General features: G+C 43.3%; 1 protein-coding gene across 3 annotated transcripts; it reads right to left on the bottom strand.

Annotated features, from left to right (window-relative positions):
* Positions 1-25,624: 25,624 nt before the first annotated feature.
* On the bottom strand, positions 25,625-62,674 carry TRMT61A (tRNA methyltransferase 61A). 3 transcript variants are annotated; one of them, XM_073349754.1, is made up of 4 exons: positions 62,631-62,674; positions 59,238-59,602; positions 37,584-37,850; positions 25,625-27,008 (listed from the first exon to the last, which is right to left on the bottom strand). In XM_073349754.1, the coding sequence occupies exons 2-4, from the start codon at positions 59,566-59,568 to the stop codon at positions 26,680-26,682; spliced, it is 927 nt and encodes a 308-aa protein (XP_073205855.1). In that variant the 5' UTR covers positions 59,569-59,602; positions 62,631-62,674; the 3' UTR covers positions 25,625-26,679. The 3 variants fall into 3 exon arrangements, with proteins under 3 accessions (XP_073205855.1, XP_073205854.1, XP_073205853.1); XM_073349753.1 differs by lacking the exon at positions 62,631-62,674 and adding an exon at positions 61,924-62,069; XM_073349752.1 differs by lacking the exon at positions 62,631-62,674 and adding an exon at positions 61,920-62,066.
* Positions 62,675-63,042: the final 368 nt, after the last annotated feature.

Below are 63,042 nucleotides of genomic sequence, written 5' to 3'. Positions count from 1 at the left end.
CTCCTGAAGAGGCGATGTTCATTAAAACCACCTAGAACATCCGTGTTACAAAGAAGTGGCTTTTTCATCCAACTCTGCTGCTGTGTATTTATAGTGAGAACAGGCTGTATTTGGAGAACATTTTCAGGCTGTTTTTTAAAAATTAAAATGAATGAACATCTTGTTCACTGACATCTTTTATTAGATAACATATTGCTTAAGAGAATCGCCAGGAGTTTGATAAGACAAGCATCTTAGTATATTCTGGGCAATAACATGGCTCCACTGGCTGAATATTCTAACCCCTCCTTTGGGAGCTGAGATGCCAGCTTGAACCGCGTAAATGCTTGATGGACTTTTCCATCATGGGTCTGATCCTGAGCCCATTGAAGACAATGGCAAAGCTTCCAGGGCCTGATCCAAATATCACTGAGGTCAATGGGACTCAATAAGCTTTGGATAAGGCCCTTATTGACTGCAGTGTTTCACAATCAGGTGCTATTTGCGAAAGGATTTAAGATATATAATTTATGCACTTAAAAATAATTAGAAACTCATGAAAGGTTCTTCACATTATTTTAAGAACTGATTCAGCTGGTGAGAGCTCTTCAGAGAAGGATGTCATTACACCCTCATTTTGGGCAATAGCACCGATGTTCTAAAGGTTAGTTGGGAGCAATTAACATAAGGCAAACAAGCTGATGGAATGGTTGAGGATGACTGTAGGAGTGAGACAAGGATGCATGTTATCACCAGATTTGTTCAACTTGGTACTGGAATTAGTAATGGCTGTAGCACTGAGAGATGAAACAGGAGGAGTCATGTTATGTGGTAGGACAGCACATAACTTTAGATTGACTCACAGCATTGAACAAGGAAGATTTACAGAGAATAACTGACAAGGCAGACTGGGATAGCCTAAGATTCAGATTGAAGATCAGCATGGGAAAGACAAAAATTATGGCAATTGGAAGACAAGACAAAAAGGTACAGCTCAAACTTTGATAAAGAAATAGAAGGCATGGAAAAAATTACGTACCTTGGAGGACTAGTATCGAAGAATGGGAATAGTGAAAATGAAAAAGAAGAATTGAACTAGCAGCTTCTGCATCAGAAAACTCTGCAAGATCCAGAAGGGTAAAGACATCACAATAAAAATAAAAATCAGCGTATATGAGAAAACTGTCATGCCGATATTGCTGTATGGGTTGGAATGCTGGAGTTTGAGGAAAGCTGGTGAATTAAAGATTTTGATTGCAGAAAAGGATTGACTGAGTGGAATAATGAGAATTTCATGACTGCAGACAATAAAAGAAAGGAAAAGATAAGAGAACAGTTTGGGAAAGAAATAAATCTGTTACAGAAGATTTAAGAAAGTTGACTGTGATGGTTTGGACATGTGTCAAGAATAGACCTGGAAAGGATACCATGCCTGGTGATACATACCAGAGAGCAAGGAACTAGAAACAGAGGAAGACTGAGGATGCATTGGATAGATACAGCGAAGATAAATGAAGCTGTGAAGCTGATAAAAGATAGAAAGTGGTGGAAAGACTTCATTCGGGCTCATTGTCACTGTTGAGCTGACTGATGGGAATAAAAGAGAAAGGAACAAACAAACAAAGCAGGTATACATGGCACACGCACACATCGCTCTTCTTTAATCCTGTCTGATGCTAGGTTAATGTATTTCCTACCTAGTGCACATTTTTAAGTGATCCTGGCTACAGCAACAATGCTTTAGAGACCTCTAAATGGTTTGCTTTCAAATTTCTAAGAGGACAAACAATATTGATTGCCTGTCTCATAATCGAGGAGAGACTGAATTATCAACTGCATCTGATCACTTCTGGATTTTGGGGAAATTTGAATCTAAATCCCAGGTGTGAAATATGTGGCTCACACCTGCCGCTAATTTCATTACATATAAGAAATAATGAAATAAATGAATAATACAATAAATACTTTGCACTTATAAAGCACCTCTCTCATCATCTTTTTTATAAATATATTATTTATCAGCATGCATTAATTGAGCAACCCTCATAAGACTTATGCAAGGTAGGCAAGCATTAAAACAAAAACAAAACATTTAGAGGATTTAGTGGGAACAGTTAACTGAATCATAAAACTGTTCAGGCCCTGATCCTGCAGCAAAATCTGTTAGCGTAGATGCCAGGCTGCACCTGTGCAGAGTCCCAGGATCCTGGTACAGGACTGTGTCCTAAGTGACTAGTCCAAGGTCACATTATTAATCCGTGGACAAAGCCAAGCAGTGACACCTGGCTCCTGGTCTAGCTACCAAGTGACAGTCTCATGGATGTGTATTAATATTTTTCTGGATTTCTTTTCTTTGAATTACTCAAGAAACTGAGCAAGCAGGACCAGGTCAGTACTACCCAAACCCAAATGGAGTCATTGTTTAAACCAGACACACACAAAAAGGAATCAGTTTGGCCCAGATCTATTTTACAACTAACACTTCTGGTTTTCTATTCTTTAAAATAGGAGTTTTGGTTGGAAGGAAAAGGGTGGAGCAGCGAAGCAATGGGACTAATTTCAGCAAGGAAAAGAAAAACCAAACCTCCCAATTTCAGGCTCTGAGATTTGCAGTTTTTCAAGATGCTGCAGATTCTCGTGGTCCCTAGCTTATTGCCAGTGCCACATACAGCTCCTTCAATGTGACAGAGGAGGAGTGACATTACTTCAACTGTGAAAATTCAGGAATGTTGAGAATAATGCTAAGGACTGATTTACGTACACATATACACACAGTACTTTACCTACTCCTTCCATCAGGCTTTTTCCAATAAATATAACCTCATAGTTTAAGGTGAAAGCATGGAATCTGCTCATTGCCACACTGAAATCTATGGCACTGAGAGGGATTTCTATCTCCAGTGATAACTGGGCTACTGGACATCATTTGATTTGTAGTTCATATCCATTAAGGAGTGTAGTTTTGTGTATTTGAGGTATGACTTTGGTTTCCCAAAGCTAAATCTTTAAAGCAGAAAAGAACAAACTGGTTTCTGAGTTTTCTGTACACGGTACAGTCAGTTAAAGCAATAAAGGTGATCAAGGAGATAAAGCAAAGACTGCTGACTGTGTTACATTCACATATGCTGAAGTGTCAATCTGCTTTCAGGACATAGGACTGACCTACTCTGTACTTATGAGTGTGCAAAACCATGACATCACCAAGAGCCAATGAGAAGGCACAGCAAACAGAATACTTTGAATTGCTCCTTTCAAGAATGACCTTTAAAGTCAACATGCAGTGTTAAAACGGCCTGGAAAAGGTTTTTAAATGGTTTATTAAAACTTACAGACCAAACCTAAAAGCTATAGATCTGGTTTTGAAGTGTGCTTAGAAGTCCATGGGACTTGTGCTCTGAAATCACCTGGGTGCTTATGTACACCCTACCACCTATATTTCTACATAACTATTTGGAAAAGTGAATTCCTGATGGAGTTCAAAATGCAATAGGGGCTCAAGGCCACTGAATATATATTTGTTCCGTCACTGAAAAAACCTTTATTTCACTGAATGCCTTTACATATAGCAATTATCAGAATTTGGAAAAGCAGCATGTTTGTAATGTACATGTTTACACAGGATTTATTAGTATTATTGATTTGCTATGCAACAAAAATGTACTATACAGCACAAGACAAAACAAGACTGTCCCTGTTTCAGAAAACTTACAAAACAGAGAAGACAGGACAGGACACACTGAAAAGCCCAGAGGATAGACTAATTTTGAATCCTAATTTCATATTGTTTTTCCTGTTTAACTAAAAGGTCTCTACTGATATTTAAGATTATAGGAAGGCTCTCCAGGATAGGGTGGCATTTAACTTGTTAGTTTTCTTTTCAAAACTTTTTTTTTAGCAGAAGGAAGGAAACAGGTATTAAAATATGTAGATTTCATTAGAGATTAGTTAGGTCCTGCCAGCTCCCACAAGTTACTAAATCCCAATTAAAAGCATTTGTGGTTAGATGGTATGTTAACTGTTGGGAAGACACTGAAGTTCACTGGGTTACCACTCATTCTGCAGAAGACAACTGACACACAATACTGATCCTGAAGAGGTAGGAAAATATTTTTTTCCCTTATATTTAACTCCTTGCAATATCAACCGGTTACACGCTTGTTTACATAAAATCAGTCGCTGAGAAGCTGTGATTAAACTGAGCAGAAATTCATTGCAATGCTGTTCTGGTACCTACTGATTGTTCCCCTGCAAGTCTACTCAGTTCAGAGAATTCTATACGCCGAGTGCCAGATTCTGATTTTATTTACATTGGTGTACATCTAGAGTAGCCCCATGGAGTTGCATGGGATTTAATCCAGTACCACAGAGATCAGAAAATGGTCCCTCGAATCTCTTTAGACATTTTCTTTTTTCCCCCCACTCCCCATTTTATTTTTTATTTCAAAGATCATGGGCCAAGTTTAGGGATGAAGTTTGCTCAATAACTGTTAAGTGTCATTAAGAACAGAAGAGTCCTTATGTAAACATGAAGGGAAAATCCAAACTATTGAGGAAAATAATTATATAATATAGGTACATCTACTGGAATAAGTCCTCAAGGTGAAATGGTCAGAGATTAATCAAATCAGATAAACTAACAGAATTTTACAAGCCTAACAGAAGCTTTATTCAGATTTTACTTACACTAGTGTAAATCAGGACTCCAATTATGTCACTAGACTAAAACCAGCATAAGTGGGATCAGAATCAGGAACTTACAACTTACTACAGGCCAAAAAGATGCGTTAAAAAAATCAAAACCAAACCTCTTAAATTTAGCTCAGATGTGACTAAATGTCACAGCGCAAATGACAAGACTAGTACTGTGCGAGTTCTAAAGATAGCTTTCAAAACACACACACACATTGTTCTTCCATTACTATTCAATTTCCATCAAGTGAAGTTCCACCAATTCCATAGCCTGTAAAAGATGTGCCCAAAGACCTATTCAGAAGTATTTGTCCAGCAGTTTTCTCCAGAACCAGCACTAACTACACTTTAATTTGTCAGGTTTCAAAGTGGTAGCTGTGTAAGTCTGTATCAGCAAAAACAACGAGGTGTCCTTGTGGCACCTTAAAGTCTAACAAATTTATTTGCGCATAAGCTTTCGTGGGCTAGAACCCACTTCATCAGATGCATGGAGTGGAAAATACAGAAGCAGGTATAAATACATGAAAAGATGGGAGTTGCCTTACCAAGTGTGAGGTCAGCCTAATGAGACAATTCAATTAACAGTAGGATATCAAGGGAGGAAAAAACAACTTTTGTAATGATGAGTAATGATGTAATGAGAGTGGCCTATTTCAAACAGTTGACAAGAAGGTCTGAGTAACAGTAGAGGGAAATTAGTATGGGGGAAATTAGGTTTAGGTTTTGTAATGACCCAACCACTCCCAGTCTTTATTCAGTCCTAATTTGATGGTGTCCAGTTTGCAAATTAATTCCAGTTCTGCAGTTTCACATTGGAGTCTGTTTTTGAAGTTTTGTTGTTGAAGAATTGCCACTTTTAGGTCTGTTATTGAGTGACCAGGGAAATGGAAGTGTTCTCCTACTGGTTTTTGAATGTTATAATTCCTAATTTGTCAGTGCATTTGTCAAATTCTTGTTTGATATCAACAGTTGTTTGGATGGAACATTCATTCTTGAGGCATTCAGATTTCCCTTTTTTATTAATTAATATCATGGCTTCAGTCATTCATTCAGACAGACAGACAGTCTCTTACCCCTTCGTCAAATATTTAGTGAATTTAGGGTCTGATCCAAAGCCTATTAAATCTTTGGGGGACTTTCCATTGACTGCAGTGGTCTTTGGCCCAGACCTGTAGTGAATGATTTCTCATTCTCCATCATTGAATATAACATCTGTTATAACACCATCTTCGTGACTTGGTGATCCACTCAGCTGCTTCTCCTATGACTACAAGGATGCATCTGGATGAAGGAGTCTTCTCTCATAGCTCTGCAGAATGATCTTGGCTTTATTCTCAGTTTTGTCCACTACTGTAGTCATTTTCTTTTTCTTATTACTTTTACAACCTTCCATTTTCTTTGAATGGGTTTCTTTGTAAAATCAGTATGGATATTCCTGGCCACTTCTTTGTCCTTATTGGGCCTGGTTCTGATATTACATTGGTGTAACCCCATTCACTCCAACAGAGTAACTCTTGAAGTGCACAGGTGTAAGTAAAAATCAGAATAAGGCTCCTATTCCTACAGGATTTTTTAAAAAATGTGGTTGCTATTGTACAGATCTCCTAATTTCTCTGCTTTCCTTAAGCAGAAACTTGCCATATAGCTAAATTCCCAGCCACCTCTCCAGCATTTATCTACATTGCAGAAGGGTTTGGTTTTTTTGTGGGGGGCGGGAGGTGGGGCAGGATTTCTTTATGTGGTTGCAATGATTCCCCCCCATCCCTTCCATTGCTAACCTTTTCCAAAGCTCTGAGTTAGAAATCCAAAACTCTTTTGGTGTTCTTATTTATTCTGCATGATCTGCAGGGCAGATCTGGAAGTCTTGTAGAATTGCTACAGCTCAAATTGAAATACCACAAATGGTTACATTAGTAAAAGGCCAAAAAAAAGTGCATAGGTGATCATGTCATGGGGAACTCTACTCACCGCAAGAGACACCTCCTCCTGGGTGCTCTGGGGATTAGATACTTCCAGACACTATGCCCTCCTCTGGCAGTCTCTCCACCCATCTCTCTTTTTCTCCTTGTGACTCAGGGTTCTCTGTCGTCGTGGCTTGGGCCTCTGGCCAGGTCACTATAGTCTTCCTCATCTGGGGTATCAAAGTCCTGCCACACCCAGTCTCAGGCACTCCTCTCATGCACTGCCCTGATGGTGCCACTTCCCCAGTGGCTGGTGGGGAAACCTGGGCCTGCCCTCTACTCGAGGTTCCAGGCCAACTGTGGTCTGCTTTCCCGCAGGCCTGTTGGTCCTTTCCTAGACTTCTTCCTACAACTTCTAGTTCCCCACCCCAGGTGTATCAGCTCCAATTCCCTCCTCTCAGGGAGTAGCTGTAGACTACTGAATCCTGTACCCTCAAACACAACTTTCTACTCCAAGGGAGTGGCTACACACCATTTTCCTGCAGTCCCTTTCTGCTGTCAACTTCCTGTCTTTATAAATCTGACCCAGCTCCTCCCCCAGCTGGACTTCATCAGGAAATTAGGCTTTAGCACTCCCTCACTTTCCTCTAGGTGTGGCCAATAGATTAATTGGCCTAATTTACCCCTTCAGACCTTGTGTGCGTTACAATAATGATCGTTAATAAATCACAAAAATGTAAAAAACTTATTTTAGCTTTTTGTTGCTAAAACGCTCAGCCAAGGTGCAGTGCAGGTTCCTTGTTATTATTTTTTTCTAATCTGAAAGGAAGGTCAGAATGTAGTAGTCATCAGCCGATGCCGACTTGCCTTAGGCAATGCTAATCATGAATGATAAGAATAGGAATACTTTACCATCCCGTACCTTTCAGCTGATAATCCCAGATCACCATTTCCTATGGGAAAACTCCCAGGAGGGATTGGGGAAAGAGTTCCTCTTATGGAATTTCCTTCAAATTCTTCCACAAAAGATGAAGTTGCTCGTCCCATGGGAGAAGTAGGGGCGATTAGTACCAAACTCTAGCTGTGCCCCTGGATACACACAGATCTAAAGGACTTGCTGGATGCTAGGACCCCTGGCCTTGTCCAGTTTCTCGGTAGTGTGGCTCCATTGGAAGATTTGAAGTGGGGTGTTTCACAACACAGAGCATGATTATCAGCCACTGCTGTGTTGCTTGCTCCTTATGCAGAGGGGTGTTAAAAAACCCCAGAACTGTTAAGTATTCCAGAGGGTGTGAATAAAAATGCATCTTTTGCACTGTGCCATTTTACAAGGTCACTCCAGCTGTCGGAGTGTGGGGAGATAGACAAACATGGCAGCTCCCTGATGTTATGAATACATGGTTCCCGTAGTAACCCTGGTATACTGGAGTTCATCCCAAAGGTGCATTCACCGGATGGTTAATCTCTTCAGGGTGTCCTAGGGGAAGCTTCCTCACCTGCTGATGTTCACAGAAAAAAAAATCGCAGGAGACAGAAAGATCAGTGAACAGGATTCCTGTGGGAACTGGCTTGTGTAGGGTTGAACGTAACATTTTAACATTCATATACTGTATTTTCCTTAGGGTTCCCTGAAGGTTTGGAAAAGCTAATAAAGTATCTCCTCACCCCACACACAGGTTCTGCCCCACCTTCCCACATTGAGCTTCTCTGTAAGATCCTGCAACGAAGGACGTTGATACAAAGGCCTATGTCCTCTTCCTTCTGTGCCAGCTAGAGAAGATCCACACAGAGGGGAATCTTCTGTGCTTGAATGTGCAGGAAGGTAATAATTAGGTCCTAATGCATAGAGCCTCAAATCATCTGATTTTATAAAAGGGGAAACTGAGGCACCTAGAGGCTAAACAACTTGCCCACGTTGTCAATGGCAGAGTCAGGAATAGAACCCAGGCGAGTAACTGCCTTGACTGTGCTATAGCCACTTCCTCCGTAACACCAGTCATCTCACAGGGCTGATCTCCTTTTCTGCCAGGACAAGCTCATTTAGAAGATAAATACAGGGTAGAAAATAAGCCAAGCATAATTTGAATGTTTATGGATGCAGCTGAGTGAGCTCAGCACTTTTCAAAGGGTTTTAAATGCTCAGGAAATCAAATAATAATGAAAAACCTCCCATCGTACAAGTGGGCAAATATGCTGCTAAGAAGCACTACAATTTTGGTTCACAACAACATATGCTCTGTTAGAGCAGCATGCCAGCCAACAGCCTTGGGACTTGATTCTCACAGACACCAAAGGCCTATTACCCTATTCTGGCTGTGTCAGTGGGCTTTAAAATGGCACTACCAGAGCCTTAGTGTAAACGGCAGCTGGGCCCACAGATTAGTTACATTCATTCTTCTATGCTTCATTAGGAAGTTTAAAATGGCAAGTGGGATGGGGACCTGAGAAGTTTTATCTTGCTACTAAGAGCCAGAATGGTTATAGTACCTTGAACAGTCCCATTGACTATGGCTACTCAGGGAATAAGGGTCTACAGCAGTGGTTCTCAACCCATTTGGCCTCAGGACCCATTTGTAAATGTTTGTGGTCTGTCACAACCAAGTAAATAGTCTGGGGGTGGAGGTCCTGGGGTGGTTTCAATCGGGGCCTGCCGAGCACTCACCCACAATGACAGCAACTTTGCTCTGGGACTGGCTGGCCTTGGCTTTCTGCTCTAGGCGTTGCAACCTCCAGGGTTGGAGCGCCGCTCAGGTTTGGCCCCATCCCCTTGACTGGACCAAATTCATGTGAGTGGAGTTGTGAGCTGGCTCATGGGGTTGTAGTACCGCTCACTCAAATTTGGTCTACCTGGAATCCTGTCCTCATGACTGCTGGGTTAACCCTGAGTGGCGCTGGGACCCCAGAGGTCCCAGCCAGGCCCATGGGACAAGAGCCACAGGAGCTGCTGCTTGACCCTTTGAAACATTCTGGCAACCCAGTTTTGGGTCCAGAGGATATAGCAATCTGGCTGTATAGGTATGTCAAAACTGCATGCTTCTTTTGGTGGTGTGCAGAGGACATATGCACATAGCCCCCACACCAGCAAGGATATAAATAGCAGGGCAGACAGTAAGGTGAGTAAAGATATGCCTGAAGGGTGGGGATACGTAGAGGAGTACATAACTTAGGGCATGTACATAACTTAGGGACAGCTTGGCAGGGATGGGGGCAGAAGTGGGGAGTGGGGGGGCAGAAGAATCTGTTCCCTTGAGAGCACACTCCACTCCAGAGCCTGGAATGGAATCAGAGATTCCTGAGCCTCACCATTCCTCCGCTGTCTGCAAATACCCTGTGAAACCCCCTGGCAAAGCGTCCCCTGACCCCAAACTTGCTCCACACCGAGGACAATTTACTGCTGCTATCCGTTACCCTGCTAGCTCAAGTGGCAGAGGTCTGTGCACAGGATCGAAAGGTTCCAACCCTGCAGATGACCCCTCTGGCTGACAATATGGTGCTACACAATGGATTTTCTGTTTTTTTCAGTTTGCTTTTGGGTTTGAATAGTGCGCAGTAAATAAGGCAGGGGTCACACACTGAACAATGAGGAGCAAGCAAAATATTGAATAGCTGCTCATGAAATGAGCGCCATCCATTCTGTGCATTGAATGTGGCAGGGGTCCAGTGGAAATAATGGTATGTGATCATGTAATTAAAGCCTGTCTCATAATATGTACACGCAAAGGGACCGAATTAAGGTTGCCCCAGCAACCTTCATTCTGGCATTTCCTCACCTTTGAATGCTTGATTCTGCAATCTGAATAATGTTCTTTTAACATAATTTTTAGTGTTTAATTTAATAGAGCTTTTGTTACGTGCCATAAAATAAATGGTGGGGGCGGTGGAATGGGAGTGGGAGAAGGAAGCTGCTGATTGCATGAGGTTTCAAATCACAGAAAGTTTATTTGGTATTTCTGCTTCGTTAATTTTACCTGAGGAAATTAAGTGCTGTCTTGCAGTCTATAAAAGTAAAACAAAATATGACCATCCGCTGTTGGCTTTATTATATTGGTCACAGAGTAGAGCTGAAACCAGGACCATGTCTCATCTGGCAGATGCTGTGAATTTAGCTTTACATGGAAAAAGAGTGGGAGCTATATATAGTCACTGATCCTTCTAATTCCTGGGGAATATTATTTTTGTAGCTCCAGTAAAACACCACATCACATAAGCTTCTTTAACTCATCTCTTTTGCTACAAGACCAGCCATGAACAGCTGATTTGGGGGGGGATGTGTATTTATGGGCTTAGGAAAGAACATAAAATAAAAACATTTTCTGCTTCAAAGAAGAGATTGCCATAAATATTTTAATCTTGTGTTAAATTAATTCAGCTAATTAATGAAAGTGACTATTGAGTAAAATGAATTAGAGTTTTAGAAAATCATTGTGCATTGATATGGTTGTGCATGCTGCTTTGGTAGTGAGTCATGACATCGTGAAAATTGTCTAATTACATAGTCATCATTCAGGTACTGTAGGAGCTTGTGGGCAAAGCCATCCCTATCATGGGAGAGTGGGAATAACTTTGCTTTAGAGGATGAGAATACTTGGTGGATGTTAGAAAGTTGTAATTATTTAGGAAGGAGCATAATTGTTGGTCACAGCACTGGGACCCAGGACTCCTAGGTTCTGTTTCTGACCTTGCAATTGACTCGTGGTCTTGCACAACTAGCACTCCCGTGCTTCAGTTTTCCCTACCCTTCAAATGAGGATATAATGTTATAAGTGTCTGCTGCACAGGGTTGCTGTGAGACAGACTTACCGTTTCCAAAGGAGCCTATGAGAATTAGGTGCCCAACTGCCAGTGAAAGTTAATAGGACTTGTGCTCTTGACTTTCTTCAGCTCCTCTGAACATCTCCACCTAAATTAGTATTTGTGAAATGGTTTGAGATCCTTCAGTAAAACACACATGATATGAAGGACACAATATTAGCCATCTGTAACTATCTGTTTTAGGATTTCATTTAGCTTCATCCTTTTACTTGAGCACCACCCAAAATATCAAGGTCTTATTACAGCTACAAACATTTCCATCTAAGGCCCTGATCAGGCAAATCCTTATCTAGAGGATTAAATGTTTGCAGGATCAAGCCCAAACTGTACTAGAAATTACAGTAGATGTTTCATTATGGATCAGAAATAACCTGTGTGCCAGAGAGATCTATATCTTATTGAAATATCACATTTGGTTCTATTCAGGAGGAATGTTGCATTCACATTGACTTTGATACCCCTGTTTCCATAACCAGAAGTGACATAAAGCAAGGAGTAGGAAGATGTAAAGGAGTCCATCAGATTTGAAGAGAAAGTAGAATCCTTCATGTTTTTTTCAGAGGCAACGTGGTCTGGTGGATAAAACACAGAGCTGGGAGTAGGAAAATTGAGTCCTATTCGTGGCTCTCTCACTGACTTGTTGTGTGACCTTAGGCAACTCACCTCACTGCTCCATGCCTCAGTTTCCGCTACAGTTCTTGTCTGTCGACCTGTTTAGATAGTAAGCTAGTGGGGGTAAGGACTGTCTCTCACTATGGGTACATCTGCTGCGCTGGGCATCACAAAATGGGGAAGAGATGGCCAGCCCTCTGTGGAGATAGAGGTGGTTAGGGACTATTTAGAAAAGCTGGACGTGCACAAGTCCATGGGGCCAGACAAGTTGCATCCGAGAGTGCTGAAGGAATTGGCGGCTGTGATTGCAGAGCCATTGGCCATTATCTTTGAAAACTCGTGGCGAACCGGGGAAGTCCCGGATGACTCGAAAAAGGCTAATGTAGTGCCAATCTTTAAAAAAGGGAAGAAGGAGGATCCTGGGAACTACAGGCCAGTCAGCCTCACCTCAGTTCCTGGAAAAATCATGGAGCAGGTCCTCAAAGAATCAATCCTGAAGCACTTGCATGAGAGGAAAGTGATCAGGAACAGCCAGCATGGATTCACCAAGGGAAGGTCATGCCTGACTAATCTAATCGCCTTTTATGATGAGATTACTGGTTCTGTGGATGAAGGGAAAGCAGTGGATGTATTGTTTCTTGACTTTAGCAAAGCTTTTGACACGGTCTCCCACAGTATTCTTGTCAGCAAGTTAAGGAAGTATGGGCTGGATGAATGCACTATAAGGTGGGTAGAAAGCTGGCTAGATTGTCGGGCTCAACGGGTAGTGATCAATGGCTCCATGTTTAGTTGGCAGCCGGTATCAAGTGGAGTGCCCCAAGGGTCGGTCCTGGGGCCGGTTTTATTCAATATCTTCATAAATGATCTGGAGGATGGTGTGGATTGCACTCTCAGCAAATTTGCGGATGATACTAAACTGGGAGGAGTGGTAGATACGCTGGAGGGGAGGGATAGGATACAGAAGGACCTAGACAAATTGGAGGATTGGGCCAAAAGAAATCTGATGAGGTTCAATAAGGACAAGTGCAGGGTCCTGCACTTAGGACGGAAGAACCCAATGCACAGCTACAGACTAGGGACCGAATGGCTAGGCAGCAGTTCTGCGGAAAAGGACCTAGGGGTGACAGTGGACGAGAAGCTGGATATGAGTCAGCAGTGTGCCCTTGTTGCCAAGAAGGCCAATGGCATTTTGGGATGTATAAGTAGGGGCATAGCGAGCAGATCGAGGGACGTGATCGTTCCCCTCTATTCGACATTGGTGAGGCCTCATCTGGAGTACTGTGTCCAGTTTTGGGCCCCACACTACAAGAAGGATGTGGATAAATTGGAGAGAGTCCAGCGAAGGGCAACAAAAATGATTAGGGGTCTGGAACACGTGAGTTATGAGGAGAGGCTGAGGGAGCTGGGATTGTTTAGCCTGCAGAAGAGAAGAATGAGGGGGGATTTGATAGCTGCTTTCAACTACCTGAAAGGGGGTTCCAAAGAGGATGGCTCTAGACTGTTCTCAATGGTAGCAGATGACAGAACGAGGAGTAATGGTCTCAAGTTGCAGTGGGGGAGGTTTAGATTGGATATTAGGAAAAACTTTTTCACTAAGAGGGTGGTGAAACACTGGAATGTGTTACCTAGGGAGGTGGTAGAATCTCCTTCCTTAGAGGTTTTTAAGGTCAGGCTTGACAAAGCCCTGGCTGGGATGATTTAACTGGGAATTGGTCCTGCTTCGAGCAGGGGGTTGGACTAGATGACCTTCTGGGGTCCCTTCCAACCCTGATATTCTATGATTCTATGATCTCCCTTGTAGCTGGGAGGTGTATTTCCCACAGGGGTGGCTCCAGCCTCTTCCCGGTGGGAGGGACTGAGGTGGACTAGACAGAAAATTGGAGGGGTCCCTGTCCCCCTCTCCATGGCCCCACCCCCTGCTCCTCCTAAGTTCCAGTACTTCCTCCTCCTCTCCTTGCCCCAAGACCCTGCCCCTGGCTGTGGCTGTTCCTCAGCTCCCTGCCGCCTTTGACTGCTCGCAGACAGTAACAGCCGCCAGAGCAGAGAGACCTGGCTCTGGAGCCGGCTGAGCCCTCGGTGAGCAGCGACTGTGGGGGGCGGGGCCCAGAAGCCCAGGCTGGGGCAGGTGGGTCTGGGCAGCACCAGACCCTCCATCTGCCCTGGGCAGCATGCCGGCCCCGCTGCCTGGGCTTACTCCTGGGCTGCTGCTGGCAGTGACACTGCTGCCTTCAGAGCTGGGCACTCGGCCAGCAGCTGCCACTTTCTCCACTCTGCCCTCAGAGCTGAGTGGTCAGGGAGCAGCAGCTGCTGGGGCAGGGTGGGGGAGGGGGAAAAAGATAACAGGCAAATTTTGGGCTGGCTATATCCCCCCCAAGTCCCTCCCCGGCCCCCGCGATTTCCCAGCTTGGGTAGATGTACACATGCTAGCTTTGACTGAGCTAGCCCACTAAAAATGTTGCACAGGCTTTGGACTAGCTGCCCTAATACAGTCCTGTCCAAGTTCCTAGGTACGTACTTGGGCAGCTAGCCCAAACTCTGCCCATGCTGCTGTGGCCATACTGCTATTTTCAGTGTGCTTCCTCAATCACAGCTAGCATGGCTGTGTCTACCCAAGCTGGGAATTACATCTCCGAGTTGCAATGGAGACGTACCCTAGAGGTTGTGCAATGCCTAACACAACAGGGCCTCTATTTTGATTGGGCCTTCCAGGTGCTAGCATAATACAACTATTTTATTTTCCCTTCCATGTTCTAAATATGAATGTCTAACAGGGAGAATCCTGTAGCCCCTACCCCCAGGCTACAGTGAACACTTGAGGATGTTTGTCACCATTGCAAAAGCCGGGTTTGTACGCTAGTTGTATATAAGCAGATACTGTGTAACTTTGCATTCTTTTACTGTTTCTGGCTGAAGATTAACAATAATTTGGAAGTGCTGGTCCATAAGAACAAGCAGCCTTCCTAATATGCAAATGACTGTATGCCTTTGTGGGGGTTATATATGCAATAATGTTATTTTCTAAATGCATCCACCACATTTGTCTCTGGGTACAAGTACAAAACAATTAAAACCAACCCACCCAACTGCCCACCAGAACAGAGTTAGAGTCAGTTCAGTAGAAATAGACCCATTGAGGTAGATAACCGAAATTTACCTTTTGTCCAATGATCTCACCCAATGCCCATGTCTGAGTCTTGGTAGTCCTCGTCTTGCTGATCATGCACATCAAAGGAGACGGCAACCCTCCTAGGGCATGTAGTCCAAAGCTTATTGAGGCTGCTTTGTGGCTGTCTTGTAATGGCATAGTGGCAGGATCACAGAGTCATGGCCTGCATATTAGCATATTGAACATGCTAACTTGAATGGAGTGACTAAGAAGCTTTGTTTCTCTCCCCATCAGTTCTAGATCACAGCAGTGTCACCGCTTATTCAGAGAGTTAAAACACATATTTAGTGGTCTAAATAAACAAAACAGTGGGAATGCAAGATTTAGATTTCCTGACTCATTGACCAGGTTTCTGATCTCTGGTGCTTAGACAAGGTGATAAATAGGAATCTTCTGAGAACATGTCCTTCATTGGCAAACCCCCTGGGAAGCCCTAGGCAGGCAGGAAGGAGCTTTCTCCAAGTACCTATGTGTGAAGTTACTCTTTTCACAACAACCCTTGCCCTTCTCCCTCCCCCATATGCAGATCTGGAGGTTCAAATTCTGCTCATTCCCCTTAATGAGTGGATCTTTGGGGCAGCACTTTAACGGGGAGGGGGCCAGTTTCCAGTGCAGAGAGGTTCCCATGTAAAGGGCGGCATACAGCCAGGGCCCTATCTGCAGTGCAGAATCCCTGTGAAGTTGGGGGCAGAGGAATAATATATATACCACAATCCCGTGTGTCCCCTATTCTTCCCCTCCCCTTTTACATGCAGAATCCCAGACCCCATGGAGAGCCCTCCTCAGGGTCCCAGCAATGGAGGTGTGGCGATTACTGACTGCCCGCTTCCTTGTGGGTGGGGGGGGAGAGAGAGATCTGTGCACTGAAGATCCCCTCCATGCCTGGATAGAGTGAAGGGTTGATGAATGCAAGAAGAAGCAGAGAATCCTTCAAACAGCCCTCCTCTCATTCTCTTCCTTTATGTTCTGTGCCCCTTCCCCACATTCTCATTCTCTCTTTTTCCCATTCCTGCTGCTCAGCCCCTTTGCTGGTTCAGCTGGTTTCACTGAGTCATAGACATCAAAGCCAAAAGGGATCACTCTGATCTTCTAATCCAGGGGTAGGCAACCTATGGCATGCGTGCCAAAGGTGGCAGGCAAGCTGATTTTCAGTGGCACTCACACTGCCCAGGTCCTGGCCACCAGTCTGGGGGACTCTGCATTTTAATTTAATTTTAAATGAAGCTTCTTAAACATTTTAAAAACCTTATTTACTTTACATACAACAATAGTTTAGTTGTGTATTCTAGACTTATAGAAAGTGACCTTCTAAAAATGTTAAAATATATTACCGGCACGCAAAACCTTAAATTAGAGTGAATAAATGAAGACTCGGCACACCACTTCTGAAAGGTTGCTGACCTCTGATCGAGTCTGACCTCCGGTATAACACAGGCCAGAGAACTTTCCCCAAAACATTCCTAGAGCAGATCTTTTAGAAAAACATACAGTCTTGATTTAAAAATTGTCAATGATAGAGAATCCACCATAACACTTGGTAAATTATTCCAATGGTTAATGTACCTCTTATTTCCATTCTGAATCTGTTTATCTTCAACTTCCAGCCATTGGATTGTGTTATGTCTTTCTCTGCTAGACTGAAGAGTCCATGATGAAATATTTGTTCCCCATGTACATACTTATAGCCTGTAATCGAATCACTCCTTAACATTCTTTTTGTTAAGCTAAACAAATTGAGGTTTTGAGTCTCACTATAAGCCTTATTTTCTAATCCTGTAATCACTCTCACAATTCTTCTCTGAACCCTTTCCAATTAATCAACATTCTTACCAAAACTGGACACAGTATTCCAGCAGCAGTCACACCTGTGCCAAATACTGAGATAAACTAACCTCTTTACTGCTATTCATGATTCCTCTGTTTATGTATTTGATGATCACATTAGCTGTTTTGGCCACAGCATCACACTGGGAGCTCATGCTCAGCTGACTATTCATCATGATCCCCAAATCTTTTTCCAATACAGGATGGAGGACTCTGTCCTGGGAAGCAGTGTAAGTATGATCTATGTTATTTGTTCCTAGATATATACATTTTGCTATATTAAAAACACATACTGTTTGCTTGCACACAGTTTACCAAGCGATCCAGATCAGGCTGAATCAGTGACCTGTCATCTTAATTATTTACCACTTCCCCAATTTTTGTCTCATCTGAAAAAAATTATCAGTGATGAATTAATTTTCTTACAGACATTGATAAAAATATTAACGAGCATAGGACCAAGAACCGATCACTGTGGGACCCGACCAGAAACACTGCTTGATAGTTCCCTGTTTACAGTTACATTGAGACCTAACAGTTGGCCAGTTTTTAATCCATTTAATATGTGCCAGGTTAATTTTATGTCCTTCTAGTTTTTTAAAAAATGAAAATGTTGCGTGATACCAAGTCAAATACCTTACAGAAGTCTAAGTATAGTATGTCAATACTATTACCTTTATCAAACAAACTTGCAATCTCATTAGAAAAAGATATAGTTAATTTTCCATAAACCCATGTTTATTTGCATTAATTACATTACCATCCTTTAATTCTTTATTAAAAAAGAGTCCCATATCAGCTGGTCCATTATTTTGCCCAGGATCAATGTCAGACTGACAGGCCTATAATTGCCCAGGTCATCCCACTTGCCCTTTTAAAAATTGTACATTAGCTTTCTTTCAGTCTTCTGCAACTTCCCCAGTGCTCCAAGACTTATCGAAAAATCAACATTCGTTCAGCAAGCTTCTCAGCCAGTTCTTTTTAAATACTTAGATGCAAGTTATCTGGACCTACTGATTTACAAAATGTTTAACTTTAGTAGTTGCTGTTTAACATCCTTCAGAGATACCAGTGGAATGGAAAGAGTGTTACCATATGATGAGACTGTGTCATGTTTTTCCCAAAATATATAATAGAAATATCTGGTGAATACTTGTGCCTTTTCTATATTATTATTGAGAATTCTACCATTTCCATCTAGTAATGAACCAATAACATTGTCAGGATTCATTTCCCTCCTAATATATTTAAAAATGCCCTTTTTGTCCATAACTCTGTGGCCATACATTTCTCCTTGTGTGCCTTTGCTTTCCTTATCAATTTTCTACAATTCCTAACTTCTGATGTATATTCATTAATATCCCTTTCTTCTATTTGTTATATATTATTTTTTATACCTTCACTTTCTCTCTAAACCTGGTCTGTTTTTTAAACTGTACAGCCTTCTTCCTCAATTGTGGCTTTCTGGACATCTAGTAAAGTGTTCTTTAATGATTCCCAATTATAATTCACATTTTTCTGATTAAAATCTTCCTTCCAGCTTATCTGGCTCATTTTTTCATCCTTCTCACCCTCCAGCTCCAGCCATTGCTCCGCTCACGTCTCCACAGCTGATGTACTCTGAGGCATTCTGCTCTTCATGCATTCTTCAAGATCCCCCAGCTCTAAAGTAGCAGAGAGTGCTTCAGGGATCTGGACTCACTTTCACTTTGGTGTCTACTCATTTATAGAACAGTGCATCCGATAAAAAAGCTAATAGAAAGGTGTGTGTGGGGGGAATGTAGTGTGGCAGCCAACTTTGACTACAGAGGAAAAGAAAAGAGCCAACAAGTGGGATGGACATGAATATTTACTTTTGCTGCTGAGTTACAAGGAGGAGACAGTGGAAGATACAGTGTGCATTACTCATTGCTGAGAGGGAATATCTGAAACAGTGCAATAAGTCTTAAGCAACCAGACAATTAACCAGCAAATGCTGATTGCTTAAGGAATAGCTTCATTAGCCACAGTAAACATGGATACAAGGGTTCACCCAGAAGCACTGAGGGAACAAACCCTATAATTGTCAATGAGCCCTTCTCCAGAAAGTCTAGACTCTGAACATCCTGGAATATTATACTTTGCTCAGCCATCCTTTGTACATGTTCAGGAACCTGCCATGATGATCCACTAAGACCTGCATCACCAGTGAGTCCTGTTAATATAGGGTCCTAAACTTCTTGGGGGAACACACAACAAGCACATAGTTTCCATCAGTAGCTCCTGCACAGCTCAAGAATACAAACCCTCACTGGCCCCTTTGATAACACACCTCTATACAGCACACTGGGTGTTTGCATGAACGCCTCCATGGAAGCCGCAGTGTGGCTTTCCCCACCCTCAACTGATGCTTTACTCACCAATAGCTATCTGAGGCAGGCAGTTTCCACAGAGCAATCACCACTATTTTCCATGTGGAGGGGAACTTCCCTCCTTGTAAGCCTGATGCTACAATGACAAGGCTCATTCACTGGAGGAGGACAGAAAAAAAGTCTCGTATCTGTACTGAAGTTATGCAGCAGCTACCACTCAGCTGACGCCTCCATGACAACTCAGGCCCATCAGCTGATGCTTGTGATTTAGACCCAGAGGCGATGCTCCGTCCGGTGAATATAATCCTTGATCAACACGCCTTGTCTGATGATGGGAGTGGGGAAGAAGGGTACCTGATCAATGCAGCAATAACTAAGGTCTGCTGGTATTGATTGCTGCCACAACATCCTCCATCACCTTGCTGCAGCCACCTAGATGGCTCACAACTTTTTGAAATTCTCAACACAAACTTTTATTGCTGAACAAGAACATTCATCCAGGTCTCTCTTTCGAGAAAATGAGTAGGAAACAGCATGACCACCAAGGTGCTCGTGCAAATTTCCTAGGCTATATGGAGCTTTTGAAATCTCCCATAGGTCACTGTGTCAGGAATTTGTAACAAGAACTATGGGATAGGTAGTACAGGGCAGAACAACTGCTCTAATGTAGCACAGAGTTAGGGTGGCTGCTGGGAAAACCTGGAACCAAAAGAACATCACAAGGGTAGACAGTGCACCAGTGACGCCCTTCCACTGGTTCAGCCCTAGTGCAGACACAGCTTGAAAGTCAAAGTTGTAGAGGAAATCTTGGGGACAATTTACAGTAGTCATTTGAGAAAGAGACATGCCTATTGCAGGTGATTCTTGATGCATGTTTTACCGTAACCATAAACCACCATCAGTGCAGCTAGGGTTAGACAACATGGTGGCATAAACACTTAATGCCTGACTACACTATGTCACATCTGGGTCATGGGCAGCTAGACCTAATAGTCAGAATCCACAATCACAGGACAGGAGTCAGCTGGGTCAGGATACCAACAGGTCAGAAGCAGGAGACAAATTGGAGGTCAGAACCATGAATCACATGCCAGGAGTCATTCAGGGTCCGGAAATCAAGCCAGGAAAGAACAAAATCCAGAACAGTATGGAGCCCAGTTGTTCAGGCAGCTTCCTGTTCCTGCTGCTGGCTTAAGTAGGGCCAGCAGGCTAATCAGCTACTCTCGGGCTCGGCCAATACGATTGCAGGGGTGGAGCCTCAAACTGCAACTAGGCTTCATGGATCTGAGATAAGTGAGCATCCGCATGGAGGGGGGGTTAGAGCAAATGGGGGGTTAGAGCATGGCTGCTCCTACAGACCCAGGTTTGAGACCCGTAAGTCATGACACACTACATACTTCCAGCATTTCTACCACTGGTAGAGAATCATGGCTAGTTTGCTAGTGCAGACATGGTCTAGCCTAGGGTTTAAAGGTGTGTTGATCACAGAAATGTAGGACTGGAATAGACCTTAATAGGTCACCTAGTCCAGTCCCCAGCACTGAGGCAGGGCTAAGAATTATTTAGACCATCCTTGACAGGTGTTTATCTAACTTGTTTTTACAAACCTCCAATGACGGAGATTCCACAACCTCCCTAGGTAATTTGTTTCAGTGCTTAACCACCCTTATAGTTAGGAAGTTTTTCCTAATGTCTAACTGAAATCTCCTTTGTTGCAATTTAAGCCCATTGCTTCTTGTCCTGTCCTCGGGGTTTAAGGAGAACAATTTATCAGCTTTCTCTTATAACAACCTTTTACATACTTGAAGACTGTTATCCTGTCCCCACTTAGTCTTCTCTTCTTCTGCCTAAACAAACCCATTTTTTCAATCTTTCCTTGTAGATCCTGTTTTCTAGATCTTTAATAATTTTTAATGCTCTCCTATGGACTTTCTCGTTTGTCAACATCTTTCCTGAAATGTGGTGGCCAGAACTGAGTAGAATGGAAGAATTATGTTCCCCTTTTTTTTCGGTGACAGTATTATATTATTGGCTTATATTTAGTTTGTGATCCACTATAATCCCCAGATCCTTTTCTGCACTACTCCTTCCTGGGCATTAATTTCTCATTTAGTATTTGTGCAACTGATTATTCTTCCTTATGTGTAGTACTTTGCATTTGTCCTTATTGAATTTCATCCTATGTCTTTCAGACCATTTCTCCAGTTTGTCAAGATCATTTTCAATTCTAATCCTATCCTTCAAAATGCTTGCAACCCCTCCCAACCTGGTATTATCCACAGACTTTAAGTGCATTATCTATGCCATTATCTGAATCATTTATGAAGATATTGAATAGAACTGGACCCAGGGCAGATCCTTGTGGGACCCCTCTCAATGTGGCCTTCCAGCTCAATTATAAACCATTGATAACTACTCCATGAGTATGGTTTTCCAGCCTAGTCTCTAAGGTGCCACAAGTACTCCTGTTCTTTTTGCAGATACAGATTAACACGGCTGCTACTCTGAAACTCACCTTACAGTAGGTTTGTCTAGGCTACATTTTTCTCTAGTTTGCTAGCTTGATCTAACATCTTCTAATCTCTAGTCAAGGCAAAGCTCATTGCCCTTTAGCATGTCCTACGCTAGATAAAACCAAAAGAGAACCTAAGTTACAACTCGATCAACTTAACATGTATTAAAATCAACACTGCCTGGCTACACTAGGCTTTTAAAATGTGTTTAGTTTACATGATCTTGCAATGCACCTTTAAATTCTGGTCAAGCCAAGACCAAACATGTATTTTGGGATGTGCATAGATGACTATCCCTTTGGATAACACTATGCTTGTTGCCAAGGTGGCATGCCATTTTCACAAGGGTGTATAAAAGCTAGCCCACTGCAGATGGATTCAGACAGGGAACCTTGCTAACGCTGCAAGTGCCATCTTCTCTGCAGGTGCTCTACTCTCCAACAGCAGTGCCAGCTGAGTCTTTACAAGTAGACACATTGACGCTTGCATGTCAAACGACATCCCAACCCCCACCTGGACAGCAGATGAAAGGAAGAGGAGAGCACTTGTGGCTGCCAAAGAAACAGATTGCACTGTATCAATCACCTGCGAAACCTAGGAGCAGCACCTTGGACCTCACATGTGCTAGAAGCACATTCCTGCCAACCCTCTGCTTGAAGACAAGCTCATGGCAGGCAATGTTGGGAAGGGAGAGCGCAGTTGCAAGGAGGTGCAGTTATGACATCCGCAACAGGCATTCCGTCCAAGCAACCAGCCAGCATGTGTTCATTCTGCATATGAAGTTACTTAACTATTTAGGGAATCATCACACTTCAGTGTTTTCAGCTTGTCCCTGTAATTATTTTTACAGGTTTCTCATAGAGTTAATCTAAAAATTCGAAACCATTTTCCAATGGAAATCAGAAGAACAGCGTTACATGCTGATATTGTCAACAAAAGGATACTGCGTCATAGGTGAAGGTAAGGGCTGCCTATGACGCCCACTGGGTATTCATCAGTGTTATTTTTAAACCAGCTTCATGGACGATTCATTTGTTCCCTACGTTCATACTAACACAGACTAATTCCAATCAGAAGAAATTACGTACAGAGAAAGGAAATAACACAATCTGGCTTCTTTTTTCTGAAACTTGAACAAAACAATTATTTAAAAGCAAACAAGTGACCAGATCCATTTAAATGCTCTCCTTGTTGAGACAGAAGAACCATTTCCCTCTGATGCATACATAGACCTTTCTGTTGTGGTGTCCCTCCTACCCCCCTTATTTGACTTGCCACATTTGTGTGTACAGTGTTGCAGTCTTATAGTTCTACTGCAATGTCTCTCCCATTCTCCTCTATTATCTTTTCTCTTTATCTAGTTCCTGAAAAGTGGATACATTTTTTAAATGCCCGCTGCAACTAACACTACTGTTGGCTTCAACGGGAGCCGAGTTAGGCCACTGGTGAATGCTTATGAAAATCCTACCCTTTATCTATCTGCCTTTTAAGCGCTGCCCATTACTAAAGAAGAAGGAAGCCTAACGTCATCTTTTGTCACCACAGCAAGTGATCGGAAGCAGCTGCTACAATCCAGTGGCTGCAGGAGAACACAAGCAGTATCCCAGGCCTGGTTTGTCAGCACTTCGGTATAATCAGAAATGCAATACACTGGATTTGTGAAACATCTGCACAACTTGCTGTCACCATCCCTGGCCTACAGTCTTCCACGACTGGTGCTCCAAGTGCAGCAACAGCAGAATCAGTCTTTTTTTTTTTTTTTTTTTTAAAACAAATGAACACATGGCCTGATTTTTCAGAGGCCCTGCGGCTCTTACTGACGTCAATGGGGAGCCTCGCGTGCACAGCCCCTCTGAAAACCACCCTTGCATGACCCAGAGGAGAAGAATGCTCCTTGAAGAAGTACACTGCTTGCTGCGGGCAGGGGAAGAATATTGACTAACTTTGTGCTGCCCTGTCCCCCTTCAAGACAGTTAAAGGGCTTTTACGATCATATTGTCTACAGCAAAGACATTAAAAGCTAACTTGCACTTACATGATAACAGCTAGGCAGGCGATGAGCTGTGATCGCTGGCAAAGAATTGCACGGTGGGGTCCTGCTCCATGACTGACATTACCATTATTATACCAAAATAATAATAATACAGTGCCCATGCTGTTATATTTGTTACCCCATATGCCCCAAGCTACCCCATCCCACCTGTTCATCTCCTCAACTTGGTACTTCCCATCTCCTAGACTGGGAGCTTTTTGGGACAGGACTGTCATCATATATTTGCACAGCACCCAGCCTAATGGATACCAAGCTGGTTGTGGCTATTAGATGCTACTGCAATATAAAAGTTCAACAACGCGAACTGAAGTAGCGCCTCTGACAATCAGCGCACGAAGTGCAGGTGCTGCTCGCGCCCACCTGAACTGGTCAGAATTGTGGAGCGGGAGACGAGGAATGAACACACCTTTCGTTTTAGACAGAAGACTAAAAATGGATTCAAAATGGACATCAGAGCCACAATGTGTGGGACATAAACAAGGTGACACCAGTCAGACTTACCCAGAACAGGAGGCTGGACATAGCTTTGGCAGCACTGAGTGTTAAAAGAAGTTTATAATAAGGGAGATCATAAAGGTGTTTAAATTAGGGATGTTCCTCGCTGCACAGCGGATATCCAGTTACACAGCCCCTTATCAGTGGAAGCTATGCTGAATTCTCTCTACTTCCTTCAGCATAAAGGACAGCAGGAAGGGATATGGGGCTGGACCTGGCTTTCCAAGAATTAATGTGGTTGGTATCTGAAACACAAAGGCCTTTTACCATTAGAGCACCTTAAAGGTAGAGAAGATCATTCTCCTCTGCTGGAATATTTGCTCTTCTTCAATATGGGACCAAATCAATGATCTGTAAAGTCTATGTCAAGACTATGGTTGACTTCAAGGGACTTTGGATCAGGATATAACAGAGCCAAGCTTGGTTGTCACTCTATAAGGGCCTTCAGTATTTCCATTTCAAGTCTGCTTGTGGGACTGAAACTTGGCTTTTTCCTTTTTTGTTCTAATTTAAATGTTAAGTCATTAAAAATATCTGTATCAAAGAAATAATTTGGATCCTAGAATCCCATTCTTAACTCACCCTGTCGGTCCCAGGTATTTCAGCACACGTGGAATGTAAACCTTGTCACTGTTCAGAGACCCAGCACTACCTCTGCTCAACAAGGTAGGGTAAGGACAGGCTGGCAGTCTTAACTTGGCATTTCTCTGGTCTTTTCTGGTTTAAGTTAGGTCCTGAGCATTACTTCAATAGCTCTGCGTTTAAAAACGCACACAGACTCACTCACTCTATAACTACATATCTAAGCGAATGGTATAGCAACCCACCTACTGCTTCCTCCAAGGCCATTAACATTCATAGAGAATAGAATCATATCATTTCAGGAGGAAAGCTACATCTGTAGAACTTCTTACAACAGATTGAATTAAACAGACTTGCTTTCTGCCTTTAATCTGCTCAACCGTTTATCTGTGCTGTCCTGGTTGGTTGAACTTTCTTTAACCATTACAGATTAGTGTTCTGCTGTGACACGTTAAAAGCTTAGCTTTGTTTATTTTTGTCAAGAACACAGAGAAACCGGGTTCAAATGTTCATACAGCAGTTTGCAATATAAAAAGAACATGCCCAGCATGGACCAATGTATTTTGTTTTGCAGAAAATACAACATACAGGGAAGCAATGAGCAGAGAGATATTACCATGGCTGAGAAGAACATAATAGATACTTTATTAAAAAAAAAAGGAAAGAGGCATGTAGAGTCTCAGAAATATGTACAATAATTTTAAATCCGTAAATACAAAATTTAATCTGAGGTTCAAAATAGATCAACCACACCAACCAGCTTTATATAAGAGACCAAATAATAAGTGGTCTAGTAAATTACTGCTAATGAAGATTTATGATTTTACTACATTTACATCACTGTTACAATTTATTAAGAGATAAATCCTGCCAGTCGTGATTTTTCCATCATTCAGTTGTAGCAGGGTCAAGTAAAAAACAAAAAACAACAGAACTCAGACACATTGCTTACAAAGTGGTGTTTAAGTAACATTAAAACACATGACTTACAAAAAGTGAAAGCAGCTGCTCAATCGTAAGATTTTAGTATGAATGAGCCACCGTGGCTGAAGCCTCTATAATGATGTTCCCAATATATTCTTATAAACCAGATCCAACAGTTACCATGCTTGTGAGACTTCAGTATAATCTATCTGATTACTAGATGCCAGTTTGGGATGGGAGAAAGAAACCATGTTCTTGAACACACTGCAAATAATCTTCTGTGCAGCCAAATACTGTTCCAGGGAAACACCCGTTCTGTGACTGCTCAATGTGACTGCTGTCTGAGCTCACAACTTCAGCATCTAAAATGAGTCAATGAGGATCTTTCCAAAGATCCAAAGAATGACATAAATACTAAATAACTTAAGCAAAAACCAACCAACCAAACAAAACCCCCCAAACAGTGTCTGATGAGGGTGGGGAAATCAAGAAAGGATTGCAAAAAGTAAAAAGAAAACAGACAATTTTAAACAAAACTTATCAGCAAGTGGCTTTATTTTGCAAATTCCAATGAATTGCCATTAGCTATTAATTTATCTTTCCTCTCTGACAGAAACAGAGTGCTGTTCCAGACCTTCAACTTTCTGTCTATGCTGGGCTGGTTAGTGCTCATGTGTTATTTAAACAAAGCATATTCCAAATGGATCTGACTATATATGGAATTCCCTGACGAGTAAAAGTTTGGATGACCTTAAAAAACAAACAAACCCAAAGTATGCTAAAATAGACTTTTAGTAGCAAAGGTCAGATATCCAGTATGACCCACCATTTCCTTGAGTGGCACACCACTTTTAAACTGGGCAGTTCCCTGCTGCAGAATACCATATAAGCCACCTTGATTTGATTGGTTGCTGCTGTCAAACCCAGTGCTAGAATTATCCTCGGCTGCTTTTCCAAGGTCAGGGATTTGCAAGCTAATTGTCCTAACATTGTATACTCGAAGCAGAATTTCCAAAGTGTTAATCTCAGTAAAACCATGTTCTTCCATAGCCAGGCAGGTTCTTTGAACTTGTTCAATGCAAGGGGAGAAGGAGCAGATGCGTCCACCTACAAAATAAGATAGGCAGCGTGGGAGAGAGGAAAACAACAACTTAATTAATCTTAGCCAAATTCTCTCAGTTATGCAAAGCATAACTCTTAGTACAGTGCAAATACATAATTAAAAGACCGAATATGCCTAAGAGATAAAGATCTCCAAGGAGATAACTATGCCATTTAAAAAGTCAACATAAAAATGACAGGTTTCAGAGTAGCAGCCGTGTTAGTCTGTATTCACAAAAAAGAAAAGGAGGACTTGTGGCACCTTAGAGACTAACAAGATGATTTTACAAGATGCTTCAGCCCACTTTATAAGTACAAATATGATGACAGATTAATCCATTTTTGGAATACACACTTGTCCATTATTTTAATTCATGGTTCGGCTGTAGAGCTGATCACTTCAGACTGCTGAATTTTCTTGGAATCAACACATATGACCCCTGGACTGATGCACTAAACTGAAGTTAACTCATGCACAAGATGAAAGTTAGTTTCTAACTCTGCTCCACATTACAGCATTGCCTTTATAATACAAGCACACACACACACACACAAAACTGGCTGTGTTTATTTGAGACAGAGATGGTATGTGTAGACAGAATAAAGTAATCTCTAGTCCATAGATGGAGTGTTATTAAAGCTTCACCCTTCTAGTCAAGCAAGCTCTTCTCGTGTCTCCTGAGTATTAAATTCAAAACACATTGTAAAAGGCAACCCTGTGTGGGCTTACTGATTGTTAGATCAGGCAGCTTCATGGCATATGCATCAAAACCTTTGCACTACAAGACAAGACTTCAAATTATATACTGTTACTTTCCTTCCCATTGAAGCACCCCCCAGCCTTTGCTTTTAAATACTGAGTATTTTTAGCCCCTCTCCCCATCTTTTCATTAGCCCCAATGTCACCTTTACAGCTGGGAATAGAACGATTCAGATTTACTCTAAAAAAGCCACAGCCAAATAAGATCAAAGAATTATAGAGACACTGTCTACCATAAATCCAGGTCATGTGGTCTCACCCATAATGTAATGTCCCATGATGCAACTGACCTTCCTGAAAATTTATATCGGGGGAGAGGAATGATGGAAGAACACAAAAGCTGAAGCTATAATATTTTCAGATGTATATCGATCTGCTTTGCATTCCTTCCCATCTCTCTCTCTCTCTCATGCGCCACGTCTACTAATCCAGGCAAACCTCCTAAGCACAGTTATGTAAGCAGTTAAAGAACCCAAGTATTTGACAGCAAAGCATCCTGCTAAAAATAGAGGCTAAACTGGTCCCACACAAGGACTGGTTTATGACTTTTTTTTTTTTGTTTTTAAAGCTACAGATCTAAAAAAAGACCGTGTCAGGTTTGAATGCAAGAGCTGCTGTAATGCCCCGGTCACTGTGCAGCAATGATGTGCCGGATGGTAATTGGGGGAGAATTCTTTCCGTGACCATTAATCCATTCTGCAGTAAATAGGTTTCAGATTGGATTTTATTTTAGCCTTCTAATAGAGTCTTCCTTGTCAATGGTACTTATCACACATCTTCAAAACAAAGCAGCCTTTTGTCAAGCAATTCCCCGAAGTCACAATTAAAAAAAACAAATCAAATAATCACCTGCAAAAGTGACTTTGGGATGCTGTGTAATCCACAAAAACTGATGATTGCAATTTAGTTGCACATCCATACAGCTAATACCAATGAAACAAGATGTTATATGGATTAACCTGCGTGGCAATCAAAATTACTCTGAAGCGGACAGGAGTTTTTTGGGGTTGGGGGGGAAGACAACTAGTCTTTGTAGACATTACTGCAAAGAGGAGAAGCTGGGAGGGGAATTTCTGTTATATAATTAGAAAGCTAGTATGATATATGCATGTTGTAAAGAAAGACATTACATTCTCATTGTGTAGGAAACCAAACAAGTGTCTAACTTAGTTAAATGTCATTTCACAATCAACTCTTTGTCTTCAGAGAAAGAAGTTGCAGAGAAATCCGTGTTCTACTAGTGCTTCATTCAGTCTTTTCTTTTTTGGTGGTTTAAGCAACAAAGCAAAAGTGCTTTACATTTATAGTAAAGATTCTGCTGATTTATTTGGACTCCGAAGATTTCACGATGGCTTTAGATACACAAATCCACATTACTTGCCAAAAAGATGAAGCCTGCAAGCAGCTGTTGCAACCCTGGTCACTGGCAATTCTTATCAATCCTTGAAACCACAACAACATGCATTTTTGTTTCCTGGGGTGGTTAGCTGACCACAGAATGTCTATACCAAATTTGGTCATGATTACCAAAACAAACACTGACCGCCCACACGCTAGACTGTTTAGAGAGCAGGGGGATTACACAAATCGTGTGTTCAAACCACCTGGTGGTAAAGGAAGAACGTGTTTGAAGTAACTAAGATAACATGCAGAAGGGAAGTGCAGAACAAGGGTCACATTGCTTAGTGCACTATGGGAAGGCGTGCAGATATTACAGTCATGAAGGTGGTATAAGAACCTGTGTGTTGTTTTCAGTTTTTCTACCTATTTTGGATTACCTGTGTCCTCTTGTTATTAAATAGAAGGTGTACCCGATAATACACCTAAAAAGAAGCCTAGGTGCAGTAACCACAAAGCATCTTGCTTTAAGTCTTCTACCAGTTGGGAGAAGGGTCCCACATACTTTTTCCTGTACAGACCAGCCAGCAGGACAGATTTGACTTTTATGATGTTGGACTTGCTTAGGGGGAGTTCAGTGGAGCTTAGTGAAAGGCTGGAAGGGATTTAGGCTACCATTCTGCAAGCAAATAAGAGATTTGAGGGGTGGAGGGAAACAATATGAAAGACTGAGAAGGTCTGATTGACGTGGTATTTCTGCAGTAGGGAAAACACTGGCGCTTGAGACACATAACTGCTCATCTGAAAACTGGCTCAGCTTAAGAAAGGAAATGAGGCTTGCTGATAGGACAGAGGTCGAAAGGCTTCCCCCGCCACATCAAGTTATGGAAGTGCTGGGGATGGATAGTTTTGAACTCCCCCGACAGTGGGTTGCATTGTGCGTCATACCCTTTGGATTATCAGCTATGCAACACTGGGTACATTACAGTTGTCATAAAAGATGTAAATCTAGTTTCCAGCATTCACAGTTCTTATGAGCCCTGTTGTCCTTTAAACAGGGAGGCATTTAGAGTTTAAGAGACTGGACTTTGCTTTACTTTGTTCTGCCACGTTGAGGAGTCCTTCATAAATGGAGTAAAGACACAGGCTCCCCATTCGCTTGCATGCACACTGCTCTGATTCTGAACAACCGGGGTGGACTGGACCCAAAAGCTGAAACTTCGTAACTGAGTTTGGCTCATTTGAGTGCTTTCCTTTGAGAAAATCTACTGCTACTAAATTTGTTTAATGAGATCTGTGTGTCATCATAAATTGATAGAGTAATTATCTGAGATTAATCCTGCTCACATTGGGAATCTGTGTGAGCTTTTTGATCTGAGGCGCTGTCTAAAAATGTATGTTTATTCATGTATAATGCATCTGACAAGTACTACAGCTGAGGGAAAGAGAATAATGAATCTGTATGAAAGCGCCCCCCCCTTCATGTTACAGGTAGTGAATTTGTTGGAAATGTTTAACGCAAAGGTTAAATCTCACGAGGCTGTAGGCTGGGGATGAGCCCATAGGGTGGCTGGCTGCCACTATAAATAAGTAGGGGATTGAGAGTTTACAGAAGTCAAAGCACAGCTCAGGTTGGAAAGATTAGAGAGAGAGAGATACAAAAAGGGGGTGGGGGTAAGAGATAATACTTGACACCTGCATAGTGCTTTGTACGTTCAAAGCACTGGACAGACATCTAATTAATAATGAAGGGACACATCCTGACATCCTTTGTAAGGGCCAATGTCTGTTCTCGGTCACTTAAGTGAAAACTTAGAGTAACTCTGCTGACTTCAAGAGTAATTCCAAATTTACACTGAAATAGAGCAGAGCAGAATTTGGCTCTTGGTTATTTGCCTGAGCAATGATGAACATCTCCTTGCAGTCAAGAGGAATTTTGCTAAAATTCTGAGCTGGTATTTCTAGATATTGCCCCAGTTAAAAAAGAAAAACTGGCAATGCCCTCCCTCCCTTTCACAAGAATTCTAATGCACATTTAATATTCAAAAGGATACATAATATAAACACAAAGTATGCACTCTTGTCTTTTGCAGGTTCTCTCTTCTAGATATAGGAGCTCTACTAGGTTGGTTTGTCACTGATGTGTTCTGCAAGATTATGAGCAGAGCATCTGGAGTTAGCAAAGCACCATTAAGTTCCACATGAAGGGGCCAATTATTCTGAACTTTGAAAGTGATTCTGTGATGTAGGAGACGCAATATGTCATTTTATTTTTCTTAGGAAAAAAGAACAAAATTCACAGTGTTTTGGGATTTCAGTGTAGTGTCACAATAAGAACGTTAAATTACAAGGATCCCAGAAACACAAACAAACCAGGCACCAATAGCTTGTGGGGGCAAGGCAGCAGTGTCACAGAAAAGCATCACTATGGCATTTACTCTGTGCTAGTAGGACACTAAAAATATGGCATTTCCAATGCGGGACAGGATGTCCTTTAAGCAAGTGTGCACGCGGGTGATGCAATGAAATTAGAGGGTCCGGCTGTCAGAGAAAATGAAAGATCTCTTGCTTCAGAAAATATTCACTGAATCATTTGCCAGCCTGTTAACTAGAGTTTTATGTATAATTTTCCGCAGACCTGGCTTTAATATTTTTTGGGGGTGGGTGCATTCCCCAAAGGCACTGGATAAGAGTCAGCTGTTATTGCACCACTGTGTGCAAGGCTGGCCTGAGGGGTTGTGTGGGGGGGTATTTCAGGTTTGTTCCATCCCCGTTTCCTGCTGTAGGAGCAGCATAGCTCAACTGCTTGGGCCTGTGGTTCGTACATAGTTACCTGTATTTTAAGAAACGTCCACAGCTGTGGGATTGGCGCTGCTGTGAGGCTCCCACCTACTGTGGGGCTGTATGTGGAGTCTGCTGAATCTGAGCGCTTATGTAGGGCTTTGTAATCACTAAGTGTCACAACATCCCTGTGAAGTGTGTAGAATACCTGTTTTACAAATGGGGTAACTAAGGCCGGAAGGCTATAGGACTTGACCAGGGCCAAAGAGGAAGGCTGTGTCACAGCTAGGAGTAGAATGCAGGAGACTCTTGTTCTCCATCCTGTGCCTGACCCACTAGACCATATAGCCTCTCACACTACAGCCTCCCCCCTGTGGCTTTGTTTATATGGTTTTTTAACCTCAAGTTAATAGATTGCTGTTTAATTCAAGGCAGCTAACACATTTGCAAAGGCTAGCTCTGACCCTCTACAAAGGTTTATTCCAGGGAGCAATGTTTGTAGTTGATCCTGGAACAAACTTATGTGGCGACGAAAGCGTGCCCTGGGGGAGGATGGTCTTCCAGTTAGGGTGCTTGTCTGCTAGATTTAATTCCCTGCCCTGCCACAGACTCTCTGTGTGACCCTGTGCAAGTCTTTTAGGTGCTCTGTGCCTCAGTTCCCCATCTGTAGAATGGGGATAACAGCATTTCCCTACTTCACAGGGGTGCTATGATTATAAACCCATAAAAGACTGCAAGGTGCTCAGATACCACAATGACAAGGTCTTCAGTATTTATAATGGCCAAGAGTGTCTGTACTAGCCTGTAAAAACATGTTAGCAACCTCTAGTTAATTGGCAAGTAATCAACTTGAGGTTAACCAGTGTAGACAAGTCCTCTGTGACTCAAGTTCACAGTGACTGCCCAGTAGAGGAATCAGCTCAATTGCAGGTGACCAGCTGGGAGGGAGCTTGCAGCAAACCCTACTACTATTAGCATCAGTCCTTACGTAAATGAGTTCTTCTCCCCACCACAGTCTGGTCAGGAGTCTTCCTCACCAACTCCCAAATTGGGAAAAACCCATGGCATGGTTTTCACTTCTCCCTTGGCCAACCCTAGATGGCTGTAGGCAGGGGACCATGAATAATCTATGAGGCTTAGGAAAGAAAGTCAGTGAAACCTTTCGCATGGTGGAAACAATGTACACTGAAGGTTCTTTAAAACTGAAAGCTGAGGTAAGCCCAGTGCAGATAATTCCTTACCCTCCTCACAGGCCTGTTGGGAGGGATTATGTAATATTTTTATAGATGCTGTCTGAGAGAATAATTTGGCCTCACAGACAATGATTACAACACAACATTCTATATTGTCGTGCTGGGGAAAAATAGGAGCAAAAGCCCTGTTTTAAACCTATTTTGAACAAAGAAAACAAAGTTCTTGGGAAGAAAAAGAAAGAATACTCTGATGAAGTGCAGAGCATCGGAGTTGTACTGTATTTTAGGTAGAGGAACAGACATAAGCCCTCAGAGGAAGACTTTCAGAGGAACCTTTCACTGACAAGGCATAACCTCAGTGGACCAATTACCTGCCCTGGCCAAGCACCACAATAGGCTAACCTGCTAACACTGTGTCATCTGCCTCAGTCGATATCTTAAGAGTAACTGTGCAATTTTCTCTCTTTTAATTAATGGGTGTACGACATTTAAGTTGAAGCAGAAAGTCTGGATAAAAGGGTTAACACTGCACGCACACACACACAAAAAAAGGGATTGTTTCTATAAGTTCAGTACTGAGACTATTGATCTAAGCAGCCTCAACAATTGGTTTATAAGACAAGGATCTTGAGTAAAACCCACTGAACATACAGCTGCACTTTGCATGCATCATTACAAGAAAATTTAAAAGTCTGCATGAACACAATTATAGAAGCAAGCTTCTGTCTAGTCTTCTGCAGCCTTGAAAGCACTGGATAACATTTACGATGGAGGGAAAGGAGGTTGGGAAATTAATATTAGAAAGCTTTGGTTCAACACTATTCAGCTGTTAATTTTCTGTAAGTAACGAGTTCCAGAATATCTAGGAACTATATACAATCAGGTTATTTTTGTTAAATTATGGCGCTATAGTGACAGATTTCTAGCTTTGTTTTTTTGATTCAGCCTGAAGAAGTTAATAAGATCTTTGCCAAAAATCAAGGTCAGACACTGTGAACAGCCGCCATTACTGTGAAAAACCATCAATCAGCAGATGCTGCCAAGAAAAGAGCACAGATCTGGGAATGGAAGCAAGACGGCAGTGACGCACTGCTGAGTCACTGAGATATTAGAAGGCAATGTTTTTTGCTGAAAGTATGAAAAGTGAGAAGGATGTAGCTAAGGTGCAGAGGAGTCTGAATGGGCACAGAGCCCACCATTAACAACAAATAAGGGCCTTCGAGCCACAAACCCACTGGCCATTTTATCCTCTGAGCTCTCTACAATATAGCAGTGCTTTAATTGGGAGGCCAGGACAATCATGAGTGATAAATGTATCCTTTAAACAAGACTATTAACCTTCAGCCTATGAAAATAATGAACTACAGATATTTAGAGCTTGGGACTGAGTAGAGGAGGAAAAATAAATACTTAAGGCTTTGTTGACCATGTACTCTAAAAGTTAGCTCTTATCTAGGAGAGTATTATTTTTATTACAAATACTGTTTTTGTTGTAAGAAAAGGAGTACTTGTGGCACCTTAGAGACTAACCAATTTATTTGAGCATAAGCTTTTGTGAGCTACAGCTCACTTCATTGGATGCATACTGTGGAAAATACAGAAGATCTATGCATCCGATGAAGTGAGCTGTAGCTCACGAAAGCTTATGCTCAAATAAATTGGTTAGTCTCTAAGGTGCCACAAATACTCCTTTTCTTTTTGCGAATACAGACTAACACGGCTGTTACTCTGAAACCTGTTTTTGTTGTGTTTTGTTTTTTTAAGGAGGAGACCAGAAAATGGTGTTGTCCAAGAGTTGTCTGCTTATTCCAGTCTTCATTTTAAGCATATGTTCTTAAGACTTTAAGAAATAAAATGACTAGTATCCAACAGCATTGTTGTAATTTTTATATTATGCATTGTGACAATCTTACTTAGAATAAAATCTCCTTTATGAATAGCTTATATGTGACCACACATAGGGAGGGATGTGTGGGAATGCATTTTCTCTAATGATCATTACCTTCAGCTCATCACTGAGAGTTTAGGTGAGTAAAGACTCTAAAGTGTACCCAGTATTCCCACTGCAGAATAGCTTTTGATTATGTGAAATCAGCCAAACAAAAGGCACCTTCAAATATTCTGTTGGGGGTTGTCACTCACCTTGCTAGCACTTTTTAGCTTTCCAAAATATATAAATAATCACCATTGTTTCTAGTTGTACTATACCCACAAAAGTAATAGATTTTCATCACTGATAATGGAAAAGCTACTTCATATTGCAGCATAAATCAATCTTCAGCACAACAAGCTGGCACAAAACCCAAATGATGAGTCTTAAGGTATGTTTACACTGCACACTAAGTCTGGGCTCGGATTCAGGTTTGAGTCCCAGCCCCCGTTCCATCCACACACAAATCAGTCTGCCTCAGGTCAGCAAACGCTCAGGACCTGGCTCCTAGAACATTGTGGGGGGTGGGGAAATGGTGTCAGAGCCTAAGTATTGCTGTGCCTCAAGTCCAAGCCCTGCCAGTGTGGACGTAGCACAAGCTACAGACCCAAGTCAGAAGGTCTGCATAGTGCAGCATGCACACATTAGCATGGATGAGAAACCCAGGTCCCACAACTGTAAACCCAAGTTTACAAAGCAGTTTGGACACTCAAGAGCGGGCTTAGAAACACCGAGTCCACAAGCCCAGACGCCACTGATCCAGGCTTAGTGTGCTGTATAGACATACCTTTAGAGCACTGTCAGTTCTCAGGTACTGTGGTTTGTTTACAATGATCCTAACTACAAATGGGGATTGACAATTTTGCCTTTCTACTGGTATGTAATACACAGAAACCTATAAGCAACCACATGACATTTTTTCTACTTTGCACGGGGTAAGTGGATGCTACATTACAGCACGCAATAAGGCATAGCTCCAGATCTACATAAATAAATCAGCTTTCCAGGATCTCAAACCCTGGAATGTTCCAAGGATTCTAAGCCTAGAAAGGCTCAAGCATGGCTACTTAGCAGTCTCAACATATACTGGCTAAATAATTCAAGTTGTACTGCGCAATGCAGCTCCTTCATCTGAACCGAGGGGTCAGCTGAGTATTATGCTCACTGGATTAGATAATTTGAGCATGGGAAGGGCATTACACAGCGCAGTGTGAATTAGTTTCTCTCTCAGCAGACACTGGAAGCAGCTATGAATACAGCTGTAACCCTTGCAAGCACAGGACACTATGGGATTTTGTTTGTTTGTTTGTTTGTAATTTTAAAGTCTATGTTGCTTTTGGCAAACTGTTAGAAATTTTTCAGTGGCAGCTGAGGGAACTCCACACATAGGCCCTGAATCAGCCAGGTTCTTAACATGTGCTGAATTTTAAGTACATGCTAAAGTCCCCTTGCCTTAAATGTGACCTAAGAACGTACCTCAAATTAGACACATTTTTCTGTGCCTTAATGAACAGAAATGGACTTCAGCATGTGATCAACTAAGTCCCTTGCTGAATCAGGGCTCTAGCAAGGGGTGCTCTGCATTGTGCAGGAACAGACTCTTGATTAGGAGAACTCTCTCTGTGGCTAAACTAGAGCATTTGGTAAGGACATCACAACTCATCCAAGGCCTTGTCTACACAGGAATGGTTTTTTTTGTTATAAGCTAAGGTGTGACTGTAAACCAGTGGTTCTCAACCTATTTACCATTGTGGGCAGCACATGCAGCTCTCTATCTGTTATGTGGGCCGCATCCACACAATATATTTACACCACTTGTATAGCCCTGAGGATGTCACATGGGCCGCAGCTGTGTGCTGATTTGGCTACAAGCAGCCCACGGGTTGAGAACTGCTGCTGTAAACCAACAAAGACTGGTCTAATACACTTATTCCAGTATAACAGTGGCTTTATTCAGTTTACGTTATATTGCTTATACCAGAATAAGAGTGTTCATGCAGGAGCTTATATCAGTATAACTGTACCAGTGTAACAGGTAAAATTTTCCCATGAAGAAAAGCCCTAGGGTCCCACTCTCATTGACGTCATGACAAAATTCCCACCAACTCTAAAGGGGTAGGATAGAGAAAGAAAGTAAGTGAGCATGCTTAAGTAAAACCACTTCTCTCCAGGGATTATATACGTGCTGTTTATTGAATCTCTCCGACCCAAAACCACACGCACCTTTTCAGTGAAATGTCAGAGATTTGCTTTCGTCAGTTATGTTACTAGTTCTTCCCACACACTCTTGGAACTGTTAGAATATGCTTGACAGAGGTTCAAAAGCTTTTTATATGTGGCACATGACAGCTGCAGCAGCTGTCACAGAAACCTGTGGGAGAACGTTGTTTTTCTTCTGCTAAATCTTTCTCTGTAAATGTGAAGACTTTTTTGTAGTCTGAGAAAAAGAAAACCACACTTGACATCAGAATGGAGATCACACAACAGAATGGGGATACCCCTAACATGTAGGCTCAAAGGCAGAAACCATGCACCCCATGCCCACACAAATACAGATCGATGTACACAAGAGAAGATACCTTCAATTTTTAATGCTGATTTTGCATGTCCTATAGCTTCCCACGGTGACGGAATGTCTAGGAACACTGCATCTGCAACATTCGAGACCCCAAACCCGTTTTTACAGACATCCTGATTCTTCACTGTAACCAGGTGTTCTACTTTATGCTCCTGGAACTCCTCCTTCGCCTTCTCTGCCCTCTGTTGGTGGAACTCGACTGTGTACAGATGCCCTGTTGGAGCCACTGTCCTGATGATAGCATGAGAAAGGGAACCACTTCCGGTACCTAAACAAAACAAAAAACCCAACAGTTTTGAAACACTTCTTGACATGAAGCTCTAAGTGACTGTAGAATTGTCTTCCCAGGGAATCAGCATGAGTAGGGCTGTCCAAATTCATGGCCATGAAAAACATGTCACGGACCGTGAAGTCTGGTCTTGTGTGTGCTTTTACCCTATACGATACAGATTTCACGGGAGGAGACCAGCATCTCCCAAACTGGGGGTCCTGACCCAAAAGGGAGTTGTAAGGGGGTCACAAGGCTATTTTAGGGGCATGTGGTATTGCTACCCTTACTTCTGTGTTGCCTTCAGAGCTAGATGGCTAGAGAGCAGAGGTTGCTGGCTGGACACCCAGCTCTGAAGGCAGAGCCACAGCCAGCAGCAGCGCAGAAGTAAGGACGGCATGATATGGTATTACCACCCTTACTTCTGCACTGCTGCCTTCAGAGCTGGGTGGTTAGAGAGTGGCGGCTGCTGACTGAGGACCCAGCTCTGCAGGTAACAGCGCAGAAGTAAGGGTGGCAATACCATATCTTGCTGTCCTTACTTCTGCGCTGCTCCTGGCCAGTAGCCACAGCTCTCCAGCTGCCCAGCTCTCCAGTAACCTTGTGACCCCCCCCCGCCCCAACTCCTTTTGGGAGCAGGGTCCCTACAATTACAACACCGTTAAATTTCAGATTTATATAACTGAAATAAGAAAATTTATGATTTTTAAAATCCTATAACCATTAAATTGACCAAAGTGGACCATAAATTTGGCAGGCCCTAAGCATAAGCCCAGATGCTTGGAATATTTTAAAAACTAGAATAAAACCATTTGTAAAATTTATAACAGCACACAACCCTATGTTAGCAGGAAGATGGACTAGATGTTTAGATTCTATGAACACGGATCAAAATCCACGTGGGACTTGAATATTTCCCTTTAATCTTTTCTTTATGAATTTCCCCCCTTTCTTTCTGGTTCAGTGGTTACTGAAGGCAATTTCCCCATGGGACCCCAAATCACTTGTTGAGCCAACAAGTGAGTTGAGAATGAAAACTAGATGGTACGGAAAGCACCTACCTATAACGGTGACAGGAGATCTAGGAATAAATGGGTAAATAAAACAAACACTACAGGCATATGAATCACAGGTTCTCCAACCATTATCCAAGACTTCTTTTTTGGGGGAAAAAAGTCAAGAACAAATCTTTAAATCTCACTTAAGACTTTATTAAAACAAAAGGTGAAATTTTGCTGACAAGTCACAACATTTGAAAGCCCTATTTGTGTCCATACAGATAAAGCCCTTCAGGACAAAAACCCTATCCCTTACTGTTATTGCTTCTTAGTCTTCAGTGCTACATATATTCAAGGTGGTATAGGCCAAATCCCTGTGAGGTGCTGAGCGCCCTCAATTCCCACTGAAGTCAATGAGAGTTAAGGGTACTCAGCACCTTGCAGTAGCGTGATCTACAAGACCCTGGTTCAGCTAGGTATGTAAGTACTTTAAGCATGTGAATAATCTCAATGAAGTCAAATAGAACTACCCACATGCTTGGAGTCAGGTACGGGCTTGAGTACCATGCTGAACTGGGGCCTACATCAATAAACCATAGGATTTTGTGCCGTACTGATTTAGGGAAGGTTTTAAAAAATGACCCTCTGACCTCTTGAATAAACAGATGGATGACTAAGCAGCAACGCTTTAATAAAAACAACCCAAAGCTACTAAACCTCTTCACACTACAGACTACCCACCTAAATTTTAATTTAAAAAACAAAACAAAAAACCAAACACACCGAAAAAACAACAACAAGAAAAAACCCCTACCACCTCAAATTTGTTTTTTCATTTTCATTTGACAGAAACACAGTATTCTAAGTTGTACTTTGGTTTGTAGTCCTGTAATCAGAACACATTTATCCCGCAGAAATTAATGAAAATTCATACTCAGCCCAGCTGCCTAATGGGAGTACTTTTTGACTGCCATGCAGCAAACCAGAGTTGAATGGTTGGTCCAGGGCTCTTGCTCCCTGGCCAGAGAGGGGTGGGAATACTGTGGTGGTATTGCACTCTCTTGACCGGTGGAGCAAGTGAGACATTAGGACTTTAAATGTAGAGCCCAGGGGCCAAAATTCATCACTAGAGTAAGCAACTCCATTGCAGGTTCAAAGCTGCATCCCTGTTTATGCCAGCAAGGAATCTAGCCCCAGATATCTGCAATGCGACACAGAGCTCTACCAACAGGCTTAAGGAACATCACTGCACAACCCCTATCCCAATCCTGGTGGCTGTGATAAGGGGGTGAGGCAAGGAGAGACCAGGAAAGGGTGATCCTTGGCATTCTGATACAGACCCAGGCCACTGCCAAGGGAATAATAATATCTAGCTCTTATATAGCAGTTTTTGTCAGTAGATCTCAAAGCACTTTACAAAAAGGTGGTATCATTATACTCATTTTACAGATGGCAAAACTGAGGCAAAGAGGAAGTGATTTGCTTGAGGTTACCCTGTAGGTCAGTGGCAGAGCCAGGAATAGAACCCAGGTCTCCTGAGTCCCAATTCAGTACGCTATCCGTTAAGTCACACTGCACCCCAAGGGAAAGTGTCTGGTGCCTGAAGTTCTTCCCTGCAGACATTTATTCAAAGGAAAAATTAGCCCATCTACGTCGACATTAAAAAACACACCAAGCAAGAGCCAATTAACATATGCACCCAAGAACAATATACGGTATTTTATCTATGAGTTGTACAAGCACACACAAGCATTCCCACCTCTTAAAGTGGATTCTGATATGGTAAACAGGATACTATTAGAACTCACTAACATATGTGCACAGCAGTGTAATACTATCTTCTGATTGATTTTTAGGACAATAGCAGTGAGCTATTGATCACGAGATGCTAAAGTGACTGAAATCCAGTCCTAATGTCTCCTGCCAGAAGGCATGATTGTGTGACAGAACTTTTGCAGCCCCTGGGAATGTAATTATTTTACCTTCCACCTGGCTAATGTTGCACCTTCTTTGGATCTATCCCCGATTTAGCTAAAGAAGCAAACAGAAGGACTGTCAGCACAGCTGTGACATAAGCAGAAAAGGAGGCAGCTTGTGTGTATCTCATTTCCTTCGTCATATTCTTTTACATTTTTAATGATCTTCCTTTTAAATCTGCTCTTAAACCACCACAGAAGATGTTGTTTTTCTCCCCTCTAGGATCCCCCACAAATGCTCCAAGCCAAGACCAGAACAAAAAACAGGATGTTAGATGTTGAATTTAAAGGGAGGCATTTGCAGGTGGATATTCTGAACGGGGCAATTCCTTAAGTGAACTTACCAGGAATCACTTTGTCATCAGTTGAGTACTATGAACATAAGAAGAATACATGTAACCATATCAAATTCCATTATACTAATGTCATCAATGCTCTCCTTTCTAAAGATGCTCACAGGCAGACCTGTGCCAACATTCTCGGTTTCCCATTGTTATGAGAACAAAGTGTTTATGAGTCACAAAACCTTGCAGAAATTTCCAAAAGGGACTGAACATTATGGACCCAATTCTGTGAAGTGTTGAGTGCCTGCCCTGCTCTGACTTCAGTCAGAGTTCAGGGCACTCAACACCACACAGAATAGGGCCCTTCACAGGTTAGCATTCCCCCTCCCCGCATTCACAGCGGTTCACTGCATTCAGCATCTGTCCACAGGGTACTCAAACACAGCCACCACTACCCAATCTGCAGTATCTTCAGAATGCAGGGCATTAATTGTACGTTTCTCTGGTGTAGAGCCAGGGAAGAAAAGATTTTACTTCAAAAGGTTATTTCCTCCTCAGCTACTGATCTGTAACAGTTACATTCCTTGATAGTTTCCTCCTCTCTCGTCTCCTTGATTTGTTCTTCAATTTCTTCCTGAGTCCTCTAATCAACAACTGAAGAGTAGAACTCAGCAAAATTCTGCCTACAATGGTTTCAAACAGCAGCACTCCAAAGTGGGCTTTTGCCAGGAGCAGGAAACTGGATCGAATCAGTTCAGGCTGCTGTCCCTGGGATACAGGACCATTTATGCAAGCAGCAAAACGCAGGGGGGCACTGGATTTCTGCAATCTATTGCACAAATTGTGCTATGATACTATGACAAGGCAATAATGTCTCCAAAATAATATTTCCCCCCCTACAAAAATACCCCCTCAACACCAAGAATATTTAAAACCAGAAGAGCTAAATTCAGCACTTGACTTCAATAGGATTTCATTCCCAAACACTATTTGTCAATTTGTCCCAGAAGGGTGTACGCTGGGTATGTGCTGAAAGCAGGATCATTTCTGGGACAAATACAGTTTGTAAGTTTTACACCAAGTTGTTTGAGTTTTTGATAGGTTGTATTACAAATGGTCTTAAAAATTAAGTTTGGTCTCTAGCAGAGAACAATGCCCGTGTGACTAGAGCACATTACCATGTATGTATCAGGAGTACAAAGACAGCAAAATCTAGGTTACTTTACACTGTATTAAAAAGCTGTTCTTAATTGTAGCTACTGCTTTAGAAATCAGGTATGCATACAAATACCATCTGTGAATCCCACTCAAGCTGCTGCAGGTCCAGGCTAAGCCTATGGTCATTGTTAATGACCTTTGCAAGCCTGATGTTTCTCTCTATTGACTAAATATTTTATGATTTAAAAGTTCAGCCACAGAGTTACATTACTGCAGCGTGCACATAATGGCATCAGGCAGATTCCTGTTACAGATCTCTCTCACTGTGGGTGAAATTCATAACCCCAGCTACAGACATTGTATGAGGGGGACCAACCTAAGGATCAAGGAACCAGAGGCAGGGATTAAGCTCCTGTGCCCAAACTTCACGGACTTTCTGGTTAGTAACTCTGCAGACCAATGGGTCACGCTCCACCAGCTCACTCACAATCCCGTCTTCTCCCCTGATGAGCCTCAAGCTCTGGGGAGCTCGGTTTGTGCTCCTCCCAGCCTCCCCTGCTGCAGGGCACTGCAATGGTTCAGCCTTCCATGGCTAGAAGGATTTGTGCCAAAAAATACCATGCAGTATTTCTGCATCTTTCAACTGTTCCCATTCCTGTGTAGGAAACGCAGCAAATTAGTGATTAAATAACCACACAGATCTTATTTGCTGCTCAGGCAAAACGGTTCTTTTCACTTTCTCCTTATTGCAATAAGAAGATATTCAGAGCAAAACCTCTGCACAGACCCCAGCCCTCTTGGTCTGCATGTTTTATTTTGTTCCCCACCTGTGGCAGAATGGCATATTTGGTCCCTTACAAAAATAGTTTATGATATTTCAAATCTACGTAGACGCACATCACACTGCAGTCCGAAGACAGGCTCACATGACTGCACCACCTCCAGACACCCCAACATTATGTTACCTGACAACTGATAGAAAACAAGTGATTGCTAACCATTTCTAAATCACGTTAGCTTGGTTTTCACCTTGAAACGGATATTTAAATGTGACGACCTGGAAACCCACCAACTCTTGTATGTAGGAAGCCAGATTTTGAGTTGCATTAGCTTTCGTTGCCACAGGCTATGTGCAAAGGCAGGGGTGCAGGAACAATTTGTGTAGTGGGGGTGCTGAGAGCCATTGAACCAAACTGTAAACCCTGCATATAATGGAAACCACTTCAAGCCAGGGGGTACGGCAACACCCCCTGCAATTCTAGTTCCAGCAGCACCTATGTGCACAGGATCTTCCCCAGAGTCTCTAATCCTAGGGTTCTGCTTTTTTTAAATAAACAAAGCATTTAAATTTTTAAAACTATACATGTGTACAGCTGTACAGATGTGAGTGTGTGATGGATTGTCTACACTGCCATCCCAGTAATTCAGGGGTTAAAGTTAGAGAAGCTCACAAACCCACAGGCAATCTCAGATTGCTCCAAGGTAAGAAAAGTTTAAAATATAAAGAGCGTTATCAAATACCATGTCAGTATCATATCATACAAGCTATCAGTAGAACGGTGGTGTTGCTGGCAAGATTTGGTCACACGTATCCTACATTTGGGCGCAGTAAATACAATAAAATAACGACAGCGCAGTCCCATTTGTCTGTCTCCTAGCTACAACTCTCAAAGCTAGCATATAATAATAAGTAGTGGCAGGCCATCAGTCAGCACTGGGAACGGATGGAGCCTCACAGGGCAGGAAAGAATTAGTCTCAAGGCAGTCCTAGTGCCACTACAGATTAATGTTTGCCAAGAGGCAGGGACTACAAGAATACGCACAATAAATGCTGGGAACAGGAGAATTATTATTCATTATTTTGAACACCCAAAGGCATGCTATGGACTTCACAGAAATAATTCAAGCCACAGTTCCTGTCCTAAAAAGCTTACTGTCCAAAGTCAGGCACGACACATGCAGTGGGGATAATACAGAAATGAAAAGGGAGGGAAAGAGAGCAGTTACAATAATACCGCCTCAGGGTTACTTCAGTAAGGTAAACACGCATCTCAGAGAGTTCCTTTAGAGAAGAACAGCTCTCCCCTCCACTCTCTCTTCTCTCATGGAGGACACAACTGACGTGGGTTTTTAGGAAGGGAGATGAATGAGGAGAGGGTTATTGCCTGAACAGGTTTAGAAAGTGCAATCCCATGCATAGGGTCAGACGTAGGGCCCTACCAAATTCACCGTCCATTTTGGTCAATTTCACAGTCATGGGATTTTTAAAATAGTAAATTTCACAATTTCAGCTATTGAAATCTGAAATTTCACCCTGTTGTAATTGAAGGGGTCCTGACCAAAAAGGCGTTGTGCGGGGTGGGGGATGTCACAAGGTAATGGGGTGGGGGTGCGGTACTGCTACCCTTACTTCTGCGCGGCTGCTGGGGTGGCACTGCCTTGAGAGCTGGGCAGCTAGAGAGCAGAGGCTGCTGGCCGGGAGCCCAGCTCTGAAGGCAGAGCCACCGCCAGCAGCAACAAAGAAGTAAGGATGTCATGGTGTGGTCTTGCCACCCTTACTTCTGCTCTGCTGCCTTCAGCGCTGGACCTTTGGTCAGCGGCCACCACTCTCCAGCCACCCAGCTCTGAAGGCAGAGCAGAAGGGCGACCCCCCTGCAACTCCCTTTTGGGTCAGAATCCCCAGTTTGAGAAACACTGGTCTCCCCCATGAAATCTGTATAGTATAGGGTAAAAGCACAAAAAAGACCAGATTTCATAGAGGGAGACCAGATTTCATGGTTTGTGACCCGTTTTTCATGGCCGTGAATTTGGTAGGGCTCTAGTCATACAGGAAGGAAGTGGGAGAAAGTGGTGAAGAAGGTATCCAGGCTGGCGTCATGAGCAAAAGGGATGGGGAACGGGAAGACTGAGGTTTCCTTTTTAGAGACGACAAAGTCAGATTCCCACAGGAAGTAATCTTCTGCCAAAATGGAGATGTTTGGCCAGTTCTTAAGCTATACAGTAATATCCCTCTTGGGCTACAGTACTGTCAGCAGGGCTAGTTTCATTAACTACAGTTGTCAAACACTCTGGCGGTCAAGGGCCTTTCCTAAAACCCACCACTGTCAATGCAAAGACTCCCTTGACGTCAGTGGGCTTTGGTTTAGACCTACTTGTACATCAGCAGAGTGCCACATTCTCCCATGTGTTGACAGATGAGGCCAGGCTTACACCACAGACGTTTTTAAACAGAGATCAGCTTCTCACTTTCTTTTCAGATTCCTTTTGCTCATGCAGTAGCCGAAGGATAGATATGGCAGAAGTTGTAAGCTTAGGCTTAGCGTTAATATGTTCCCAAGTTGAATGAATCGTTACAGGGCTTTGGGTCATGCTTTACCTTAGGAGTGCATTTATAAACAGTTTATAAATGATTAACAGATGCTATAATCATGTTATAGACATGCTAGCATGTGTAAGAAGTGTCATAAGCACATTAGTAGAAGGTGTTATCAAAAGTTTTAAGCAGCCAATTGACCTGCTGGACCTTGAAACCACAAATTAATCTTGTATTAACCCTTTATTAAACTATATATAAATGTATCCTTAATATAAACGGTGACCAGAATGAATTTAAACATTTCCATAACTGATTTACAGCACCTCTAGAACAGGCTTGGGATTAGCTTGGTGTAATGCTTAAGATCTCCACAGTCACCCAATCAAGAAGCTGTACTACTCTCAATATTGAGGAATCCAAAATCTATTTTCATATGGCACTAAAGGAAGATTTAGCAATTTTGAATACAGGATTTAGCCAGAGAGAAAGAGATACTCCAACGGGTGTTTGGCTCAAGTCGGTTTGAGTTTGTCCTAGGACTGCTGATTGTTACATTATCATTGGTAGAGCTGGCTGGAACATTTTCAACTAAATGTCATTTCATCAAAGCTAAGATGTTTCAGAGATGTATCTGTTTCGAGGAAGTTTTCTGAAGTCCAAGACTGAATTCTGACCAGAGAGAGACCTTTATTGAAAAGCTCAGGTTTTCCATCAGAAAACAGCTGTTTTGACACAATTCCATTTTGCAAAAACATTCAAAATGTTTTCGTTTAATTCCAATGGGGAACAAAAATAAAATGTTGAATCTTCAAAGGCTGCTGCAAAACAGAATTTGTCTTGGGGCAGCTCTGATCACTGAATAGAAAATAGCCCTGTCTGGGATGTTGATGTCAAGAGTAGTTTTGGAGAAAGTAGTGACCTGAAAGAAGATTCAGTTCTGTCCCTTAATCTAGACAGAGCTCTGGTCTCCACTACGGGGTTAGGTCCAATTTAGCTGCGTTAGGTCGATTTTAAAATGAATGCGTCTACACAACCAACCCTGTTCCATCGACTTAAAGGGCTCTTAAAACTGACTTCTGTACTCCTCCCCAGTGAGGGGAGTAGCGCTAAAATCGACCTTGCTGGGTCGAATTTGGGGTAGTGCAGACGCAATTTGATGGATTTGGCCTCTGGGAGCTATCTCAGAGTGCTCCAATGTGACCGCTCTGGACAGCACTTTGAACTCCGAAGCACTAGCCACGTACACAGGAAAACCCCAGGAAATATTGAATTTCATTTCCTGTTTGGTCAGCGTGGCGAGCTCGGCAGCTCAGGTGACCATGCAGTCCCCCCCAGAATCGCAAACGAGCTCCAGCATGGAGCAAAAGGGAGACACTGGATCTGACTGCTGTATGCGGAGAAGAATCTGTGCAGGCCGAACTCCGATCAAAAAGAAGAAATGCTAATACATATGCCAAAAATCGCACAGGGCATGATGATGAGAGGCTACAACAGGGACACACAGCATTGCCACGTGAAAGTCAAGGAGCTCAGGCAAGCCTACTAAAAGACAAAGGAGGCAAACGGTTGCTCCGGGTAAGAACCCCATTCGTGCCGCTTCTGTGATCAGCTGCATAGCACTCTAGGGGGTGACCCTACCACTACCCCACCACTGTCCGTGGACACCTGCAAGGGGGGAGTCTCACACAACAGGGAGGAGGATTTTGTGGATGAGGAAGAAGAAGATGATGAGGAGGAGGAAAATGCGCAGCAGGGAAACGGTGAATCCGTTCTCCCCGGCAGCCAGGACGTTTTCATCACCCTGGAACCAAAACCCTCCCGTGGTGGGCTCTCCGGCCCTGAAGCTGGAGAAGGCAGCTCTGGTGAGTGCACATTTGTAACTACAGTATAGGGTTTAAAAGCAATAGTGTTTAATGTTTGATTTGCCCTGAAGAATTGGGATGCATTCGCAGCCAGTACAGCTATTGGAAAAGTCTGTTAACGTGTCTGGGGATGGAGCGGGAATCCTCCAGGGACATCCCCATGAAGCTCTCCTGGAGGTACTCCCAAAGCCTTTGCAGAAGGTTTCTGGGGAGGGCTGCCTTATTTCATCCTTCACGATAGGACACTTTACCACGCCAGGTCAGTAGCAAGTAGTCTGGAATCACTGCAGCACAAAGCATGGCAGTGAATGGTCCTGGGTTTGGTTGCATTCAAGCAACATTCGGTCTTTATCTTTCTGTGCTAGCCTCAGGAGAGTGGTATCATTCATGCTCACCTGGTTGAAATAGGGGAATTTTTGTAAGGGAACAGTAAAAGGACCCCATTCATGCTGGGTTGTTTGCGCTTAGCTAAAAGGGATAATCCCAGAGAATAGCCACGCGGTGGGGTGGGGAGAGGTGTGTGCTGCACATCCACTCGAAAACCGCAGCCCCTCCTTTTAAATGTGAAACCCAACCGGCATTGTTTGCTATGGGAAAGGATGGCGCTGCAGTTTGAAACCATTCCCACATGTTATGAAGGCGTACGAAGCCAACCAATGTGATCGTTCCTCTCTATTCGACATTACTCCAGATGAGGCCTCACCACTGTGTCCAGTTGTGGGCCCCACACTACAAGAAGGATGTGGAAAAATTGGAAAGTATCCAGCAACAAAAAATGATTAGGGGACTGGAACACATGACTTATGAGGAGAGACTGAGGGAACTGGGATTATCTAGTCTGCAGAAGAGAAGAATGAGGGGGGATTTGATAGCTGCTTTCAACTACCTGAAAGGGGTCCCAAAGAGGATGGATCTAGACTGTTCTCAGTGGTACCAGATGACAGAACACGGAGTAATGGTCACAAGTTGCAGTTGGGGAGGTTTAGGTTGGATATTAGGAAAAACTTTTTCACTAGGAGGGTGGTGAAACACTGGAATGCGTTACCTAGGGAGGTGGTGGAATCTCCTGCCTTAGAGGTTTTTAAGGGCAGGCTTGACAAAGCCCTGGCTGGGATGATTTAGTTGGGGATTGGTCCTGCTCTGAGCAGGGGGTTGGACTAGATGACCTCCTGAGATCCCTTCCAACCCTGATATTCCATGATTCTAACCCCGCGTACCAAAAGGCTTACCATGGCTGCCTGGAAACCCAATTCTGTTGCCCAGCCGTTTGTGATGTGTCACCATACCGGCAGGCGCTCAATATAAAAGGCAAAAAGTGACCTTATACATAAAACACATGTGCGGTCTGCTGTGAATTGCTTGAGACATTGTGGAAGAGTCTCCCTTTTGTTCTCAGAAATGTATCTTAAATTTTACTCTCCCTTTTTATCCCCCCCAGGTGCAAATGTTTCAATACTCCCCCCATCATCTCCGTCCCTGAGGTTATCGCAGATTAGAAGGCAAAAAAACCGCACTCGTGATGACATGTTTTCCGAGCTCATGCAGTCCTCCCGCACTGATAGGGCACAGCTTAATGCATGGAGGCATTCAGTGGCAGAGGCCAGAAAAGCATTAAGTGAGCGCGAAGAGCAGAGGCAGGAGGCGATGCTGAGGCTAATGGGGGAGCAAACGGACATGATGAAGCATCTGTTGGAGCTGCAGGAAAGCCAACAAGAGCGCGGACCCCCTGCTGCATCTATTGTATAACCGCCTGCCCTCCTCCCCAAGCTCCATATCCTCCTCACCCAGACGCCCAAGAACGTGGAGAGGAGGGGGGTGGTGGTGGAAGGAAGGCTCCGGGCACCCAGCCACTCCACTCCAGAGGATGGCCCAAGCAACCGAAGGCTGTCATTCAAACAGTTTTGATTTGTAGTGTGGCTACAATAAGCAATGTGGCCTTGTCCTTCCACCCTCCCGCACCCCACCCCACCCAGGCTACCTTGTCAGTTATCTCACTTATTTTTTTAATTAATAAAGAAAGAATGCATGATTTCAAAACAATAGTTACTTTATTTCCTTTGCCAGCTGTGATTGAAGGGGGGAGGGTGGTTGGCTTACAGGGAATTAAAATCAACAAAGTGGGAGGGTTTGCAGCAAGGAGAAACACACACACAGCTGTCACACCGTAGCCTGGCCGGTCATGAAACTGGTTTTCAAAGCCTCTCTGATGCGCAGCACACCTAGCTGTGCTCTTCCAATCGCCCTGGTGTCTGGCTGCTCAAAATCAGCCGCTGAGCAATTTTGCCTTAACCTCTCACCCCGCCATAAACATCTCCCCCTTATTCTCACAGATATTATAGAGCACACAGCAAGCAGCAATAACAATGGGAACAATACCCACCTGCTGAAGTGAAGAAACAGATTGACAGAGCCAGAAGTTACCTACTACAGGACAGGCCTAACAAAGAAAATAACAGAACGCCACTAGCCATCACCTTCAGCCCTCAACTAAAACCTCTCCAACGCATCATCAAGGATCTACAGCCTATTCTGAAGGATGACCCATCACTCTCACAGATCTTGGGAGACAGGCCAGTCCTTGCTTACAGACAGCCCCCCAACCTGAAGCAAATACTCACCAGCAACCACACACCAGAACCACTAACCCAGGAACCTATCCTTGCAACAAAGCCCGTTGCCAATTGTGTCCACATATCTATTTAGAGGACACCATCATAGGGCCTAATCCCATCAGCCACACTATCAGAGGCTCGTTCACCTGCATGTCTACCAATGTGATATATGCCATCATGTGCCAGCAGTGCCCCTCTGCCATGTACATTGGCCAAACTGGACAGTCTCTATGTAAAAGAATAAATGGACACAAATCAGACGTCAAGAATTATAACATTCAAAAACCAGTCAGAGAACACTTCAATCTCTTTGGTCACTCAATAACAGACCTAAAAGTGGCAATTCTTCAACAAAAAAACTTCAAAAAACAGACTCCAATGAGAGACTGCTGAATTGGAATTAATTTGCAAACTGGATACAATTAACTTAGGCTTGAATAGAGACTGGGAGTGGATGGGTCATTACACAAAGTAAAACTATTTCCCCGTGTTTATTCCCCCCTCCCCTGTTCCTCAGACGTTCTTGTCAACTGCTGGAAATGGCCCACCTCGATTATCACTACAAAAGGTTCCCCCCCTCCCCCCCGATACTGCTGGTAATAGCTCACCTTACCAGATCACTCTTGTTACAGTGTGTATGGTAACACCCATTGTTTCATATTCTCTGTGTATATAAATCTCCCCACTGTATTTTCCACTGAATGCATCCGATGAAGTGAGCTGTAGCTCACGAAAGCTTATGGTCAAATAAATTTCTTAGTCTCTAAGATGCCACAAGTACTCCTTTTCTTTTTAATGGGAATGTTGGTAGTGCTGAGGTCTAACCTAGTCAGCAAACACCCCAGCAAGCTTTTAAGCGTCCAAAGGCACATTCTACCACCATTCTGCACTTGCTCAGCCTGCAGCTGAACTGCTCCTTACTACTGTCCAGGCTGCCTGTGTACGGCTTCATGAGCCATGGGAGCAAGGGGTAGGCTGGGTCCCCAAGGATAACTATTGGCATTTCAACATCCCCAAAGGTAATTTTCTGGTCTGGGAAGTAATCCCTTCTTGCAACTGCTCGAACAGCCCGGAGTTCCTAAAGATGCGAGCGTCATGCACCTTTCCCGGACATCCCACGTTGATATTGGTGAAACATCCCTTGTGATCCACCAGTGCTTCCAGCAACATTGAGAAGTACCCCTTGCGGTTTATATACTGGTTGGCAAGGTGGTCTGGTGCCAAGATAGAGAGAACCCATATCCCTATCTCCCCACCACAGTTAGGGAACCCCACTGCAGCAAAGCCATCCAGTATGACCTGCACATTTCCCAGAGTCACTACCCTTGATAGCACAACGCCAGTGATTGCATTGGCTACTTGGTTCACAGCAGTCCCCAAAATAGATTTGCCCACTCCAAATGGATTCTGAACTGACCAGTAGCAGTCAGGCATTGCAAGCTTCCACAGGGCTACTGCCACTCGCTTCTCAACCATCAGGGCAGCTCTCATCTTGGTATTCCTGCGCTTAGGGTGGGGGAAAGCAACTCACGAAGTTCAAGGAAAGTGGCCTTACGCATGCGAAAGTTTCGCAGCCACTGTGAATCATCCCATACCTGCAACACTATGTGGTCCCACCAGTCTGTGCTTGTTTGCTGGGCCCAGAATTGGCGTTCCACTGTATCAACCAGCCCCACTGCCACCATGATGTCCCAATTGCCACAGCCCGTGCTTTCAGGAACATCTGTGTCCATGTCCTCATCACAATCATCCTTGTACTAGCTCTCTTAGCTTAGTTCTGCACATACTCCAGGATAATGCGCGAGGTGTTTACAATGCTCACAAACAGCAGCGGTGAGCTGAGCAGGCTCCATGCTTGCTGTGGTATGGTGTCTGCATGGGTAACCCAGGGAAAAAGGCTCGAAACGATTGTCTGCCATTGCTTTCACGGAGGGAGGGGCGACTGATGACATGTACCCAAAACCATACTCGACAATGTTTCTGCCCCATCAGGGATTGGGAGCTTAACCCAGAATTCCAATGGGCAGCAGAGACTGCGGGAACTGTGGGATAGCTACTTACAGTGCACCGCTCCAGAAGTCGATGCTAGCCACAGTATTGTGGATACACTCCGCCGACTTAATGCGCTTAGTGGGGACATACACAATCGATTGTATAAAATTGATTTCTAAAAATCAATTTCTATAAAATCGACCTAATTTCGTAGCGTAGACATAGTTTGCAACATGTAGCAATTACCAAGTATAGAGATTGACTGAGATTAAAGCTACCTGACAGAGATGGAAGTCTGAGAGAAAAGGCCACTTTCAACGGACAGGTATTTTAACCCTCTCAGGGCTATCTTGAGTCTTTCTTCTCTGCAAAGCTCAGACTGTGTATCCTGTATCTGACTTTTTGCAGGTTCTCTCATTGTGAAGCTACCCAATTCTGCGAGCAGTACTCTAAAAAGTACAGTTCAACCTCAGAGTTACAAACTGACCAGTCAAACACACACCTCATTGGAACCGCAAGTATGCAATCAAGCAGCAGACGACAAAAACAAGAAAAAAAAGAAAAGCAAATACAATACAGTGCTGTGTTAAATATAAACTACTAAAAATAACGGGAAAGCAGCATTTTTCTTCCGCATAGTAAAGTTTCAAAGCTGTATTAAGTCAATGTTCAGTTGTAAACTTTTGAAAGAACAACCACGTTTTGTTCAGTTACGAACCTTTCAGAGTTACGGACAACCTCCATTCCTGAGGTGTCTGTAACTCTGAGGTTCTACTGTAACCTTAACTCTAAAAGGTAGCTCTGGCTATAGTTAAAACATAAATTTTTTAAATTTAGATAGCAGCAGGAGATGGGGAAGAGAAAGGTTCACCCACTAAGTATCACAGATGAGACATCAGCCAGATTCCTAGATCCTTCAAAACCTGGGAATAGTGCATTTGTATCATTTTAATAGTAGGGCAAATATCTGGAGATACTGGCAGCAAGCTACTCTTCAAAAATAAAGTCAGTAGAAAAATAAGCTGTAGTAATACTTTTATATCACGACTGTGTTTTTTAATCTAAACCCATTTCCAAGACTCAATGGTACAAAATTAAAGATTCTAGTCATCTTATTTTTTTCCCCCCATAAAAGAAAAATAAAATCCTTTTACTTAAATTGCTTGAGATATAGTATTATGCAGAATTTATTCCATTTCATTTCAGACTGAAAGCATTTTATCTTTCCCTCCTTATTTCAGTCTTATGGGTATGACACAAGACATGAGGAAATTCAACACCAGCTGTTAATATAAACATTAAGCTAAATTCTACTCTGTTTCACTGATGTAAATGCAGAGCAATTTGCTGCAGTCTGTCAAGTTACTCTCTGTTTACAGCATTGTAACAAAGCAAAATTTGACCCATTCATTGCTATTACATCAGCAATATAAAATAAAGTAAAATAAAAGCCAAATGGTCGTTAATGCTCTAGTTGCATATAATACCAGCATCAGTAGGAAGCAGACTCAGAATGTAATTACTAGACTAGATTTCCTGGCTTGTTTCTGTTAATCATGGCAGGCTTGTTTCCTGTTAGGCCACAAAAGGTTAATCTAGAACTAATTATTTAGGATTGCTGGAATATAGTCTGATTTAAGATCACACCAAAGTATGTTACATCATACCAGCCTCGCCCCTACTTGTCAATACTTGTAACATTTTTATTCAAATTGTCATTTCTGGTCACTTGCACTGTGCTTCTAAATAAATTCAGGTTTCAGAGTAGCAGCCCTGTTAGTCTGTATCCGCAAAAAGAAAAGGAGTACTAGTGGCACCTTAGAGACTAACAAATTTATTTGAGCATAAGCTTTCGTGAGCTACAGCTCACTTCACGAAAGCTTATGCTCAAATAAATTTGTTAGTGTCTAAGGTGCCACCAGTACTCCTTTTTTAAATAAATTCACTTATTTCAAGGAGTAACCAAATGAATCCGGAGCAATGCTTTTTCTTTTATCAACAGTCAACCAACCCTTCAGGCACTGCAGGCCACAGGTATAGTAGTTAGTTATTAGAATGGTCAAAATGGAAAAAATTTGGGGAGAAAAGGTGGGGTTGTTGAAGATGTAGTGGAAACTGATGAGGAATGTAGGTCGTCTGTCCAGAGGATGAAAATATAATTGATGCACTTCAGGTATATAATTGATTTCATAGTGCATTTGTCCAGAAATTCTTCCTCAAGGTGGCCCAGGAATAGGCTGGCATATTGGGAAGCCATCTTAGTACTCATAGCTGTTCCCATGGTTTGGATAAAGTATAAAATTGTTACGGGTGAGGATGAAATAGATGCAGTGACACAGTTATTGTGAGGGATGTTGATGTATAGGGAGGTGACATCCATGGTGGCAAGGATGGTGTTCTGAGGATGGTTGGTTAATGTTGAGGAGTTTGTGGAGGAAGTCGGTTGTGTCCTGGAGGAAGCTGGTCCCTTGTGTGATGAGTGGCATGAGGATGGTTTCTGAGAGTCCTGATATTCATTCAGTAAGAGTGCCATGGCCAGACACGATGGGTCTGTCTGGGTCCCTTGTTTGTGTATCTGAGAAAGCATGTAGAAGGTTCTTGGTGTGGGATCATGGGTGATGAGGTTGTAGAGTTTCTCCTGGAGTGGTCTGGGGAAGGATTTGAGGATATCCTTAAATTCCTGGGTGAACTGTCGTGTGGAATCTTCGAATTCTTCATAATAAGTGGAGTCAGAGCTGTTGGCTGACCTCATTGATATAGTCATCATGGCTGAGAACTACAATGACCCTCTTTGTCTGCTGATTTGATCTGTGACCCACTAACCCCCAGTTTATTGTTAACGGCCCACAACATCTTGAACAGTCTTTTAGAATGTGTGTTAACTACTTACTAAACAATCTATTCCACCTTGTATTTAGCTGTGACATTGAGAGTACCTTTCCCTGACCTGAGGAAGAGCTCAGAGACAAACTTTCCAGCTATACATTCACAAACAGAAGTTGGTTCAGTAAGAGATTTAAAAATTTTATTTACAGCTAATGTTAAAAAAATTATATAATACATAGTTTGGAAAAAGTGTGTCTGTACTTAGTGCTTAGATTATCCACAAATACAAAGTTAGTTTTTTAAAGTTATATGATACATAATCAGCAATAACTAAAATTTAAGTGAATAGATTTAACAATACAGTTTTGGTATTAGAATCTGAATACCTGGGTACATCATTCGTGAAAAGTTGAACCGAGATTTGGTTGTGGAAAGCAAAATATATCAGCGAGTGGAGACTGTCCCTCACTAATTGAGAATTAGGTTGGTTGTCCATTTAGAAAATACAGTCCATGAGGAAAGTATTTGTTATTTTCCTGACTGCGCTTCTCATCGGCACTCTAGCTCACTCCTCCTTGTCGATGGCCAGTGATGTGTTCTATGTAGATGTCCCTTGGCCACCCAATGGCATCAGACACCATGAGTTGCCGCATCAGTCGAGCATAGCGTTGACTGATTCCGCATTCTCTCAGCACTCACTCATTACTGAGGTCCCATGCTCCTAAGGCTCCGACAATCAGTACGTGTGTCTGGACCTGGTAACTCTTAGCTCTCAAGGTTTCGGCCAGAGGGGCATATTTCTCTACCTTTCGAGCTCAGGCATCGTGGAAGGCCGGGGTCCTGTTCTCGAAGGGCACTGTGATGTCCACCATGATGATCTTCTTCCGGTCCTTGTTGGTGATGACGATGTTCGGTCACAGTTGGCTGTCGGTTCCGGGGATGGCAGAGTTTACAGCAACCTTCCCCATGGGTGGCGGGATGGCTCTGGCCAGGCGATCTTGGATGGCGTTGTGTCACAGGTGCCAAGCTCTGGAATGGGGCTTGCAGCTACATAGGACGTGGGGTAGTGTCTCGTTGGCGTAGCAACACTTTCTGCATCGCTTGTCCCGATTCCCATGGCAGACGGCTCCGTTCAGTGGGATGCAGTTGAGCCAGTCCCTAAGGATGAACCTCCTGTCGACAAATCAGGTGAAGCTGCCCCCAGGGAGAAAGTCGTTGCTGGCGTCCCACTTGCACGTCACCTCAAACGCCTTGCCCTGGTCCGGCTTTTGTTTCAGGTTTTCCACGTATTGGCAGTGGATGGCATCCTTCAAGGTCCTCTCCAGCATGGTTCTAGCTCTTGGAGTGATGATAGCGTGATCTGTATTCTTCACCTGTGGTACCAGTACTCCTAGCTCCTGGTGTTCCTTGCACCACATCCAGTGGCAGCAGATATGCTTCTCCAGTCATCGTAGCATTGCAGGCACGAGTCCAGAGCGAAGCAAAGTCTCCCCTGTCTCTTCCAAATTCACCTTACAGCGAGCCACTCGGGTAGTGGTGACATCTTGGCTGGAGGGGGTTCTGGCAATTTGCTTCTTGACAGCACCTGCAGAGCACTCTCTGCGATGTTCCTCACCATGGTGTCCGGGCACATCAAAGGGCGGAAGTGATCACGGCAACATCGCACAGATCACCCATTCGAGAGACGTTGGTGCCGCCCTGCCTGTGCAAGATATACACCAGTTAATTGCTGGCCCTCTGGGGGAGAAACATCCACTTCTTCACCAGCTGCCGGACGGTGCTGTCTGCCTTGTTCAGAGGTACCTTCGCCATGGCAGATCCCCTCAGGACGAATGAGATACGGGGGATCAGGAAGGTGTTCAAGGCGTTGATCTTCTGCCATGGCGCCAGTAGGGAGGAGTCGATCCTGGCCACATCTCGTAGGATCTCTGCGATAGTATCCTCAGATGTCTGCTGGACGTAGAAACTTGTTGTTGGTATGCTTGCCTGTCCTCGAGGAAGATCATGGGTTCACTCTGGACCTGAAAAGATGTCACCTGGACTGAATCCGTTCTACTGCCATTGATATGCAGGGATGCAAACTTCCTGCCATTGAAGTGGAATCCCATCCAGTTGGCAGCCTTGCTGGTGATGTCTAGCATTTGTGGGTTGTTTGCAATCAGGACCAGATTGTCGGCGTAGGCCAGGATATTCACTCTGTTGTCATATAGATTGAAACCACCTAGACCGCTGGAGATCGCTCGAATGAGCGGCTCTATGGCTAAGTTGAAAACGATGGAGCTCAGGGGGCAGCCTTGCTTCACGCCACTACGGATAGGAATTTTGGGTGTCTCTCCTTCCGTGCAGCACATGGTGGTGGTGCAGCCTTCACACAGTTCCCGGACCAGTTGGAGAGAGTTTTCAGGCATAGGTTTGAACTCTCGCAGCGTGGCAAAAATGTGCTGATGGGGCATCAATCCAAAAGCATTAGCCAGGTCAAACCATGCTATGGCACATTGCCTCTGTGCCCTCCTGGCCATGTGGATGCCTCACCCACCTTGTCTCTCTAATATCCTGGGACCAACACGTCTACAACAACTCTGCAATTCCAGCCCTAAGACTACCATTGTACAAACTAGAATCCGGACTTGTGGGGTTCAGAGTTTCTGCAGAATCAAGGGCTTGTGCAATAGTGCCTTATGCATCTGGAAATACCAGTTTCCAGTATTCAGGGGTTAAATATATACACATCACATTCCCTGACCCACAAATCTGAAACAGAATGACAGATGAAATTTTAGTTGCGTGTGAAAAAAAGCCGTGCCTAAAAGGCTGCCAATTATTATGCAAGACTGGGAATGGGAAACCTTAACCAAAAATACAGCATAACAACATTGTGCACTCCTTTTATGCATCTGCTCTTGAGAGTCAAGGGACAAGCAGGTTTACAAAATGATTCAATGGAGGCAGACAGAATAAATCCCTCAAAAAGAAAGGCAGCTATATACATTAATAAAAATTATATATTTCCCCTACAGTACAGGAAAGTAATCAAATGGCAGGAAATTATTATGTAGCCCTAATAATGCTGCCTGCAGTAAAAAAAAATATTAAAGCATCATATAATATATTTAATCAATATGATAATGAACATTTAGTATAAAATACAACAACTCCCCTTTTGCATCGCAAGCAACAGCCTAGCATTTATAATGTTTACAGCACACTTTATAAGCTAAACACAACACACCACTAATCCATTCAGAGGGTTAAAATCATCTGTATGAAAAGCAGTGGAACATAGTGCACAGATCACCACTGGTATCAAACCACCCATTGTACATTCCATTGCAGCTGACCTTTGTGTGCTGTTTCAGTACTGCATATAGCACATACATCGTGTAAGAAAGGCCAAATATGTGGATTATGTGGCCTGGTGAACGCTCCCATTTTATCCCACGTATTACCCGTTTAACCCATACCATTTTGTTTTCTTTTTCAACCTGTATAAGTTCTACCAATGCTCAAGTTATTTTAGAAGAAGAATGTAGGATTTATATCTGAGGTTTGTCAGATAAGCTGTTCTGTAGACAACTCCCCCCACACCTAATACTGAACCTAATACTGAACCCCACAATTAGGTGAGTATTAACACACCTAATACTATGTAAACAAACTGAACTATTTCATCTGAAACTGGCACATTCCCAAGGACCCCCCCCCAAAAAAACCTAATTCACCCCCCAAAGGGAAAAAAAGTATAAAATTATTTATTTTAACTCAATAACCTTGTTACACACGCTTCTGCACATGGTCCCCGCCACATAAGTGTCACATAAGTGTCTTTTCAGTACAGAAAAACAGAACATTTGCTAACATTCATAAACGAAGTAGAATTATTCAAGCTGTAGGCCAGGAAGGCTCTAGCAGCAACAGAACAATTCTATATCTATCTATATAAAGTTTAAAACAAAGTCTGTTGCTAGTTAAAGTGTTGTTGAGAACTGCTGGGTTAACTAAGGGATTCAAGGCCCCCTGGGGGACCACGAGCAGGTTTCAGAGGGTCCACCAGACAGGGCCGGCATTAGATTCACTGGGGCTCAGGGCAAAAAGCCAAAGTCCAGCCGCCCCAAGCCCTGCCATCCGGGCCTGAAGGTGAAGCCTGAGCAGCTTAGCTTTGCGGGGCACCCTGTCATGTGGGGCTCTGGGCAATTGCCCTGCTTGCTACCCCCTAATGCCGGCCCTGCCTTTTGTATGCAGAAAAACAGCTGTTGTGGCACAGGTGGGCTGTGGAGTTTTTATAGCATGTTAGAGGGGCCTCAGAAAGAAAAAGGTTGAGAACCCCTGAGTTAATATACTAAAATCCCTTATTAAAAACTATTACCTGATTCACACACTATGGATCCTGGCTTCAATTCCAGCATCATGGTGATTAAAGAGATGTCAGTTGAATAAAGAATTTGTGTTCTGTGGGGAAGATTCATAGTCCACAACTCTGGGGTTGGATGAAGAATAAACACCCAGCCTCCTTTACTGCAGGTCACCTTTGAGCCGTACCTTTTGCCTATGAGATCACTGGAATGTCTAATGACCCCATACTTAGTCTGAGTTTTACTGCCATGTTGGACTTTCACAGGAAACATTGATTCATGGCCCAAGAACACAATAGCTGTGTCTCCATCTTTTATCGTATCTCCGTAGTCAACAAAACTCATTGTGATAATCTTCTAGTCGGCTGGATATTTTCACCTAAAGGAAAAGAAACATACAAGAAAGTTTTATACCTTTAGACTATGATGGAGTTTTATATGTAATTATGAATGATAAAAGCAAGAATATGTCATAGAATATCAGGGTGGGAAGGGACCTCAGGAGGTCATCTAGTCCAACCCCCTGCTCAAAGCAGGGCCAAGCCCCAATTTTTGCCCCAGATCCCTAAATGGCCCCTTCAAGGCTTGAACTCACAACCCTGGGTTTAGCAGGCCGATGCTCAAACCACGGAGCTATGGGATAGCTTATTATGGGATAGCTCATTATGGGATAGCTCAGTGGTTTGAGCATCGGCCTGCTAAACCCAGGGTTGTGAGTTCAAGCCTTGAGGGGGCCATTTAGGGATCTGGGGCAAAAATTGGGGCTTGGCCCTGCTTTGAGCAGGGGGTTGGACTAGATGACCTCCTGAGGTCCTTCCCACCCTGATATTCTATGAGTCATGTTCTATATCTAAAGCTTGAAGAAACTATACACAAAATGGCTACTAAATTTAACTTCGATCTGGAAACATTTAGAAATGTAACAAAAGACACTGGACCAAATCCTTGCCCACAAAAAGCTCTCATTGACTTCAACGTGACCAACATTTGTCCCTTTGTACACTGAACGCATTTATAATTTTAAACAAGTTTAAGCAAACAAATTCTTTCTTCAGCTTGTTCCACATTGTTACAGAGCGAGCTACAAGGAAATATGAACTGTAGCTGTCTATTAAACCCCACTGCACAAGTTCTTGAGCATGCCTGCTAGGCAGTGACTTTTGTTCTCTCTCTTTGGTGATTTATGACTTAAGACAACAAACATTTTATCCAGAGTAAGAGCCACCCCTAGAACTGGGCAAGCTTAGCTTTTGACACCATGGATAGAAGTTAATGGGAAAATTTCTACTCAGTTGGTTTCAAATTCTGGTTCACGAAAGCTTCAGCATAACCAAAGGATGGCCCATGTTCGATTTTAAAAAAAGAGGAGTGAGGGATTCCCCTGGCATGAAGGTTTCAGGTCAGGTCATCCAAGAGCCTTAATGTGATCCCTTTAAACAATTAACCATTTACAAATATGTATCTTTAAACAGTCTTCCATGAACTTAAAAGCCAGAGCAGAAGAGTAAAGCTTTGTGGGGCTGTTAACTTTCAGCTATCAAATATCAATTAATTGTGGATTTTAGCTGATGTGGTAACTTGGATATACTTTTTACCCAAGATATCAGGTTATTTACTGTTGGGTTTTGGTTTCCCTGCAACGATAGAAGTAGTTAACTCTCAAGTTGCTGTGCATATACCGTAGTTGCAGTTTTTCTCCCATTGTATTTATTGAGTGACTAGCTACTTAACTTTATAAAGCTAGAATAACCTGAGCTATGAAATGGAAAAAATATTTTATATTCCTGTAAACCCAAAATAGTTCCAGCCTTCAAGAAGTTCTTTCCCAAACAGACTTTGTATCTCCAGCTGCAGACTGGGGAAAAGTAGCTGTTTAAACATTACTGAAGGGTTAAATTGTGCAATATAAAATAGAGACTCCCCCTTATAAAAACAGAAATCTGGTGCACAAACCAGGAGCAACAAAGAGAAGTAAGGCATAACATTTATGGTGCCTTGCATAGTCCCTCATCTGGGTTTGAAACACAGCATTCTTTTACAAACACTCCTATAAAATATGCGGGCCACGAGATCCAATATTTGGCTATCAGCTATAGCGTTTATTATAATCATCCTCCTTGGCCTGTAAGCAAAGGAAATCTTTGACTCCTGAACAGAGCCCTAGAGGAAGAACTGCTTTATCTACTTACTTTTTATAAACACAAAAACTCAGCTGCTAGAATCTAGAGGCAAATTAGCTAAGAGCAGTTTTGAAAACCTAATGGCTGCTTTAAGGCCACTTTAGAGTTAGTTAACTTGATTCTCTATTTACTAGCCTTAGAATTAGACGCTCAAATAAAGGAGGCGGGGAGGGGAGGCAGGAAGATGCTGTAGGGATTAGAAAGCAGCAGCATTAAGCTGCGAAGGGTCCAGCTCGCGACGACACCGCAGTGACATGCTTCAAGGCAGCTCGGGTCAAGCTAACATTGGCCACTCAAGCGGGGAGACTCGAGGGTGGGGCGAGCAGGGGGACAGATGACCCAGAGCTGGCCTCACAGTCTCCCAGCCCCTTCCTTCCCCCCATGGCCCAGGCTCCTTCCCTGCCGCAGGGTGCCCGCCCCTCTCCAGGTGCCAGAGTCCCCCAGCCTAGGCCAGTGGGTAACACAACACCCACCTCCCCCAGCCGCAGCCGCAGCCGCCCCACCCGGTGCCTTTACCTGCCTGGGCTTCCCGCTCCGGGCGGGGACATTAAAGGAGCCACCGGCCCCGGCTCGGCTCACACACGTGGTGCTCAAACCCCCGCTTCCTCCTTCCGCCCTGGTCGCAGGCTGCTGACGCTCCGCTTCCCTCCCTCCCCATGAGCCCTCTGCGCCGGAGCGAGCTGGCACCTGCCGGCCCAGCAACCCCGCCGGGCGCAGAGTCAGTGCGGGGAGCCCGGCCCCCTGCCACCTCCCCGGCAGCGCTGCGATTCCGGACCCCGCTCCCGGCACGTGGGGACCCGGGGACTGGGGAGAGCCCCGCCCCAGGGAGCAGCCCGAGTGCCCCCCCCAGCTCCTGGCCGGGACGGGGGAGACTCCCCCATTCTGGATTCCCTGTAAGGCGCATTTTTAAAGCTCTCCTATCAGCAGGAGGTTTCTGCGGTGGGCTTGTCTCGGGGAGGATCAGTCCTCAGCAGGGCTTAAATTGTGGGCGGGCTGAGCCCCGGCACTTCTAGGCTTAGCAGTTCATAGCCCCCCCCCCCCCCCACCGGGTTTGCCATGTAAGTTCTTCAAGTAAAAGAAAATTGCTTGAGCCCTGGTTCCTCTTTCATTACCAATTAAGCCCTGGTCCTGGGAGTCTCACTCACATCAGAGCCTGAGCTGTCATTGCAGGGGTCTGTCCCTTACGCACCCCGCCCCCTAAACCAAGAGCCACAGGGATGAACTCACCGGAGTTGGCTGTGTGTTCAGATCTAATCTGCCCACTCTTGCTCAACTGGAGGAAGAGGGAACGGGCTCATTCTGGATCCCTTGAAAGGGCGTATTTAATAGTATCTCCCTGTGCTGATGAAGGACTTTGCATTGTGTTTCAATGAGACTTTAGAGGACATTGAATGAAAGAACACTGAAGTAGTCTGGGTCCAAAATGTAGTGGCTGTATTAAAAGAACAGATTTTACTAAACTTATTAGTAATATCATTTTTTCCTGAAAAAAAAAAATCAACAGGCTTTTGCAACATTTTGCTAGTGCATGAAAGTGAATTTGCCTAGTTTGTTTTCATTCTGGTAGGCCCATGAAATGCAACAGGATTCTGATCCCACACTGAGCTCTGTGCAGGCAGCTTCCTGCACCCACACAGAG

The sequence above is a fragment of the Lepidochelys kempii genome, chromosome 6 (genome assembly GCF_965140265.1).
Source record: "Lepidochelys kempii isolate rLepKem1 chromosome 6, rLepKem1.hap2, whole genome shotgun sequence".
In the NCBI taxonomy this organism is placed as follows: Eukaryota; Metazoa; Chordata; order Testudines; family Cheloniidae; genus Lepidochelys; species Lepidochelys kempii.
This window is presented reverse-complemented; position numbering and strand designations above follow the sequence as displayed.

Excerpts from the sequence above, each read along its gene's own strand:
- TRMT61A (XM_073349754.1), bottom strand. The coding sequence starts at position 59,568 with ATGAGTTTTGTTGACTACGGAGATACGATAAAAGATGGAGACACAGCT. Across the intron at positions 37,851-59,237 it reads ATCCATAGTGTGTGAATCAG|GTACCGGAAGTGGTTCCCTT; the intron begins GTAATAGTTTTT and ends TGTTTTGTTTAG. Across the intron at positions 27,009-37,583 it reads ATCAGCATTAAAAATTGAAG|GTGGACGCATCTGCTCCTTC; the intron begins GTATCTTCTCTT and ends CTTATTTTGTAG.